The sequence below is a fragment of the Ornithodoros turicata genome, unplaced genomic scaffold, assembly GCF_037126465.1.
Source record: "Ornithodoros turicata isolate Travis unplaced genomic scaffold, ASM3712646v1 ctg00000783.1, whole genome shotgun sequence".
NCBI lineage: Eukaryota > Metazoa > Arthropoda > Arachnida > Ixodida > Argasidae > Ornithodoros > Ornithodoros turicata.
Genome location: NW_026999401.1, coordinates 446,359 through 518,447, shown reverse-complemented (window position 1 = coordinate 518,447; position 72,089 = coordinate 446,359). Strand labels below are relative to the sequence as shown.

The 72,089-nt window shown below is 45.2% G+C and overlaps 2 protein-coding genes and 2 long non-coding RNA genes across 5 annotated transcripts; 1 reads left to right on the top strand and 3 right to left on the bottom strand.

Annotated features, from left to right (window-relative positions):
* Window positions 1–7,002: 7,002 nt before the first annotated feature.
* Window positions 7,003–8,839, bottom strand: LOC135374877 (uncharacterized). The gene is made up of 4 exons (XR_010417138.1): window positions 8,810–8,839; window positions 8,143–8,215; window positions 7,329–7,376; window positions 7,003–7,257 (listed from the first exon to the last, which is right to left on the bottom strand). It is a non-coding gene; the product is annotated as an uncharacterized LOC135374877 (long non-coding RNA).
* A 23,615-nt stretch (window positions 8,840–32,454) lies between these two features.
* Window positions 32,455–34,224, top strand: LOC135374879 (uncharacterized). Its single transcript, XR_010417140.1, has 4 exons — window positions 32,455–32,482; window positions 33,036–33,108; window positions 33,864–33,911; window positions 33,981–34,224. It is a non-coding gene; the product is annotated as an uncharacterized LOC135374879 (long non-coding RNA).
* A 6,135-nt stretch (window positions 34,225–40,359) lies between these two features.
* Window positions 40,360–41,358, bottom strand: LOC135374852 (zinc finger protein 239-like). The gene has a single exon (XM_064607778.1). The coding sequence runs from the start codon at window positions 41,356–41,358 to the stop codon at window positions 40,360–40,362; it is 999 nt and encodes a 332-aa protein (XP_064463848.1).
* On the bottom strand, window positions 41,238–58,517 carry LOC135374873 (zinc finger protein 501-like). 2 transcript variants are annotated; one of them, XR_010417135.1, is made up of 4 exons: window positions 58,370–58,517; window positions 46,771–47,985; window positions 46,334–46,618; window positions 41,238–41,324 (listed from the first exon to the last, which is right to left on the bottom strand). XR_010417135.1 is itself a non-coding variant. In XM_064607795.1 (3 exons), the coding sequence occupies exons 1-3, from the start codon at window positions 58,506–58,508 to the stop codon at window positions 46,524–46,526; spliced, it is 1,449 nt and encodes a 482-aa protein (XP_064463865.1). In that variant the 5' UTR covers window positions 58,509–58,517; the 3' UTR covers window positions 45,976–46,523. The 2 variants fall into 2 exon arrangements, 1 of the variants encoding a protein (XP_064463865.1); XM_064607795.1 differs by lacking the exon at window positions 41,238–41,324 and having other exon boundaries at window positions 45,976–46,618.
* Between the last annotated feature and the right edge of the window lie 13,572 nt (window positions 58,518–72,089).

Genomic DNA, 72,089 nt, shown 5'->3' with positions numbered 1-72,089 from the left:
CTGGCACCTCTGCCGCTTACAGCCTCAACATGCCGTCTATACATACGCCGTCGGTGTGCCACATGTGCTCGGCAGTTCCGTGCCGAAACAACGACTTACAACTCATTCCTACGGTCTATCGACCCGTTGATGGAGTTCGTCATCACTTGTCACCGCAGCCGTAAAGAAGAATCTCTTCTCCACAGCCTACGAATCAATGTTGCCCATACACCCTCACTTCTCTCCAAGATGGGTCGGCTAAATTCACCAAACTGTAATGTCTGTGGAGTGGAAGCGGACATCCCACACCAACTCCTGTATTGCCAGCAGCACCTTCAACATAGGGACACCCTCCGCTGCCGTCTGCTCCAGATTGGCTGTAACGACTTTTCGTTGGCCGCTCTTCTTGGCCCCGTCTTGCACCCCAACCAGTGGGCTGTCACTGCCGCTCTCCTCGGTTTTCTCCGAGTCTCAGGACTCGTGAACTGCATGTAACGTTGTGCTAGTGTTTATTCTCTACTTTCTGTTGCTCTTTTCTTTCTGTGTGTTTCTCCTTTCTTTCCTTTTGTTTCTCTTTTCTTTTCCTTTCCTTTCTTTTTGTTGCTTTTTATTTTTCTTTCTTTCCTCTGTTTCGATCCCCCTTTTTCTTTTTCCTTCCTTTTCTTTTTCGTTTGCCCCTTCCCCCTTTTTTTCTTTTTTTTTTCGGAATAGCAAGCCGGCTCTTTGCCTGGCTAACCTTTCCTTTCTTTTTTTCTTAATAGACATATCCCCCCCCACTCGACGTCAGTTTTGTCTTTTTGTGGTATATTCTGGTGAGGAAATTTTTGTCCAGAAGATCGAGAGAAATGATGGCTTCTCGAGCAAAATGATTGACCACCTTCAACTGCTCTACACGCATAGCCTTCTACCGGAGTTGGTTGACCCTCGTCAGTCCCGTGGGCTGCAGCTCAGAGATAACAAGAAGAGTGACCATCAGGTTGCCTCGCTCTGTGATGCCGCCAAAACAACTTCCAATCAGGGTGATTCATCCAGAAAGAGACGGAAGACTGGTGAAGATAACTAACCTGCCGCTGTTCTGTAATTATGGCTAGACTGTGGATTTACGTGTCATTTAGTTCGTGCGGCTCCACCTTTGCCAAGTGTTTAATGCATATTCATCCATTTTGCTTCATAATTTACTGAATGTTTTTCCATATACATATCTTCGACTTTTGCTCAGGCTGCATGTCTTCACGTTTGTGTTTCATATTTAAGTTACCTTTTTCCATTTTTACTGTACATATCTGTGCATATTTTTCAATTTTCCTAAATATTTATATTCATACATTAATATATTTCTATGTATAAATCCACAGACTAGTCGTGGGATGCTTGACATATTTTAAACATGGCGTAAGAGTGTGAAATCTGAATCCAGCCATCAGCACGTGAGGATCTAAGTATGAGAATGGTGCACAATCTCCCAACCGTAGAACCGTCTTCCACGGCATTGTTGAAACACGTCCACACGTTGATGCTATATGTGTGAGGCCATCATGGTATTCTACCTTGGCTTGAGTGTATGAAAATATAGCAAAGCTGTCCCCAAACCGTCGTTCTTCCCAGGCATTGTTGAAACACGTCCACACGTTGAAGCTATATGTGTGAGGCCATAGTACAACTACCCCAGGGCTGTTACTTGACGTTATTGGATTATCCTCAGATCTGTGCAGTGATGGCCTTGCGTGTGTCGCGTGGTGAAGCTGCATCCGGAGTGTCCTCAATAATGACTCTTCAGTTGTATAATTCGTCTTTTCTAATGTTTTCCGCTCAAAGTAATACATTTACTCGAAATAAATGCAAACCCGTTGAACTCTATCGCCTCTGTTAGGGATGCACTCGCAGATGACGACGCAGGAAGGAGTTGACAGTGTGTCGCAGGTAGTAGTCATCCATTTTGTCCCATGCCTTCGCCAAATGAGACTCGAAGTAGTCTGCAGTCAGGAGTACCACATGTCCTTGCTTATTATACTCCGCAGATAAGAGTGATTGAGATGAGGACTGTATAGGGATCACTCCTGCGCCGAGATAAAATCACTGAGAATTCCTCTGCTCCAGCCGTGCGCTATCGCTGCTTTTGTGAGATAGTGCCGAGTCTCGTTGAAACACGTATGGTTCGTTACCGAAAATGGAAATTGATCCAAGGGACCAAATGCTTCTTTAGGATGTCGTTCCCCAGCAAACCATATATATCCAGAAATCGTCTACAGGATATCATCTTTCGGACGTTGGGATATCCCACGGACTTTGCCACAGAGCCCATTTACATCCCGGAGACGTTCTGTGGACTAGCACTTCTTTGTCATTTGTAGATCTGCCAATATCCCGGGGACGTCTTTTTAGGATACATGGACGTACGTTGGACATCATGCAAGCAGGTCCAAACATATGCACTTGCTTTTAGTTGATACATATCTGACATGACAACACCACTCTGATATGTATGTAAAGATATATGTATTTGCATACGTATTATGTAGATTTTTAATTTTTACATGTGTGTGTTGAAATAAATGCCTCGAAGATCAACAACAGGTCAAAAATTTAGGGAATGTAGTAAGCCCCGCCAGCGTTCGACCAAACTCTGACGCACGGTCCACCAAGGTTGACCATGTTACCACACGTGCTTCCACCCTAAAAAGAAGAGCAGGCTCCCTTTTTGTCCCCTCCACCGCGTACGCGAATTTGAAGGGAGCATTCACAACGTGTGTGTGGTGGTGGTGGTGGTGATGTTGAAAGGGCTACACACAACGTGTGTGTGTATTGTCATCAAGCAAGATACCTACCTATGGAGGTAGCCTCTTCACAACGGTTTATGCTGACAAAATGCCCAGAGCCTATACTGAAATAAAGGCCGTTGGGGCAAGTTCGTTACGTATTTGGGCCGTGATACACCTGTAACGGTGAGGTAGTGCTTCTTTGCAATTAACCCGTGAATCTGCAGAAACATGGTGTTTCTGTGAAACATTCCTTCATGTCAGATACTGTGTTTTTAATTCAAGCTATTGTCTAAAATGGGATTAGCTGCTGAGTGGAGCTATAAAAGTGATGAAATTCCACTGTTGCTTGACGATCGTTACGAATATAGATAAATACTTTCACGGTTAGCAGCGCGCGAACGATAGAAATATGTTGCTTGTTCCCCCATCCAGCTAACGTTTACAGAAGTTTTTGCTTGCTCTGGGGAGGGGGGGGGGGCAGAACAAAAATGTGGCTATCGGAGCAAGATGTCATAAACTTCACGTTTATTCGCATATCTTCAGTCAACGTCCTGGCGACGTTCCTGTGACGTTCAACCAGTGCCCAAAATCTCGTGTACTGGATCTTTCATGGGTATCCAAGGGATCTCCAGGCTTTTCCTCCATCCAAATGTCCAAAGCGCGATATACTGCAGACGTACCTAGGACATCTGTGATATACTCGATAAAATAGGAACGCGAATGTCGTTCTGGAACATCCCACAGATATTGCATGGATCTCCAGATATTCAGGACGTCCATGACCTTGTAAGGATGTCCTAGGGATATTAGTGGTTTACTGGGTCATGTTGTTGTGCTGGTGGACCTTTACTCCTGGACCCACGAGCTCTCCAGCACATCTGACGCTTCTATTCCATCATCGCCGATCAGGACCCGAGTTCCAGTTGAGTTTCAGGTGTCTATATCTCTTTAACGCTGGGGCAGTATCCATGGAGGAAGGAAACACCAGGAGCGGCTCTTCCCTTCAGACAGAGCCATTTATAGGGAGAGTTTGGCCATTCTCTGATCTTTTGCCACCTCGTGGGTGGAGCCTATTTTGACGTCAGAGTCATCGTTGCGCCGGCCAAAAAGACTGAATCCAAGCAGAATCCGCTTATCAGCCATCTGATGCGCGCCATATTGATGCTGTTCGTCAGCTTAGTTGTCGCAATGAATGCAGTCTACAGGAATAACCGGCTTATGACCCACAGCCGCCTCTGATAAGGGGGGTTTTGTTACCATACTGAAAGAGTTCAAGGACGAAGGGCTTTCGAAGGACAATGTACGCACGTGTCTTCCCTCCTTGCATCGTAAACAACGATCAGCATCAATATGGCGTCGGCGGACAACGGGACAACAATGGTGCACGGCGAGGGAGGTGGCTTTGCCGTGACGTCGCATGACGCGCTTCAAGTTAGGCTCCTCCTAATGGCCAAACTCTCCCTATAAACGGCTCTGCCTTCAGACTGGCGTAGCTGCCCTCTAGCGGTCGCTCGGGTCAAAATCGCCATTACGTCCTGTCCACCACGTGATCCTCTCTAAAGTTTCGGTTTTGCGAGACTGTTTCTCGCGTGGCTCTTCGTGTGATTTCGCTTTTCGAAAGACATTTATTGTGAAAATGTGAGCACCATCGTAGAAACCACGTATATGGTAATGTGTTTCTGTTCCTGCTGCGGCTCTCGACGAACAGAAAGCAGCTCTGTCACGGGAACACGTTTTGTTCGTAAGTACACGATCAGTTATTTTAGTCTCCTGTGTGCAGAGTTGTACGTAGCGCGTTACTAGTAATTGCGTTACTAGTAATCAATTACTTTTTTCAGTAAATTTTAACGTAATCAATTAATTTTGTGAGCAAGTAATTTTCCAAGTAATCTGATTACAATTTTCGGTAATCAATTACTGAGTAATCGATTACTTTTTTCACCTTCTGTCAACAATGGCAACTCTTTTCAGCAAGCCCGATCTTCGACTGAAGCAATGACGAAGAGGTCACTGTGACGGCCATCTCTAGTCCTCACGTGTTCCATGCAGACCACAGTAATACGATAATTCCTTACAACCGCGACCTACTGGAGCAACAGTAACAATAGTAACAAAACGAAGCGGATGTTTCAACGCCTATACGGTCGTCCTCATCTGGGACAGGAGGCGAGACAATTTAAAAGTAACGGGAAAAGTAACGCGTTACATTTCTAATCGGTAACGGTTACATTTTTGATGAAATAATTTGTAACGGTAAAGAATTACTTTTCGCGCAGTAGTAACAGTAATTGTAATCAATTACTTTTTTCGAGTAACGTGTACAACTCTGCCCGTGTGTGATCGAGTCATGTTGAATCGGGACCTGGCACTGTGCCCAGATTCATTTCATATCCTCTGTTGTTGCACGGCTTTGTGGCAAAAGTTTACGGAACACGGCGCCTACCCATTTCTTCATAGGAGCGTCCCCAAGTGAGCAATCGCGAAGAGGTCGAATAAGAAACGGGTGGCCGGCCATTCCGTCCATCTCTCAGTATGTGTGCCTACTCCTGCTTGCTGCTAGGTTGTCGCTCCATTGGAGAAATTCTGCACACCGGTGTTGCGTAAACTTTTGTCCCAAGCTGTAGGAATCTGATTAATGGTGTGCTGGGTCGTTAGTTACACGTGTGATAGTGGGTCAGTTCGTGTAGAGCCTTTCAGAGCCGTCGTGGAGATGGTCAGATCACGTATAATATGCAACCGTCTACACTGACCAAGGGTAGGTTAGGAGAGCCTTCTATATTTCTCATGCGTTGGGTCCGCACTCTGGGGTTCGGTCGGTTCACGTAGAACATGCACCCGTCGGGACTGACCAGGGTCAGGTAACGACTGCCTTTTATGAATTTTCACACTTTGGGGAGTGGGTCAGTTCATGTATGGATATGAACACGTATAGAGACTGACCAATGAGGTCAGGTGAAGGCTCTCTTGACCTATAACCCTTGTCAGCCTTCACGGGTGCATATTCTACATGAGCCGGCCCACACGCCAACGTTTGGAATAGATAGAAGGCACTCCTTACCTAACATTGTCAGTCTCGACGGGTGCATATTCCACATAAACGCAAACACTCCCGAACGTGTGAAATACATAACAAGTTCTCCTGGCCTTACCTTGGTGGAGGAGGAGGAGGAGTGTCGTTGGGAGTAACCCGAGAGGTCTGCCTGCCTGATTAGGCGGCACGTTTGGCGTGCACGTCGGGTCGGTGCATTAGGCGGCACGTCGGGAAGGGAAAGGTGGTGGAGAGGAGGAGAGGAAAGGGTGAAGTGGAAGACCGAGCGGAAGGAGGATAGCTGCGTCCATGGGCCGACTTCAGGGGAACTGTGCCGGCATACGCCTATTACACATCTGAGGGAATCCCAGGAAAAACCCCAGACGGGCACAGCCGGCCCGCGGATTCGAACCGCGGACCTCCCAGTCTCCAAGCGCACGCGTTACCGCTGCGCCACCAGAGCTGGTGCCTTACCTTGGTCGGTCTCGAGGGGTGCGCATTCTACATGAACCGTCCCACACCCCAACTTTGATTTTTTATTTTATTTTTTTACTTTAACGTTAGCGCCGCGAAGCAACTGTGGCTATGAGCGACGTACAGATGTGGACAGACGGAGAGAGGACAGCAGGAAGCAGTGGGGGACATGGGGATTAGTATGCGTCCTGGGCCGACTTCAGGGGGAACTGTGCCAACATTCGTCTGGAAAGAATTCGGAAAACCCAGGGAAAACCTCAGACAGCACAGCCGGCGGTAGGATTCGAACCCACCACCTCCCAGTCGACAGCACGACCTTGGTTACCACTAACGAGCGGACGCCTTAGACCACTCGGCCATGCCGCTGGTACCCCAACTTGTGAAATAGGCACTCCTTACATAACATTGTCAGTCACGACAGGTGCGCCGCGTCGCCAAGTGAGAACTGGCCCTTACTACGCTCAGGATCATCGCTGTTCAGAATATGATATTGCCCACTTTCCAGTAGATTTGTTCCTTTTCGAGCTTTGCGCGGGCCTTTCCGTCACAATCTGGATGTATACGCTAACTCCCAGAAAAAGGCTCCACTCTTCTGCGAACCGATAAATGTATCGTTCGGCAAAATGGTTGATGGCGAGAGTGTTACGCAGTAAAGTTGGGTTTTCAGACATGCATGTTGTTGGGTGCAGTTGTGCAGGCGCACGGGATCCGATGTAAATGCAGTCGTACAGAAAATCGAAAGAGAAATAAAAGAACGCAATGTCTGCTGCTTAGTACAATTTATTGCCCTCAAAAGTTCCCGCCACCCATGATCATGTTGGTAAAACAGAATACCAAGGTCTCTTATTTCATATACGTGCAATTGATCGTTTCGTTGTTAAGGGTTGCCGGTCAGCCATGTTGTTCATCAAGAAATAATGGCGCATTCCCTACACAAGCTTTTCTTTGTGCATTTGCCGTTTTCAGGGCAAATAATATTCAGAGCACAAACGCAGAGGTCGACGTCAAGTTGACGACCTGCAAAGGGAAACGTCCTCACAATGATGGCTATACACGGTAACATGGTTAATAATTCCAAAGGTCCTTACGTTCAAGCTCGTGTCCTTCAGGTGCCGCTTCACTGGCGACAAATACACCTTAAAAAGAAAGGGAAATTTTGAGTTTCTCGCACTCTCAAGTTCCCCCCAAACTTGAATCCCACCAGGTGAGCTGTTGCGTCACGCGCTTTCGACAGCTTGTTACGCGTCCTGAGCACGTGTTCACGTGACTATCTCGTCTCTCTAAAAGTGTTACCGAATAACGAAGAAAGCCTTCGTGTAGAAAACTTTCTGCTGTCTTAGGGCGAAGGACATGTTCAAGGAAAAAGGAAAGGATAGGGGGGGTGTATATCGCCGTTTTTCAGTCGGTTCGCCATAAGCTTCAACCTAACTAAAGCTCAATTATCCTGGAGCGATCCGTTAGGGATAAAAGACGGGGACAAAAACCCTAGTTCGGAACCCGCCAATGTTTCCAAAAACCGTGTGTTCTTTTCAGTGGTTTACCCAGAATTCTAAGCGTGGAGGGGTGTTGGAAAAAGTGGGGGGAGGGGGCGTCATTATCATAGTTACGTTATCACAACATATCGTCACTGACATGTATCTAAACCAGAAATCGTAAGGGCACCCCCTGTAGGGGATGCACAGGTCAAAAAGTTAGGGGGTGTCACTGAACATTTGGGCGGGGGGGGGTGTTAGGGGGGCGCGGGGGTCTTGATATATTACTGGTTCTTGTGCTATCCTAGGACATCTCTTCCGGCTATAGTAAAATAATTGTCAGTAGAAAACTACCGCAGCTCTCGAAATGGAGCTTTTGGTTTGATCAAACTTTCACAACATCCTATATCAGATCCCATATTAGTATTACCAAAGAGGAGGACGAAGACAACAGCGAAACGTAGAGGCGTCATTGTGTCCACGAAGAGATCGTTGAAACTTTCCTGGAGAAAGAAATAAAATTGTTCCAGCCTCAGAACACCAGTTTCTCTCTTGTAAAAGAGCTTGTTTGTTTGAAGTCGTCAGAAATAGTTTTGGTAGAAACCTCGCTTCCTCCGTGTGAAAGTGAAAAATGATAAAAGAAATGATAAACACGTTTGTGTTTGTCCTTCTAGACATGTGTTCCAGCCTCAGAACATGAACTGTCTCGTGTAAAAAACTTAGTTGCGAGTTTCGCATTAGGCTTCGAGTTAGGCTTCTAAAACTTTGACGTTGACGCTGAAAATACGCTTTTCGGCTGCTGTGCTTTTCTGATGATAAATTGATACTATTACAGGGGTCTTTTTTTTTTCAACGCCCTCGTTTTTCAGAGTCATCTTTGAGTCAAGATATTTTGAGGGAGGAACAGACTGACGTCTTATCATATCACAAACGTGGTATGGTTAGAACTGTGCCAAAGGAGCCGTGGTTATGAAGTGATTAGATGTACTCAATTGCAGTACACCACATAATAATCAACGCAAAGCACTGCAAACAGAGAACCATGCTAGTCCAGTACACAGTAATAAAGAGCGGTTATCTCTCAAAGAAGTGCTTACCTGTATAGAGAGGATATTTCAGATGTGTGTAGACTACAGAAACTGCCTGGCTTTTATAGGACACTCCATACAGGCGTACGTGATTCCATTGTCCTTCATAAATCTCTGTTTGTGAACCGTTACAGTGAGTTTTTAATGAGATTTCTGAAAAGTCTTCGACGAGAATTGACTTTCCAGTAAGTACCTTGTACATGGCATTTCCTTTGCAAGCACGCGTTCACAGCCACATGTGCACGTGGGATGTAAAAACTAAAACAAAATTCGACGTCAACCGTAATTAAGATTATGGCCATGACCGACATAGGGATTCAGATTATACAGAGCGTGGAAACTGTTGTGTGGTGCATGGATTCGCAGAATACGCAATCAACACGTACACGAACAAAAAAAAGAAGGGATGACACACAGCCACGTGAACACAACATGTTACGTTAGGCAGAAAAAAAAGACGCGTGTTGCTTACTACGTATTCCAAGGAGAAGAAGAAAAAGTAGAAAGAAACAAGGATGGCAAAGTGTAAAATACGAAGCGACGCCGTGCAAAACTATGCGATAACCTCATAACTGAGGTTTCTCGTTTCCTGTTGTTGTACTTTCCGATGCATTCCCCATTCAAATCAGGGAGAAGAAAGAAAGAAGGGTTTGAAAAGGGGGTAACTTCTACAGTTGACATCGACGTCAACATGGCGTCTAATAAAGGGTGTAAAAAGTGGTGGTAAATTAAATCATAATTTATCCAAATTACTGCAGAAAGGCGTACGCCTCTGTGGTTGACCGAATCGTAAGCTGGAAAGCGGTTTTTTCTTTTGAAGTTCTGTTTTGAGAGTGAGGTAGCAGCTAGAACTTTGCAACCTTTTAGTCACAACATATAGTGACAACTATTACCTTCTAAAAAGTGTAACATCTCCACCAATTTTTCTAAGAGTGTAGGGAGAAAAATTAACGGTCTTCCTTGTGGTGCAACGAAGGATAACATATCAACGTGGAAGAAAATGCGGGGATAATTTTAAATTGGGAGTATATTGTTTTTCACGTTCGGGTCAAATGTAGGAGCATAACTGCAATGAGTTATCATGTAATGCTAGAGGAGAGGACAACGCGCTGTGGTGTTTGGCCTAAGTACAACTATTTCGGCGACACAATGCGTTGTGGTCCCGCTCCTTCCCTGAAATCAGACTTGTACGTATTTGGAGTATTGTATTTAAAATACCGTATTTTAAATACAATTTGCGGTATTTTGGTACTCTACTCAATACTTTTTGTTTTGTGTATTTGTACTCTATTTAAAATACATTTTATGGTATTTTATACTCAATACTCTAATTACATATTTTGGGTCTCCCTCTCAAACTTTCTGTGTCTCGCCTTTCCATTATCTTGCTTGTTCAGTGGAAATTTCCTGAGTCCCTCGGACTTGACCTGGACATTGGCCCTTCTTGGAAGTCTCCATTTAGAGATCCTGCCCCGTGTGTCTTAATCCTCTGCCAGTGAGGGTCCTATTATGTGTACCCTGACGCGGTGACGCCCAATTCTGACCTCGCCGAGCGGGGACCTGCTAGAATTTTGCTTTGTTCTGGGTCACATATACTTATTGGAGTTATGTGGTATCTCTTTGTCATCTTTTTCGGACTTGTGTTTAGATGACTCCTGCCACACAGCGGCGGCTTGCGCTAGTGCGCAGGGTTTTGGTGATTCATGTCACATAGCGACGATTTGCCGCATTGACCAGTGACAGGTGGGTGTCCGCCCATTTGGTCGAACGCCGTTTGGTCGAACGCCGTTTGATCGAAGGCGTTTGATCGAACGCCGCTTGGTCGAAAGCCGTTTGATCGAAAGCCGGTTGATCGACGCCGTTTGTTCGAAAGACGTTTGTTCGAAGGGAATTCAAAGCTGCATGCACTGTGTTGTTTCTGTAACTTCTCCACTTTTTCTGTAACTTTTGACTCTAGCATACGGAGCACGCAATCAGTGTCCTCTGCTTTTTTATTTCTTCTTTCTTTTTCTTTTTTCTTTTTTTGCTTTTTGCAGCCGAAGAGGGGAGACCACTGGTTAGTTGCAGGCGTTTGTCATTTACCAATCAGTAGGACACATATTGAAAAAGCTGTCCCAGGTTGAGAGCAGCCGATAGTCTATCCTTGTTCTGGGCACTCTTCTTATTGCTGGCGACATATTTAAAGGGAACGGTCTGAAACGGGATAGTCATATGTGCAAAGCCACTCGAAGTCTGTGGGTGCTAAGAACGAAATTTCGCCATGGTACAACGAGAGATATTAAATTAACAGCATGTAAAACCTTAGTTCGACCTTAGAGTATGCATGTGCAGCCTCGAATCACTACACATGCACGATATCCGAAGAAATAGAGAAAGTACAAAGATCTGCTGCCTTATAATCTTGTCTAAGTTTCGAAGGACTTCTCCGGTTACATGTCTGTTGCAAGAACTAAATTTAGGTTCACTTGCACATAGGCGAAAAGTAAATAAACTGAAACTGCTCTTTCTCCTATACAGTGGTCAGTTGATTACAAACAATAATCCACTGTTAAAATTTGTTCACATTCGACGGGAATAAACATCAAAAATTTCATTTACTTATTTTTTAGTTCATTTGCCAAAATGTTTAATACTTGACGTCTATTATTATTTCACAGAGGGTTGTGGATTAACAAGTACAGCATGTTTAGTCACCATGTGTCAGAGCGGAAAAACCTATTCGGTTGTCCAATGGGTTAACGGTGAACAATTCTGGCCCTTGTACTGCTTTTTGGACACTAAAATGTGGGTTAGCATGAGGAATGTGTTTACGGGGAAGCAGATTACACAAAGTTAAATGTTCCTTAGGATAACTGCATTTAGAACTGCAGCATTTTTTTCCTTGTCTTTTTTTGTCATTTTCGACACGCCAAGTGAACCAATTCAAAAAATCGATCAAACGACCGCTGCCGTTTCGATCAAACGGCACTCGATCAAATGGCTTTCGACCAAATGTCCTGCGTTCGATCAAACGGCTTTCGACCAAACGGCGTTCGATCAAATGTCCCGGAACCGTGACAGGTGACTTTTTGCGTTCAAGGATAAATAGTATCTTAACTGTATTTCAAATACTTTTTGAAGTATTTTGTACTCTATCTTAATTACATTAATTTTCATGTATATATCTATCTTAATTACATTCTAACATTAGTATTTATTATCTTATCTTAAATACATTTTTGAGTATCTTGTACATGTCTGCTGTGAGTGAAGTATGTAGCCGAGTATAGCAACAACTTTTGAAACAGTTTTGCCAATGCTGCACATGGTGTGAATTTTTTAATGAAATTTAAATTTGGGAAGCGCTGCGAGTGGACGACTGCTGGAGGTGCCGTCTTTATAACAGCCGCAAGAAGAAGTAACACATTGTATGGGTATCGCGCCTTTGTGCGATGGAAATTATCGTGACATCTACACTCTAAGAAAAAAAGGAGTACTTTTACTCCTTTTGGGGAGTAATTGCATTGCCACAAAAAATAGTCCCTTTCGGGAGTAAATGCACGGGAGTAAATGAATGTCAGAGTGAAGACCGCATTTCACGCGCTGTCGTAAGAGTCCCAGGTACATAATTGGTGCGCATGCATGAAAATACTTTGAAGCAAACCGTCAACCGTGATATATCGAGTGATATAAAATCTTGCGCCATATTAGGGCACAATTTGCGAAGACAGATGCGCTAACTGTTTCTTACTCTGTGTGGCTGGAAAATTGCTACGTTGTCTGAGTTATACAGCCTTATGCCCTTCAAATTGACCAAGGGCACATATTTACGGTGACTGTTGCATTCAGGAGACCATTCGCGAAGTTTAGTGACAATTTGCAGTCCTGGGGAGTAAATGTCGGGACTAAATGTCGGGTTAGGGGACTAAAATGGGGAGTAATTGCAGACTAGGGGAGTAGAAGCTGCAATTACTCCCCGTTTTACTCCTTTTTTTCTTAGAGTGTATTTGTGACATATATTAATAAAAAAGAATGAACAACGCGTTCTCACGACAAGGGTTCGCATTGTCTAGCGTGGTGCAACCTTCCTCTTTATTGACCAAATCCTGACTAAGTGACCCAGTAATGAGGGGGCTCAGGGGATGGATATGCTACCTATGCAATGTAGCCGGACAGTTTTTTGTTACTTCTTTTTGCAGCTGTAATAAACCTGTGTAAACAGCTTTGCTAAAGACGTAAACAGCTGTAAAATAAACAGCTGTAATAAAGGCGGCACCTCCAGCAATGAGCCACTTGGTAACACTTCCCGGTACAGAATTGTTTTTAAGCGCGCACCCTGTGCAGTATTAACAAAACTGCTGCAAAAGTTGTTGTTATACTCGGCTACATATCGCGAGTCAGTATTCCACTCTCAGTTGCTGCGGCATAATAACCGGACCACATCTGTGGGTCTCGCAACGGCATATAAAAGGGTTGCACGTAAATAAGAATGCCGACGTGGACATGACCACAACTAAAGGCCTGTTCCGACATATAGCGATTTGATATATAGCGCTACAAAATAGGGCGATATTTTCCTCCTCGTAGTGCTCGATAACGCTAAAAATTAGTGCTTGCCGGAGTTGAGCTTCAGTCAACTTTTTCAGCGCTAATATTAGCACTACATTCGTGTTGGCCAATGAGGAGGCTCTTCAGTGGTGACGTTGCGAAAGTCCTGGAGCTGTTTTGCTTCCGCATTTCACGGCATGGCGACCGCATTGGAACCGGCGAGTGTGTCATCCCAAATGTCTGATAATTTTTCTGATTGTCCTTCTTGATAAGGTGTTCAGTCAGTTGATCGAATTTTTCCGTCGCTGTCGAACTCTGGAGGCGTCATGCTGGGAGAGACCTGAAACGATAACTTCCACTAAATTATAGCGCTCGCGCCGCTTTGCAAGTGTGAACCGTCCGATAACAGTGAGCGCTGTTTTTGCGTGCTGTTTTGTAGCGCTATATTAGCGCGCAGCTATATGTCGGAACAGGCCTTAAGTGTCATCGGCGGGAGATCGAAGGCCCTGTGAAATGGGAAACACGCGATGGCGTGCCACTCGAAAGTGGAGTCTGAGTGCAAGGCCCCAATGGCGAGACCTGAACACAGAACAATTCGCTGCGTTCACCCTGCTATATATAGTGCAATATATTTTTGCAGCTGGATTTAGGGGATACGTTGGCCTTTCAGTAACCGCAAAATTATCGGAATAAGTATTACAGGGGCTGACGTATGCCATAGCAAACATCGGCAATTTTCTGCTCTCACCTAAATTTACTGACATTTCTTTCGGCAACAAAACGCGTTAGAATGGTTTTCTATACATTGAACGATGGAGGAAAGATTGCACATTGAAAGCGCACTTCATTTATGAATATGTGACTTGCCGTCGAGAGGCAATGAGCGCTAGAAAACGTGCAATTTTTGTCATATCTGCTGACTTTGACATTTTTTTCTTCAGCGTCCCTTTAAAGTGACACCGTTTAAACTCCGTACAGGTATACTATAGTACCCAGACTTTACGTGTGCTAGCTATGAGGGCTGTGATGCGAATCAAGTGGCATCAGTAAGGCTGGAAAGTCGCCAGAAAAAATTACGTTGCGAAGAGGGCGCCACCTTACTCCCATCTCCGTCTGTGCAGTGCTTGATCGTAGGAAGCTCCGGGAACCTGCTTTCGTCTTCACTTAAGGTCATTTACAACATATATTTTTTTCACTGAAATGAAAAAAAAATGTCATCGGCGGACCTTGGTTAATTTAAAATGGAATTACCCAAATATGTAAGAGGCTTTGATTGACATATCTTAAATATTTTTATTAGTGACCAATGTAATCAACAAAGCAGCTGGAAAACAAGAAGGAAGTAAAACGGTGACCTTATGTTCGCCTTGAGAGTTACGAGCGTAAGCGTTAATCCGGTGAGGGGGGGGGATATGTTTATTGAGAAAAAAAACAAAACAAGGAAAGGTTAGTCAGGCAAAGGCCGACTTGCTATTCCTTTCGTAAAGAGGAACGGAAAAGGAAAGGGGACGAAAAGATAGGAAGAAAACGAAAAAGGAAAGAAGGCGGCAAGAAAGAAAACGAAAAGAAAAACGAAAGAAGGAAAGCGAAAAAAAGGGGAGAAAACGAAATAGAGGAAAGAAAACGTAAAAATAGAGAGAAAACGAAATAGAGGAAAGAAAAGAAAAAAGAAAGAAACGAAAAAAAGGGAAAGAAACGAAAAAGAGGAAAGAAAACGAAAAAAGGAAAAAAAGGAAAGAAACGAAAAAAAGAAGAAACGAAAAAAAGAAAGAAACGAAAAAAGAAAGAAACGAAAAAAATGAAAGAAAACGGAATACACACACACATACACACAGACGGATACACAAAAGGGCCTTAGAGGCTGGTCGAGAGACCGGTTGCACGGAGAAAGCTCAAGAGGGCAGTCGTATCCGGTGAGCTTTTGTCTGCGCCCAGGGAGATATACACCGTATGAGCGGTGCAGTCCCTTGAGAAAGTTGTCTGATTTCAGGGAAAGAATCTGACCACAACGCACTGTGTCGCCAAAATAGTTGTTCGTAGGCCAAACACGACAGCACGTTGTCCTGTCCTCTAGCATTACATGATAACTGACTGCAGTTATGCTCCTACATTTGACACGAACCTGAAAACCATAAGCATCCAATTTAAGATTATTCCGGCATTTTCTTCCAAGTTGATATGTTATCCCTCGATGCACCACAAGGAAGACCATTAATTTTTCTCCCTACACTCTTAGAAAAATTGGTGGAGCAGTTACACTTTTTAGAAGGTAATAGCCGTCACTGTATGTTTTGCCTAAAAGGTTGCAAAGTTCTAGCTGCTACCTCACTCTCAAAACAGAACGTCAACGCATAGCACGTTTTCCCGCTTCTGATTCGGTCAGCCGCGGGGGATTACGCCTTTCTGTAGTAATTTGGATAAATTATGATTTAATTTACCACCACTTTTTACACCCTTTATTAGACGCCATGTTGACGTCGATGTCAACTATAGAAGTTACCCCCTTTTCAAACCCTTCTTTCTTTCTTCTCCCTGATTTGAATGGGGAATGCATCGGAAAGTACAACAACAGGAAACGAGGATCCGCAGTTATGAGGTTACCGCATAGTTTTGCACGGCGTCGCTTCGTATTTTACACTTTGCCATCCTAGCCATTTTTTCATTGCCATCCTTGTTTCTTCTTGTTCATCACTTGTTCTTCTCCCTGGAATACGTAGTAAGCAACACGCGTCTTTTTTTTTTCTTCTAATATAACACGCTGTGTTTCATCCTTCCTTTTTTTTCTTGTTCTAGTAAATACATCCGCCCGCACGTGTTAATTGCGTATTCTCCGAAACCATGCACCACGCAACAGTTTCTACGCTCTGTATAATCTGACTCCCTGTCTCGTTCATGGCCATAACTTTGTCATCTTAATTACGGTCGACGTCGAATTTTGTTTTAGTTTTTATGTTCCACGTGCACATGTGGTTGTGAACGCGTGGTTGCCAAGGAAATAACGCACGTGTCGTGTAGGACGCTTTCGGCCTTCCACTACTTTGTGGAAATATAATCTCTGGCAGCCTTGACACACTTTAAATGACAGTGCAAGCTACTGACGCATTCGCAGCGTGCCTTGTCACCGATTACACAACGAACACGTGCTGGGGGTCTTCCCTGGAACTTAGATACCGTGGAAATGAATGCCATGTACAGCCCATGTAACACATGGTGCGCTAGTATACGTCTAAAAATGGGCTAACTTGAGACTTTAGGGATACCGATAAATTTAGACGTCTAGAAGCTGTCCATAACGTTATACGTTATTTAGACGTCTAACAAGGGGTGGTCTACGAGACGTGGACGAGATGTTTCGTAGTAGACGTCTACCGTTAGACGTGTAAAAGCATGGCACATGTAGGCCACATTTAGACTTGCATGACAAATTTATGTAAAGGAGTTATAACACAGCGTTACCTGTGTGCTCTGCCTAAAAATGTCAACGTATTTCGTTTTCCCTGCTGTCATAATAGAGCGACTACAGACCGTGTGCATTTTCCAAACGTGAAGTTCAACGTGAATAAATTCAATTTTTACTTTCACTGATCTCTTGAACAACCGCTAGTCTGAACAAATTTAAAGATCGTTACAAGCAGGCAGAAGAAAGTACGACTGTGCAAGAATGCTGCAACGAGACGAAAATATAAGTGCGAAGAAGCCCTCCCTCGGCCCTCGGTCCGCCAGTTTGGAAACGGCGTCGGCAGAGGGCGTCGCAAGCGGCGCACCGCAACGGTCGGTCAGCGTCATATTCTACATAAACTGATACACTCCCCAACATGTGAAATACATAGTAGGGTCTCCTGACCTGACCTTGGTCAATCTCCACAGGTGCATATTCTACATGAACTGACGCACTCCGCCACGTATCAAATGCGTAAAAGGCTTCCCTAAGATAACATTGGTCATTCTCGACGTGTGCATATTCCACATAAACTGAGCATTCTCCAAAGTGTAAAATACATAACAGGTTCTCCTGACATAACCTTGGTCAATCTCCACAGGTGCATATTCTACATGAACTGACGCACTCCGCCACGTATCGAATGCGTAAAAGGCTTCCCTAAGATAACATTGGTCATTCTCGACGTGTGCATATTCCACATAAACTGAGCATTCTCCAAAGTGTAAAATACATAACAGGTTCTCCTGACCTGACCTTGGTCAATCTCCACAGGTGCATATTCTACATGAACTGACGCACTCCGCCACGTATCAAATGCGTAAAAGGCTTCCCTAAGATAACATTGGTCATTCTCGACGTGTGCATATTCCACATAAACTGAGCATTCTCCAAAGTGTAAAATACATAACAGGTTCTCCTGACCTAACCTTGGTCAATCTCCAGAGGTGCATATTCTACATGAACTGACCCACACCGCAACGTATCAAATACGTAAAAGGCTTCCCTAAGATAACATTGGTCATTCTCGACGTGTGCATATTCCACATAAACTGAGCATTCTCCAAAGTGTAAAATACATAACAGGTTCTCCTGACCTAACCTTGGTCAATCTCCAGAGGTGCATATTCTACATGAACAGACCCACACCGCAACGTATGAAATACGTAAAAGGCTTCCCAAAGATAACATTGGTCATTCTCGACGTGTGCATATTCCACATAAACGGAGCATTCTCCAAAGTGTAAAATACATAACAGGTTCTCCTGACCTAACCTTGGTCAATCTCCAGAGGTCCATATTCTACATGAACTGACCCACACCGCAACGTATCAAATACGTAAAAGGCTTCCCTAAGATAACATTGGTCATTCTCGACGTGTGCATATTCCACATAAACTGAGCATTCTCCAAAGTGTAAAATACATAACAGGTTCTCCTGACCTAACCTTGGTCAATCTCCAGAGGTGCATATTCTACATGAACTGACCCACACCGCAACGTATCAAATACGTAAAAGGCTTCCCTAAGATAACATTGGTCATTCTCGACGTGTGCATATTCCACATAAACTGAGCATTCTCCAAAGTGTAAAATACATAACAGGTTCTCCTGACCTAACCTTGGTCAATCTCCAGAGGTGCATATTCTACATGAACTGACCCACACCGCAACGTATCAAATACGTAAAAGGCTTCCCTAAGATAACATTGGTCATTCTCGACGTGTGCATATTCCACATAAACTGAGCATTCTCCAAAGTGTAAAATACATAACAGGCTCTCCTGACCTAACCTTGGTCAATCTCCAGAGGTGCATATTCTACATGAACTGACCCACACCGCAACGTATCAAATACGTAAAAGGCTTCCCTAAGATAACATTGGTCATTCTCGACGTGTGCATATTAAACATAAACTGAGCATTCTCCAAAGTGTAAAATACATAACAGGCTCTCCTGACCTAACCTTGGTCAATCTCCAGAGGTGCATATTCTACATGAACTGACCCACACCGCAACGTATCAAATACGTAAAAGGCTCCCCTAAGATAACCTTGGTCATTCTCGACGTGTGCATATTCCACATAAACTGAGCATTCTCCAAAGTGTAAAATACATAACAGGCTCTCCTGACCTAACCTTGGTCAATCTCCAGAGGTGCATATTCTACATGAACTGACCCACACCGCAACGTATCAAATACGTAAAAGGCTTCCCTAAGATAACATTTGTCATTCTCGACGTGTGCATATTCTACATAAACTGAGCATTCTCCAAAGTGTAAAATACATAACAGGCTCTCCTGACCTAACCTTGGTCAATCTCCAGAGGTGCATATTCTACATGAACTGACCCACACCGCAACGTATCAAATACGTAAAAGGCTTCCCTAAGATAACCTTGGTCATTCTCGACGTGTGCATATTCCACATAAACTGAGCATTCTCCAAAGTGTAAAATACATAACAGGTTCTCCTGACCTAACCTTGGTCAATCTCCAGAGGTGCATATCCTACATGAACTGACCCGCTCCGCAACCCATCACAGACGTAAAAGGCTTCCCTAAGATAACATTGGTCATTCTCGACGTGTGCATATTCCACATAAACTGAGCATTCTCCAAAGTGTAAAATACATAACAGGTTCTCCTGACCTAACCTTGGTCAATCTCCAGAGGTGCATATCCTACATGAACTGACCCGCTCCGCAACCCATCAAATACGTAAAAGGCTTCCCTAAGATAACATTGGTCATTCTCGACGTGTGCATATTCCACATAAACTGAGCATTCTCCAAAGTGTAAAATACATAACAGGTTCTCCTGACCTAACCTTGGTCAATCTCCAGAGGTGCATATTCTACATGAACTGACCCACACCGCAACGTATCAAATACGTAAAAGGCTTCCCTAAGATAACATTGGTCATTCTCGACGTGTGCATATTCCACATAAACTGAGCATTCTCCAAAGTGTAAAATACATAACAGGTTCTCCTGACCTAACCTTGGTCAATCTCCAGAGGTGCATATTCTACATGAACTGACCCACACCGCAACGTATCAAATACGTAAAAGGCTTCCCTAAGATAACATTGGTCCTTCTCGACGTGTGCATATTCCACATAAACTGAGCATTCTCCAAAGTGTAAAATACATAACAGGTTCTCCTGACCTAACCTTGGTCAATCTCCAGAGGTCCATATTCTACATGAACTGACCCACACCGCAACGTATCAAATACGTAAAAGGCTTCCCTAAGATAACATTGGTCATTCTCGACGTGTGCATATTCCACATAAACTGAGCATTCTCCAAAGTGTAAAATACATAACAGGTTCTCCTGACCTAACCTTGGTCAATCTCCAGAGGTGCATATTCTACATGAACTGACCCACACCGCAACGTATCAAATACGTAAAAGGCTTCCCTAAGATAACATTGGTCATTCTCGACGTGTGCATATTCCACATAAACTGAGCATTCTCCAAAGTGTAAAATACATAACAGGTTCTCCTGACCTAACCTTGGTCAATCTCCAGAGGTGCATATTCTACATGAACTGACCCACACCGCAACGTATCAAATACGTAAAAGGCTTCCCTAAGATAACATTGGTCATTCTCGACGTGTGCATATTCCACATAAACTGAGCATTCTCCAAAGTGTAAAATACATAACAGGTTCTCCTGACCTAACCTTGGTCAATCTCCAGAGGTGCATATTCTACATGAACTGACCCACACCGCAACGTATCAAATACGTAAAAGGCTTCCCTAAGATAACATTGGTCATTCTCGACGTGTGCATATTCTACCTAAACTGAAACATCCCCCAAAGTGTAAAATGCATAATAGGTTCTCCTGACCTAACCTTGGTCAATCTCCAGAGGTGCATATCCTACATGAACTGACCGGTCCGCAACCCATCAAATACGTAAAGGGCTCCCCTAACATAACCTTAGTCAGTCTCGACGGGTGCATATTCTACATAAACTGATACACTCCCCAATACGCGAAATACATAGCAGGCTCTCCTGACTTAACCTTGGTCAATCCCGACGGGTGCATATTCTACATAAACTGACCCACTCCCCAACGTGTCAAATATGTAAAAGGCTTTGATTGGCCTGTCTTAATTATTTTTATTAGTGGCCAATGTAATAAATAAAGCAGCTGGAAAACAAGAACCAAGTAAAACGGTGACCTTATGTTCGCCTTCAAAGTTACGAGCGTAAGCGTTTGTCCGGTGAGCTCTTGTCGTGAGATACACCGTACGAGCGGTGCAGTCCCTTGAGAAAGTTGCCTGATTTCAGGGAAGGAGCGAGATCACAACGCATTGTGTCGCCAAAATGGTTGTACTTAGGCCAAACACCACAGCACGTTGTCCTCTCCTCTAGCATTACATGATAACTGACTGCAGTTATGCTCCTACATTTGACACGAACCTGAAAACCATAAGCACCCAATTTAAGATTATTCCAGCATTTTCTTCCACGTTGATATGTTATCCCTCGATGCACCACAAGGAAGACCATTAATTTTTCTCCCTACACTCTTAGAAAAATTGGTGGAGCAGTTACACTTTTTAGAAGGTAATAGTCGTCACTGTATGTTTTGTCTAAAAGGTTGCAAAGTTCTAGCTGCTACCTCACTCTCAAAACAGAACGTCAACGCATAGCACGTTTTCCCGCTTCTGATTCGGTCAGCCGCGGGGGCGTTACTCCTTTCTGTAGCAATTTGGATAAATTATGATTTCATTTACCACCACTTTTTACGCCCTTTATTAGACGCCATGTTGACCACGGTGATAACTATAGGGGTTACCCCCTTTTCACACCCTTTTTTTCTTTCTTCTCCCTGATTTGAATGGGGAATGCATCGGAAAGTACAAAGAAGAAACGAGAAACCGCAGTTATGAGGTTACCGCATAGTTTTGCACGGCGTCGCTTCGTATTTTACACTTTGCCATCCTAGCCATTTTTTCATTGCCATCCTTGTTTCTTCTTGTTCATCACTTGTTCTTCTCCCTGGAATACGTAGTAAGCAACACGCGTCTTTTTTTTTTCTAATATAACATGCTGTGTTTCATCCTTCCTTTTTTTTTTCTTGTTGTAGTAAATACATCACCCCGTACGTGTTAATTGCGTATTCTCCGAAGCCATGCACCACGCAACAGTTTCTACGCTCTGTATAATCTGACTCCCTGTCTCGTTCATGGCCATAACTTTGTCATTTTAATTACGGTCGACGTCGAATTTTGTTTTAGTTTTTATGTTTCACGTGCACATGTGGTTGTGAACGCGTGGTTGCCAAGGAAATAACGCACCTCTCGTGTAGGACGCTTTCGGCCTTCCACTACTTTGTGGAAATACAATCTCTGGCAGCCTTGACACACTTTAAATGACAGTGCAAGCTACTGACGCATTCGCAGCGTGCCTTGTCAGCGATTACGCAGTGGCTACAACGAACACGTACTGGGGGTCTTCCCTGGAACTTAGATATCGGGAAATGAATGCCATGTACAGCCCATGTAACACATGGTGCGCTAGTATACGTCTAAAAATGGGCTAACTTGAGACTTTAGGGATACCGATAAATTTAGACGTCTAGAAGCTGTCCATAACGTTATACGTTATTTAGACGTCTAACAAGGGGTGGTCTACGAGACGTGGACGAGATGTTTCGTAGTAGACGTCTACCGTTAGACGTGTAAAAGCATGGCACATGTAGGCCACATTTAGACTTGCATGACAAATTTATGTAAAGGAGTTATAACACAGCGTTACCTGTGTGCTCTGCCTAAAAATGTCAACGTATTTCGTTTTCCCTGCTGTCATAATAGAGCGACTACAGACCGTGTGCATTTTGCGAACGTGAAGTTCAACGTGAACAAATTCAATTTTTACTTGCACTGATCTCATGAACAACCGCTAGTCTGAACAAATTTAAAGATCGTTACAAGCAGGCAGAAGAAAGTACGACTGTGCAAGAATGCTGCAACGAGACGAAAATATAAGTGCGAAGAAGCCCTCCCTCGGCCCTCGGTCCGCCAGTTTGGAAACGGCGTCGGCAGAGGGCGTCGCAAGCGGCGCACCGCAACGGTCGGTCAGTGTCATATTCTACATAAACTGATACGCTCCCCAACATGTGAAATACATAGTAGGGTCTCCTGACCTGACCTTGGTCAATCTCCAGAGGTGCATATTCTACATGAACTGACCCACACCGCAACGTATCAAATACGTAAAAGGCTTCCCTAAGATAACATTGGTCAGTCTCGACGTGTGCATAATCTACATAAACTGAAACATTCCCCAAAGTGTAAAATGCATAATAGGTTCTCCTGACCTAACCTTGGTCAATCTCCAGAGGTACATATTCTACATGAACTGACCGGTCCGCAACCCATCAAATACGTAAAGGGCTCCCCTAACATAACCTTAGTCAGTCTCGACGGGTGCATATTCTACATAAACTGATACACTCCCCAACACGTCAAATACATAGCAGGCTCTCCTGACTTAACCTTGGTCAATCCCGACGGGTGCATATTCTACATGAACTGACCCACTCCCCAACGTGTCAAATATGTAAAAGGCTTTGATTGGCCTGTCTTAATTATTTTTATTAGTGGTAATGTAATAAATAGAGCAGCTGGAAAACAAGAACCAAGTAAAATGGTGACCTTATGTTCGCCTTCAAAGTTACGAGCGTGAGCGTTTGTCCGGTGAGCTCTCGTCGGGAGATACACCGTACGAGCGGTGCAGTCCCTTGAGAAAGTTGCCTGATTTCAGGGAAGGAGCGAGATCACAACGCATTGTGTCGCCAAAATGGTTGTACTTAGGCCAAACACCACAGCACGTTGTCCTCTCCTCCAGCATTACATGATAACTGACTGCAGTTATGCTCCTACATTTGACACGAACCCGAAAACCATAAGCACCCAATTTAAGATTATTCCAGCATTTTCTTCCAAGTTGATATGTTATCCCTCGATGCACCACAAGGAAGACCATTAATTTTTCTCCCTACACTCTTAGAAAAATTGGTGGAGCAGTTACACTTTTTAGAAGGTAATAGTCGTCACTGTATGTTTTGCCTAAAAGGTTGCAAAGTTCTAGCTGCTACCTCACTCTCAAAACAGAACGTCAACGCATAGCACGTTTTCCCGCTTCTGATTCGGTCAGCCGCGGGGGCGTTACTCCTTTCTGTAGTAATTTGGATAAATTATGATTTAATTTACCACCACTTTTTACGCCCTTTATTAGACGCCATGTTGACCACGGTGACGACTATAGGGGTTACCCCATTTTCATACCTTTTTTCTTCCTTCTCCCTGATTAGAATGGGGAATGCATCGGAAAGTACAAAGAAGAAACGAGAAACCGCAGTTATGAGGTTACCGCATAGTTTTGCACGGCGTCGCTTCGTATTTTACACTTTGCCCATCCTTGTTTCTTTCTACTTGTTCTTATCCTTGGAATACGTAGTAAGCAACACGCGTCTCTTTTTTTTTTTTTTCCTGTCTAACATGCTGTGTTTCATCCTTCCTTTTTTTTTTCTTGTTCTAGTAAATACATCGCCCCGTACGTGTTAATTGCGTATTCTCCGAAACCATGCACCACGCAACAGTTTCTACGCTCTGTATAATCTGACTCCCTGTCGCGTTCATGGCCATAACTTTGTCATCTTAATTACGGTCGACGTCGAATTTTGTTTTAGTTTTTATGTTCCACGTGCACATGTGGTTGTGAACGCGTGGTTGCCAAGGAAATAACGCACGTGTCGTGAAGGACGCTTTCGGCCTTCCACTACTTTGTTGAAATATAATCTCTGGCAGCCTTGACACACTTTAAATGACAGTGCAAGCTACTGACGCATTCGCAGCGTGCCTTGTCACTGATTACACAGTAGCTACAACGAACACGTACTGGGGGTCTTCCCTGGAACTTAGATATCGGGAAATGAATGCCATGTACGACCCATGTAACACATACGCAAGTATACGTCTAAAAATGGGCTAACTTGAGACTTTAGGGATACCGATAAATTTAGACGTCTAGAAGCTGTCCATAATGTTATACGTTATTTAGACGTCCAAGAAGGGGTGGTCTAGAGACACAGACGAGATGTTTCGCAGTAGACGTCTACCGTTAGAAGTCTAAGACCATGTCACATGTTGGCGACATTTAGTCTTGCATGACAAATTTATGTAAAGGAGCTATAAGGACAGCGGCAGTGTGACACACTAGTCCGAGCTTTTTCAGCAGTCAGCTTTCGTCATATTTGGAACATTTCGTAGACAAGTGAAATAAATATTCTATTCAGGAGCTATAACACAGCGTTGCCTCTGTGCTCTGCGAAAAATTGTCAAAGTATTTTGTTTTTGCTGCTGTGATGATAGAGCGACTAAAAACTGTGTGCGTTTTGCAACCGTGAGGTTCAATATGATTGACTTCAATTTTTACTTGCACTGACACCGCGAACAACCTCGTCCGAATAATTTTAAAGATTGTTACAACAGGCAAAAGAAAGTACGACTGCCCAAGAGTCCTACAATGAGACGAAAACATAAGTGCGAAGAAGCCTTCATTCGGCCCTCGGTGCGCCAGTTTGGAAACGGCGTCGGCGGAGGGTGTCGCAAGTGGCGCACCGCAACGGTCGGTCAGTGTCACATTCTACATAAACTGATACGCTCCCCAACATGTGAAATACATAGTAGGGTCTCCTGACCTGACCTTGGTCAATCTCCAGAGGTGCATATTCTACATGAACTGACCCACACCGCAACGTATCAAATACGTAAAAGGCTTCCCTAAGATAACATTGGTCATTCTCGACGTGTGCATATTCCACATAAACTGAGCATTCTCGCAAGTGTAAAATACATAACAGGTTCTCCTGACCAAACATTGGTCAATCTCCGGAGGTGCATATTCTACATGAACTGACCCACACCGCAACGTATCAAATACGTAAAAGGCTTCCCTAAGATAACATTGGTCATTCTCGACGTGTGCATATTCTACATAAACTGAAACATCCCCCAAAGTGTAAAATGCATAATATGTTCTCCTGACCTAACCTTGGTCAATCTCCAGAGGTACATATCCTACATGAACTGACCCGCTCCGCAACCGATCAAATACGTAAAGGGCTCCCCTAACATACCCTTAGTCAGTCTCGACGGGTGCATATTCTACATAAACTGATACACTCCCCAACACGTCAAATACATAGCAGGCTCTCCTGACTTAACCTTGGTCAATCCCGAGGGGTGCATATTCTACATGAACTGACCGGTCCGCAACCCATCAAATACGTAAAAGGCTCCCCTAACATAACCTTAGTCAGTCTCGACGGGTGCATATTCTACATAAACTGATACACTCCCCAACACGTCAAATACATAGCAGGCTCTCCTGACTTAACCTTGGTCAATCCCGAGGGGTGCATATTCTACATGAACTGACCGGTCCGCAACCCATCAAATACGTAAAAGGCTCCCCTAACATAACCTTAGTCAGTCTCGACGGGTGCATATTCTACATAAACTGATACACTCCCCAACACGTCAAATACATAGCAGGCTCTCCTGACTTAACCTTGGTCAATCCCGAGGGGTGCATATTCTACATGAACTGACCGGTCCGCAACTCATCAAATACGTAAAAGCCTCCCCTAACATAACCTTAGTCAGTCTCGACGGGCGCATATTCTACATAAACTGATACACTCCCCAACACGTCAAATACATAGCAGGCTCTCCTGACTTAACCTTGGTCAATCCCGAGGGGTGCATATTCTACATGAACTGACCGGTCCGCAACCCATCAAATACGTAAAAGGCTCCCCTAACATAACCTTAGTCAGCCTCGACGGGTGCATATTCTACATAAACTGATACACTCCCCAACACGTCAAATACATAGCAGGCTCTCCTGACTTAACCTTGGTCAATCCCGAGGGATGCATATTCTACATGAACTGACCGGTCCGCAACCCATCAAATACGTAAAGGGCTCCCCTAACATAACCTTAGTCAGTCTCGACGGGTGCATATTCTACATAAACTGATACACTCCCCAACACGTCAAATACATAGCAGGCTCTCCTGACTTAACCTTGGTCAATCCCGAGGGGTGCATATTCTACATGAACTGACCGGTCCGCAACCCATCAAATACGTAAAACGCTCCCCTAACATAACCTTAGTCAGTCTCGACGGGTGCATATTCTACATAAACTGATACACTCCCCAACACGTCAAATACATAGCAGGCTCTCCTGACTTAACCTTGGTCAATCCCGAGGGGTGCATATTCTACATGAACTGACCGGTCCGCAACCCATCAAATACGTAAAGGGCTCCCCTAACATAACCTTAGTCAGTCTCGACGGGTGCATATTCTACATAAACTGAAACACTCCCCAACACGTCAAATACATAGCAGGCTCTCCTGACTTAACCTTGGTCAATCCCGAGGGGTGCATATTCTACATGGACTGACCGGTCCGCAACCCATCAAATACGTAAAGGGCTCCCCTAACATAACCTTAGTCAGTCTCGACGGGTGCATATTCTACATAAACTGATACACTCCCCAACACGTCAAATACATAGCAGGCTCTCCTGACTTAACCTTGGTCAATCCCGAGGGGTGCATATTCTACATGAACTGACCGGTCCGCAACCCATCAAATACGTAAAAGGCTCCCCTAACATAACCTTAGTCAGTCTCGACGGGTGCATATTCTACATAAACTGATACACTCCCCAACACGTCAAATACATAGCAGGCTCTCCTGACTTAACCTTGGTCAATCCCGAGGGGTGCATATTCTACATGAACTGACCGGTCCGCAACTCATCAAATACGTAAAAGGCTCCCCTAACATAACCTTAGTCAGTCTCGACGGGCGCATATTCTACATAAACTGATACACTCCCCAACACGTCAAATACATAGCAGGCTCTCCTGACTTAACCTTGGTCAATCCCGAGGGGTGCATATTCTACATGAACTGACCGGTCCGCAACCCATCAAATACGTAAAAGGCTCCCCTAACATAACCTTAGTCAGCCTCGACGGGTGCATATTCTACATAAACTGATACACTCCCCAACACGTCAAATACATAGCAGGCTCTCCTGACTTAACCTTGGTCAATCCCGAGGGATGCATATTCTACATGAACTGAGCGGTCCGCAACCCATCAAATACGTAAAGGGCTCCCCTAACATAACCTTAGTCAGTCTCGACGGGTGCATATTCTACATAAACTGATACACTCCCCAACACGTCAAATACATAGCAGGCTCTCCTGACTTAACCTTGGTCAATCCCGAGGGGTGCATATTCTACATGAACTGACCGGTCCGCAACCCATCAAATACGTAAAACGCTCCCCTAACATAACCTTAGTCAGTCTCGACGGGTGCATATTCTACATAAACTGATACACTCCCCAACACGTCAAATACATAGCAGGCTCTCCTGACTTAACCTTGGTCAATCCCGAGGGGTGCATATTCTACATGAACTGACCGGTCCGCAACCCATCAAATACGTAAAGGGCTCCCCTAACATAACCTTAGTCAGTCTCGACGGGTGCATATTCTACATAAACTGAAACACTCCCCAACACGTCAAATACATAGCAGGCTCTCCTGACTTAACCTTGGTCAATCCCGAGGGGTGCATATTCTACATGGACTGACCGGTCCGCAACCCATCAAATACGTAAAGGGCTCCCCTAACATAACCTTAGTCAGTCTCGACGGGTGCATATTCTACATAAACTGATACACTCCCCAACACGTGAAATACATAGCAGGCTCTCCCGACTTAACCTTGGTCAATCCCGACGGGTGCATATTCTACATGAACTGACCGGTCCGCAACCCATCAAATACGTAAAGGGCTCCCCTAACATAACCTTAGTCAGTCTCGACGGGTGCATATTCTACATAAACTGAAACACTCCCCAACACGTCAAATACATAGCAGGCTCTCCTGACTTAACCTTGGTCAATCCCGAGGGGTGCATATTCTACATGGACTGACCGGTCCGCAACCCATCAAATACGTAAAGGGCTCCCCTAACATAACCTTAGTCAGTCTCGACGGGTGCATATTCTACATAAACTGATACACTCCCCAACACGTGAAATACATAGCAGGCTCTCCCGACTTAACCTTGGTCAATCCCGACGGGTGCATATTCTACATGAACTGACCGGTCCGCAACCCATCAAATACGTAAAGGGCTCCCCTAACATAACCTTAGTCAGTCTCGACGGGTGCATATTCTACATAAACTGAAACACTCCCCAACACGTCAAATACATAGCAGGCTCTCCTGACTTAACCTTGGTCAATCCCGAGGGGTGCATATTCTACATGGACTGACCGGTCCGCAACCCATCAAATACGTAAAGGGCTCCCCTAACATAACCTTAGTCAGTCTCGACGGGTGCATATTCTACATAAACTGATACACTCCCCAACACGTGAAATACATAGCAGGCTCTCCCGACTTAACCTTGGTCAATCCCGACGGGTGCATATTCTACATGAACTGACCGGTCCGCAACCCATCAAATACGTAAAACGCTCCCCTAACATAACCTTAGTCAGTCTCGACGGGTGCATATTCTACATAAACTGATACACTCCCCAACACGTCAAATACATAGCAGGCTCTCCTGACTTAACCTTGGTCAATCCCGAGGGGTGCATATTCTACATGAACTGACCGGTCCGCAACCCATCAAATACGTAAAGGGCTCCCCTAACATAACCTTAGTCAGTCTCGACGGGTGCATATTCTACATAAACTGAAACACTCCCCAACACGTCAAATACATAGCAGGCTCTCCTGACTTAACCTTGGTCAATCCCGAGGGGTGCATATTCTACATGGACTGACCGGTCCGCAACCCATCAAATACGTAAAGGGCTCCCCTAACATAACCTTAGTCAGTCTCGACGGGTGCATATTCTACATAAACTGATACACTCCCCAACACGTCAAATACATAGCAGGCTCTCCTGACTTAACCTTGGTCAATCCCGAGGGGTGCATATTCTACATGAACTGACCGGTCCGCAACCCAGCAAATACGTAAAGGGCTCCCCTAACATAACCTTAGTCAGTCTCGACGGGTGCATATTCTACATAAACTGATACACTCTCCAACACGTCAAATACATAGCAGGCTCTCCTGACTTAACCTTGGTCAATCCCGAGGGGTGCATATTCTACATGAACTGACCGGTCCGCAACCCAGCAAATACGTAAAGGGCTCCCCTAACATAAGCTTAGTCAGTCTCGACGGGTGCATATTCTACATAAACTGATACACTCCCCAACACGTCAAATACATAGCAGGCTCTCCTGACTTAACCTTGGTCAATCCCGAGGGGTGCATATTCTACATGAACTGACCGGTCCGCAACCCAGCAAATACGTAAAGGGCACCCCTAACATAACCTTAGTCAGTCTCGACGGGTGCATATTCTACATAAACTGATACACTCCCCAACACGTCAAATACATAGCAGGCTCTCCTGACTTAACCTTGGTCAATCCCGAGGGGTGCATATTCTACATGAACTGACCGGTCCGCAACCCATCAAATACGTAAAGGGCCCCCCTAACATAACCTTAGTCAGTCTCGACGGGTGCATATTCTACATAAACTGATACACTCCCCAACACGTCAAATACATAGCAGGCTCTCCTGACTTAACCTTCGTCAATCCCGAGGGGTGCATATTCTACATGAACTGACCGGTCCGCAACCCAGCAAATACGTAAAGGGCTCCCCTAACATAACCTTAGTCAGTCTCGACGGGTGCATATTCTACATAAACTGATACACTCCCCAACACGTCAAGTACATAGCAGGCTCTCCTGACTTAACCTTGGTCAATCCCGAGGGGTGCATATTCTACGTGAACTGACCGGTCCGCAACCCATCAAATACGTAAAGGGCTCCCCTAACATAACCTTAGTCAGTCTCGACGGGTGCATATTCTACATAAACTGATACACTCCCCAACACGTCAAATACATAGCAGGCTCTCCTGACTTAACCTTGGTCAATCCCGAGGGGTGCATATTCTACATGAACTGACCGGTCCGCAACCCATCAAATACGTAAAGGGCTCCCCTAACATAACCTTAGTCAGTCTCGACGGGTGCATATTCTACATAAACTGATGCACTCCCCAATACGCGAAATACATAGCAGGCTCTCCTGACTTAACCTTGGTCAATCCCGACGGGTGCATATTCTACATGAACTGACCCACTCCCCAACGTGTCAAATTTGTAAAATGCTTTGATTGGCCTGTCTTAATTATTTTTATTAGTGGCCAATGTAATAAATAAAGCAGCTGGAAAACAAGAACCAAGTAAAACGGTGACCTTATGTTCGCCTTCAAAATTACGAGCGTAAGCGTTTGTCCGGTGGGCTTTTGTCGGTAGATACACTGTACGAGCGGTGCAGTCCCTTGAGAAAGTTGCCTGATTTCAGGGAAGGAGCGAGATCACAACGCATTGTGTCGCCAAAATGGTTGTACTTAGGCCAAACACCACAGCACGTTGCCCTCTCCTCTAGCATTACATGATAACTGACTGCAGTTATGCTCCTACATTTGACACGAACCTGAAAACCATAAGCACCCAATTTAAGATTATTCCAGCATTTTCTTCCAAGTTGATATGTTATCCCTCGATGCACCACAAGGAAGACCATTAATTTTTATCCCTACACTCTTAGAAAAATTGGTGGAGCAGTTACACTTTTTAGAAGGTAATAGTCGTCACTGTATGTTTTGCCTAAAAGGTTGCAAAGTTCTAGCTGCTACCTCACTCTCAAAACAGAACGTCAACGCATAGCACGTTTTCCCGCTTCTGATTCGGTCAGCCGCGGGGAATTACGCCTTTCTGTAGTAATTTGTCGGTGTCAACTATAGAAGTTACCCCCTTTTCACACCCTTTTTTTCTTTCTTCTCCCTAATTTGAATGGGGAATGCATCGGAAAGTAAAACAACAGGAAACGAGAAACCGCAGTTATGAGGTTACCGCATAGTTTTGCACGGCATCGCTTCGTATTTAATAGTTGTTTCGTAGTTTCGTAGTTAGTACTCGCTTCGTAGTTACACTTTGCAATCCTTGTTTCTTTCTAATTCTTCTTCTTCTCCTTGGAATAGGTAGTAAGCAACACGCGTCTTTTTTTTTTTTCTGTCTAATGTCTGTCTGTCTGTCTGTTGTGTTCACGTGGCTGTGTGTAATCCTTCCTTTTTTTTCTAATAAATACATCCCCGTGTACGTGTTAATTGCGTATTCTGCGAATCCATGCACCACACAACAGTTTCCACGCTCTGTATAATCTGAATCCCTATGTCGGTCATGGCCATAATCTTAATTACGGTTGACGTCGAATTTTGTTTTAGTTTTTACATCCCACGTGCACATGTGGCTGTGAACGCGTGCTTGCAAAGGAAATGCCATGTAGAAGGTACTTACTGGAAAGTCAATTCTCGTCCAGGACTTTTCAGAAATCTCATTAAAAACTCACTGTAACGGTTCACAAACAGAGATTTATGAAGGACAATGGAATCACGTACGCCTGTATGGAGTGTCCTATAAAAGCCAGGCAGTTTCTGTAGTCTACACACATCTGAAATATCCTCTCGATACAGGTAAGCACTTTGAGAGATAACCACTCTTTATTACTTCCTGTACTGGACTAGCATGGTTCTCTGTTTGCAGTGCTTTGCGTAGATTATTATGTGGTGTAATGCAATTGAGTACATCTAATCACTTCACAACCACGGCTCCTTTGGCAGTTCTAACCATACCACGTTTGTGATATGATAAGACGTCGGTCTGCTCCTCCCTCAAAATATCTCGACTCAATGGTGACTCTGAAAAACGAGGGCGTTGGAAAAAAAGACTCCTGTAACAGTATCCATTTATCGTCAGAAAAGCGTATTTTCAGCGTCAACGTCAAAGTTTTAGAAGCCCTAACCTTAAATGCTAAACTCGCAACTCATTTTTCACACGAGACAGTTCATGTTCTGAGGCTGGAACACATGTCTAGAAGGACAAACACATACGAGTTCATCATTTCTTTCATAATTTTTCACTTTCGTTCAAACTACACATGGCTGTATCGGAGGAAGTGAGGTTTTTACCAAAACTGTTTCTGAGGACTTCAAACAAACAAGCCTGTCTTTTATTCTCTTTCTCCAGGAAAGTTTCAACGATCTCTTCGTGGACACCATGACGCCTCTACGTTTCGCTGTTGTCTTCGTCCTCCTCTTTGGTAACACTAATATGGGATCTAATATAGGATGTTGTGAAAGTTTGATCAAACCAAAAGTGCCACTTCGAGAGCAGCGGCAGTTTCCAACCGACAATTATTCTACTATAGCCGGAGATGTCCTACGATAGTACATGAACCAGTAATTTATCCAGACTCCCTACACCCCCCTAACACCTCCCCCGCAAATGTTCAGTGACACCCCCTAACATATTGACCTGTGTACCCCTACATGAGGTGCCCTTACGATTTCTGGTATAGGTACATATGTCAGTGATGATATGTTATGATAACGTAACTATAATAATGACGCACACCCCATTTTTCCAACACCCCTCTACGCTTGGAATTCTGGGTAAACCACTGAAAAGAACACAAGGAATGGAAACATTGGCGGGTTCCGAACTACGGTTTTTGTCCCAGTCTTTTACCCCTAGAGGATCACTCCAGGATCATTCCGCTTTAGTTACATTGGAGCTTATGGCGAACAGACTGAAAAAACGGCGATATACACCCCCCCTATCCTTTCCTTTTTCCTTGAACATGTCCTTCGCCCTAAGACAGCAGAAAGTTTTCTACACGAAGGCTTTCTTCGTTATTCGGTGACAGGTTTAGAGAGATGAGGGAGTCACGTGAACAGGTGCTCAGGACGCGTAACAAGCTGTCGAAAGCGCGTGACGCAACAGCTCACCTGGTGGGATCCAAGTTTGGGGGAACTTGAGAGTGCGAGAAACTCAAAATTTCCCTTTCTTTTTAAGGTGTATCTGTCGCCAGTGAAGCTGCACCTGAAGGACACGAGCTTGAACGTAAGGACCTTTGGAATTATTAACGACGTTACCGTATAGCCATCATTGTGAGGACGTTTCCCTTTGCAGGTCGTCAAATTGACATCGAGCTCTGCGTTTGTATTCCGATTGTTACCAATTGCAATGGCAAATGTACAAGGAAAAGCAACTGCTTGGACTGCTACCTTGGATGAACAACATGGCTGACCGGCAACCTTTAACTACGAAATGATCATTCGCACGTATACGAAATAAGAGACCCTGGTATTCTCTTTTACCAACATGATCTTGGGTGGCGGGAACTTTTCGGGGAAATAAATTGTACTAAGCAGCAGACATTTTCGTCGTTCGTTTATTTCTCTTTCGATTTTCTGTACGACTGCATTTACATCGTATCCCGTGCGCCTGCACAAATGCACGCCGTGCAGCGATAACAACACATGGGGTCTGAAAACCCAACCTTACTGCGTAACACAGGGGTGACACAAACCCGCCATTGTTGTAACTACCCTCAAGCGGGTGCTTTTGGCAAAACTGCCATCTTGTCCTGGTCGCACGTCATAGAAAACGTCATTTTCAGGTCACGTGACTTTGTTTTGTACGCCGTTTTGCCGCTTACCGACATATTTTCGCCGTCATAACACCAAGCGATTATCGCATTTTGCTAGCGTAAACTATGCGGTGCTTCTTCCGCAACATGGTAGCCCATTTCTCCTTAGTTTAAGTACATGGCAACGACTCGGTAAATGTTAACGCGCAGTCGTCATCACATCTTTGGAAGTCAACAATACGAGGCTTTGTGTGCAAAACTGCGCGTTTTACTGCAAGATTATCGGATAAAAATAATTACCGTGATCGAAAAACATCCAAAACGTCGTCCAGAAACAACAACCGCACTGTTTAGAAACGGTTTGGCCGCCGATCACGGGCACCGCCATCTTTAAGGTCACGTGCGCCTTGACGTTTGCTGTGACGTGCGACCAGGGCCTGTCCAGGGTGCATTGCGTTCGCCCAGCACGCTTTCGTCTACGGAGGAATACATTGGATGCCACCCCTGTGCTGCGTAACACTCTCGCCATCAACCATTCAGCCGAACGATGCATTTATCGATTCACAGAAGAGTGGAGCCTTTTTCTAGGAGTTATCGTATACATCCAGATTGTCGCGGAAAGGCGCGCGCAAATCTCGAGAAAGAATAAATCTACTGGAAAGAATGTAGAATATGCAACCGTGAAGGCTGACAAAGGTTAGGTCAGGAGAACCTTCACCTGACCTAGCCCTGGTCAGTCTCGACGGGTGCATATTCTGCATGAACTCACCCAATTCCCAACGTGTGAAATGCATAAAAGGCCCCCCCTGACCTAACCTTGGTCAGTCTCTATGTGTTCATATCCATACATAAACTGACCCACTCTCGAAAGTGTAAACAATTCATAAAAGGCAGTCCTTACCTGACCTTGACCAATCTCGACGGGTGCATGTGTTCTACATGAACCGACCCACCCCCAGAGTGCGAAATACGTAATAGGCAGTGATGGGCAGTACTTGAAGTACCAAGTACTCAAGTAGTACTTTAAGTACATTTCTGTGTACTTGTACTTTACTTTAAGTACATTTTAAGTCGTGTACTTTGTACTGTACTTCAAGTACTTTTTTCCCGAGTACTTTCCCATCAAGTACTCAAGTACCCAAACTTGGACTGCACACAAAAATCACAAATGAGTATAAAAAATGCACCCTACTAAAAGCGCTAAAATGACAGCAAGACCAAAACACACAGATAGGGCTATCTCTCAGTGTTCGTCTTCTTGTCGTCATTTTAGCGCTTTTAGTGGGATTCAGTACCAAGAGTCCCAGTCTGACATTTTACCAAAAATGATTTTTATGCTTTTAAAGAGCATATTTCTTGAAGCAGGCTTGTTGAGAGGCTTGAAATGTTGAAAGAGTTTCAACGCTTCTATGATTATGTAAAACGAATGGAATGGACACTGTAATCAGCAGCACAATGACTTGGTCCATTGTCATTTCAGTTCTCCCAGTGGAGGGTTCTATGCTTTTTTATATAGTTTCCTTCATTGACAATTAATTATATATATATTTTATATCACATTATATGTGTGATTGCATTACATGATGGACACTCTGAAAGACACACATGCTTTCATTTTTACATTTTACGTTTTTTGATTGGTTACATGCATTACATTACTGCAGATCACAGTCGTATAAAAATGAAGGCTTACATTGTGCTTCATCCTTTTTTACTTTCATCATATTCTTTTTTTGAACATGTTGTATTTAAAAAAGCATCAAGGAATGCCCAGAAATATATAATCTATGTTTGCTTGTACTTTTTTCCCTTGAAATTTCCTAGCATGTTATAGCAGAATATTAGTACCGGAACACCACACTAGGCGGGTGATCTTGAATCAGTCAGGACATAATACTATTTTGCATAATCACAGCACAGCGGACTGATTACCTCTCTTCACGTTACTGCAAATTATGACATCTGATGAAGTTCATATTCACGGGTTAGCACTTAACCTAGGACTTTATGTCTTCACAGCATTTGTCAAGAGTACTCGCTAAAGTTTTGACAAAAAGGCAAGACACAGATACTAAACAGTGAAATGCGAAGTGATACAAATTAAATTGGCAATGTACTTGATGAGTACTTGAAGTACTTTGCCTAGTACTTTGTACTTTACTTGAAGTACATTTGGAATTCGGTACTTTGTACTGTACTTGAAGTACTAATGGTGCCTGGTACTTTACTTGAAGTATAATTTTGAGGTACTTTGCCCATCACTGGTAATAGGGTGTATAGCATAAACTCTGTTCACTCTCAACGAGTGCATATCCCACGTGAAGTGACCCACTCTACAACGCATGAAAAATATAGAAGGCTCTCCCAACCTATCCTTGGTCAGTCTAGACGGGTGCATATTCAACGTGAACTGACCATCCCCACGACGTCTGAAATACACAAAAAGGCTCTGAAAGGCTCTACACGAACTGACCCACTACCACACGTGTAACTAACGACCCAGCGCACCATTAATCAGATTCCTACAGCTTGGGACAAAAGTTTAGCAACACCGGTGTGCAGAATTTCTCCAATGGAGCGACAACCTAGCAGCAAGCAGGAGTAGGCACATATACTGAGAGATGGATGTAATGGCCGGCCACCCGTTTCTTATTCGATCTCTTCGTGATTGCTCACTTGGGGACGCTCCTATGAAGAAATGGGTAGGCGCCGTGTTCCGTAAACTTTTGCCACAAAGCCGTGCAACAACAGAGGATATGAAATGAATCTGGGCACAGTGCCAGGTCCCGATTCAACATGGCACGATCACACACAGGCAGAGTTGTACACGTTACTCGAAAAAAGTAATTGATTACAATTACTGTTACTACTGCGCGAAAAGTAATTCTTTACCGTTACAAATTATTTCATCAAAAATGTAACCGTTACCGATTAGAAATGTAACGCGTTACTTTTCCCGTTACTTTTAAATTGTCTCGCCTCCTGTCCCAGATGAGGACGACCGTATAGGCGTTGAAACATCCGCTTCGTTTTGTTACTATTGTTACTGTTGCTCCAGTAGGTTGCGGTTGTAAGGAATTATCGTATTACTGTGGTCTGCATGGAACACGTGAGGACTAGAGATGGCCGTCACAGTGACCTCTGCGTCATTGCTTCAGTCGAATATCGGGCTTGCTGAAAAGAGTTGCCATTGTTGACAGAAGGTTAAAAAAGTAATCGATTACTCAGTAATTGATTACCGAAAATTGTAATTAGATTACTTGGAAAATTACTTGCTCACAAAATTAATTGATTACGTTAAAGGGTTCCTTTGATTCTCGCGATGTGCTGGCACCCCGGCCTTCATTTCTTTATCGCAACGAGGGGTCAGTGGGGAAATTTTGAAGGATTAGAGGAGATCTGGCAGATCGGAAGGCCTTTACGATAACGGCTCCAAAAATATGATAAGACAAGCACCTGATTCCTTTATAGTGGCTGGCATCACGTTACTGATCTTGAACATCACAACCTAGAGCATGGTTTTTGTAAGGCGTGTCCGACGTGCAAGGATCAATAATGGGTGCTTCTTTGTGATTACGTATTAGTGCCACGGAGGAACGTTGGGTGTGAGCAACACATAGCAGAAGGCCCGTGTGAGCTCTTCGAGCTGCTGCTGTTTTCTCTTGTTCGCTCTTGCATTGATGTCACGGCAGTGTTAACAGAACTGTACCAGCACGCTTCTTTGTGTGACATAGGAGTTAAGCAGGCCTACTGCTGTTTAGGAGATGTTGGCGAGCGGCGTACAAATGTTCGCAGATGCAGCGTGGACAGCACAAAGGAGTGGGGCACGGGGTTTTTTTATGTGGGCGCTGGGACAATTTCAGGGAGAAGTGCGCCGACATTCGGCGGAAAATTGTGGCATAGCCCATCGGTGGTTGGATTCGAACAGGCCGCTTCATAGTCTTACGCACGCCCTTTGCTATCGCCAACGAGCGGACGCCCCTACCCGTTCCGAGATGCCTCTAGTCACTCAGTGTGCCACAACGCGCCTCACGTGATGTCTTCCACGTCGTCTGGCAACACGACTGCCACGGAGATACAGTGTAGGCCACTGTCTCTTAAATTGAAGGCCCCGACGACCAGGGTTATCGTGACAGATTCAGCGGAGGAGGGGGGGGGGGGAAGCGAATCGGCTCAGAAACAATAAAGAACAGAAGTCTGTAGACCATGAAAGGTGAAAGTCACTGAAAAGGTTAGCCAGCTGTAGGAGTCGAGCCCACATCTTCTGGATTACCGGTCCAGCGCTCTACCAATTGAGCTAAGCTAACACACCTCCCCAGCGACTTCCAAGGGCGCGTCCCATCTGAAGGGACAAATCAACCACTCTCTCTCACTCAACCCCCTTTCACTCACCCATACACACAATCATATGACGGGATCGACGCAAGCGACAACTGTTGAACGTGAAAGAACTGATGTTCTGAGGCGGGAACAACATAGGAAGGACAAATACATACAATGCCTCAAATTGCCTAAGGAACTAACTATGGTGAGAAGGTCTATATTTATTAAAGTAAGCGGCAAGTCATTTAGGAATCACCCATTCAAAACCCTCGGAAAAGACCGGTAACACCGAAATGGGACGCAGTGATTAGATGGTCAGTTTATCTCACCGCTTTTGTAAATCACAATAACCTTGGACACTTGCACGCTCTTGCCAGTACGTAAACAGATGGCTGGCTACTTCCATCTTTAATGCCTGAGTTTCTTGACCCTATTTATCCTATTACCCTACCCTACCCTATCACATTACACTATTATCACTCTCAAGTACAGAAGAATCCAGTAAAGTCAAGTTTGAAGAGTAGTTGCTGTCCTAGTTGTAGTTCTAGTAGTTGCAGTATCCAGTCAACCCTCTTGGCACAGAAAAAAAAAACGTTCTGGTCACAGTTTTTAATCTCTCATACCATACACGTTTGTCTCTCCGTGATTTCTCCTGAGATGTCATTCACAAATTGTTACAAACTGTAGTGCATTCTACAATACATGCTTGTCAAACGAAACGTGATAGTCACGATTCCTCTTACAAGTTGTCGGGTCTTGTAGAAATATTTTTCTTTTTATTTCTTTGGGTTGATATATTTGTTCGTGTTTTCAGCTGAAGCGATGTAAGGCATAAAAGAAGCATTCATCATCATCATCATAAAGAGGAATAAAGAGTAGGCAAAAAGGCAAAGGAACAAAGAAACGAATAAAGAGGCAAACAGGAAACAATGCAATGCATGTTGTTCATGGAAGTAAACCTTGGTTAGCAGTTGAGAGCCACTGTATGGGTGTCCCTTCATTGTCTGTTTCTCTGTCACTGTTGTCTTCTTTTTTTATGTTTCACATGTGTCACCACCCAACCCAACTCTTTTTACCATCGGTCTGTTCATGCATGCGAGTTACCAGAACCAGAAATAAAACACGGCGGGATACAGATTGCATCCATACAGCCTTCCCCCATTTGTGCATTAGCATGTGTTTCTTCAGGCCTCTGGCTTCAGGACACACCACACCACTGCACTGGCACCCTCAAGTGTACTTGGTCCCTGCGCACTTCTATGATCAGTATCCCAAGTGTGTCCTGGCTACATGTTAAGCCGCAAGTTCGTGCTCTGGCTGAACTAGCTCTAGCAGCAGCTTCTCTAACTTTGTGTGTTCCTGCTCTACATGAACTCTGCAGTGCAGAGATTGCATCTCTCTGGCTTCCCATCCCTGTAGGTCTTCTTGTTACACTGCAGGTTGTCCTGTGCCTCAGGTCAGCAGAACAGGGAATGCTCTTTTATGGCTTCTCACCTCATCGTGCCTGGTTGTGATATGCTGCAGGACAGAGACCGCGCTTGTATCATACTGCAAGTTTGAGTTGTGGGTCAACACTGCAGAACAGAGGTTGCAAGTTTACGGCGGTTCACCCGTGTGTGTCCGCTTGTGACGTGACAAGGTTCCGCGCTGTCTGTACACTGCTGGACAGAGATCGCACTTGTATGGCTTCTCGCCCGTGTGTGTCCACATGTGCTGCTGTAGGTGCCCGCCCCTGCTGAACTCCCCAGGGCAGATATCGCACTTGTATGGCTTCTCACCTGTGTGTATCCGCCTGTGACGCCATAGGTGCCCGCTCTGACTGAACTTCGCAGGGCAAACATCGCACTTGTACGGCTTCTTACCCGTGTGTGTCCTCTTGTGACGCTGTAGGTGCCCACCCCGACTGAACTCTGCATGGCAGACATCGCACTTGTATGGCTTCTCACCCGTGTGTGTTCGCTTGTGCTGCTGCAGGGTCCCGCTCTGGCAGAACTCTGCGTCGCAGACATCGCACTTGTATGGCTTCTCGCCCGTGTGTGTCCGCATGTGCTCCTGCAGGATCCAACCCCCGCTGAACTCAGCAGGGCAGACATTGCACTTGTATGGCTTCTCACCCGTGTGTGTCCGCCTGTGACGCCATAGGTGCCCGCTCTGACTGAACTTCGCAGGGCAAACATCGCACTTGTATGGCTTCTTACCCATGTGTGTCCGCTTGTGACGCTGTAGGTGCCCACTCAGACTGAACTCTGCATGGCAGACATCGCACTTGTATGGCTTCTCACCCGTGTGTGTCTGCCTGTGACGCTGTAGGTGCCCACTCAGACTGAACTCTGCACGGCAGCCATCGCACTTGTATGGCTTCCCACTTGTGTGTGTTCGCTCGTGCTGCTGTAGTAGCACACCTCGGCTAAACTCCGCAGGGCAAACATCGCACTTGTATGGCTTCTTGCATGAATCTGTCCGCTTGTGGTGCTGTGTGTTCTCGCTCGGGCTGTACTCTGCAGGGTAGACGTCTCTGGGCTGGTCCTTAATATGGAGGGTACCAGTGCTTTCTCTTGCGTCTGAAATTTCATAAATAGGACATTCTGAGGGCATACCAATCGAGGCGCATCTATAATTCCACATTTTTGATAAAACAAGATGGCACCACGTTCCCTGCAGTATTTGCTGAGAGCTAAAGTGTAGGACTTTCAGACGGAGCGCTCTTAGCTCCATTCGGGACAGCCACGGTCAGTTTTGTTTCTTTTCGTTTCCTGCATGAGTACTTTCGTTATTTTCTTTTTGCTATGTAAATAGGCTATGCTTATTTTTTCTTGACTCCCCGACGTCTGCACTCGATGTTGTGTAATTTGTGTAAAGTTTCGGAAAATCTTCATATTGTTTGAATACCTCGGATACTTGAATACTCTCGAGGAAATTGCCTGTGCATAAAGAGATGCTGCTTCCTTCCATCGTTTTTGGTGCCTGAATTTCTCAGCCCTAGATATACCTCTCAAACAGAGAACAATCCTGTAACATCAAGTTTGTAGAGTAGCACCTGTTTCTAGTTGTACCATTCCCGTCAACGTTAAGAATAACTCTGGGGAAAAAACTGTCTTATTAACGAACGTGACAACAGCCACCCTGGAGACCTCTGGGGCAAGATAAGTGAACAAAATCCTCGCCTTGAACGAACAGAATAATTTTGCTCAATTAATATTTCCTCATGGCCCCAAGGGTTGCCGTAATCTCTAGAGACCGGATTGTCATGCAAATGCATATTCTTACGAGGTGAGTGCGAGTAAGCAAGTTTAGACCCGCACAGTACCCGCATGTGTGTGACCCGCACCCTCACCCGCAAGAATTTTATCCGGTTGACCCACACCCTCAGCGCTGTCTGTATACCCGCACTGTGACCCGCAGGGGAAGTGTTCCTCGTCCACTTTACCGCTGTTTCTATTTCAAAACAATGGAAACTCTGAGTGTTGGCTACGTGTCTCGGACAGCTTCGATCGTATGCAAATAAAACTGCAATTCAATAGAGAGCCTTAATAGTAATAATTCAAAGAGCATTAATAACCAAACTCTCCCGCCAGCACTTGCCTGTTGCAGTCTGGCACATGGATTTATACGGGCAACGACATAGTGCACTGCTGAGCTCACGTGTGACAGAGAGGGATCACTTAGTTGGCCACGGAGTGAGGGTAATGCGAGTATAACCGCATTTTACCCGCTGCGGTCGCGAATTCCTACCCGCAATTCGTGACGATATGCGGATAACTCGGGTAATCGGTATGCCCGCCCTCGGCTCTACATATTCTTTCCTGAACATGGTTTACACTGGTGGTGACGTGAAAGCACATTTGAGCCTTGTCCCAAACAATTTGCGGTAAGGTTTAAGTGAACATAAATGCAATTTCATACGTTGCTGCATATTTTGCGTTTTTGCTGCATATTTCCCTGCTCGTCATGACGTATTGATGTAAACCATATTTCGCATCGCAAGCCGCCAATGAGACACTCAGCATCGTGCAGTCTCCTTGAGATTGCTTCCCTGCGGTCGTCCTCGCCACTCAGCTTGTGCCCTCTGTGGCAGCAACAGAGACTATGACGCGTTCTCTTCTAAGGTGCCTACCGTTCATCTGCCACTTTCACGTCGTTTCCTTACGATGCCGAGACCTAAGCCATCAATTTCATGCCTCTACAAGAGATGGACGACAGAGAATCCAGATTTGTGCACCGACTGAAAGATATTATTCCGCAGGATTTGCGAGAAGGAGGCAAGAAAGGAGCACGCATGGAACATTCAACTATATAGACTTAACACTAACACTTAAGTCTCATCCCTTGACTTTTACAAGGCATGGGCTTTCATGCATTAGGGAGGATTACCAACGAGAATCTTTCGAGCACATAAGCGTAAATGGGGCTCGACACAATGTACGCGCAAAGACGAGATGCAAAATCCAGGTCGTTCTCTAGTATTTATTTACTTCACAAAAATTCACTGTCACGGCTGTTGATGTTTCCAGACTCAATTTTTCTTCCTTTTTTTTTTTTCGGTCTCTTATAAGTCAATGCAGAGAGGAAGTTCCAGCTGGACCAGCATGTCAGGTCCCACATTTCTGAAAGAGCAAAGGGGAGCAGGACTTCGCAACCCCTACGTCCACACGCTGTGAGCTCTCGCCTTGAGTTTGGCGAATTTTGTGCGGACATCTCTGCAGCCTGTGTCACCACTAATATATTCCGTGGTGCAAACTCGAAAACGCGACATTAAGAATATGCCTCGAGAAGTATACCCACAGGACGATACCGGCAGAATCGACAAGATTACCGGCAATCGCAAAGGTTACCTGCCTCTTTTGTACGAGAAAATCGTGAACGAAGTAAGGTCTTCTGTCGGGAACGGCCCAATGTGGGCTGCTGCGGATGAGACGACGGACCCTTGCGGTCGCTACGTAGCGCATCTTGTTGTTGGAAAACTTTATGATAATCGAAGGTCCAGAGGCCTTATCTGCTCGTGAGCTGAACACTCGAGAAAATAAAACCACGGCACCGTAGCCAGATTCGTAAACGATGCTCTCAAGCTACTCTGGCCAGACCAGGCGGGGAGAACTTTAGGGTATTTTACGCAGGTGCAGATGCGTACACGATAAAGGCTGCTGACACCCCGAAAGTTTTCTATCCAAACCTCATGCACGGAACGTGTTTGGCGCACGGCCTCAAGCGCGTGGCAGAGGAAGTCAGGGAGCCCTACCTACACGTCAACAAGATAGTGCCAGTCGTGAAGAAAATTTTTGTGAAGGCGACAAGTCGAAGAGTAACATACTCAGCAATGATGGCAGACGTTCCCCTGCCCCTCGAGCCTGTTGTGTCACAAGACGGGGCACCTGGTTGGAGGCAGTCGATTTCTACGCAACTCACTCGGGCGACTAGAAGGACGTGGCAAACACGTTCTGTTCCGACAGCAGCGCTGTCAGAGAAGTGGAAGCGCTGTTTGAAAAGCCAGTGCTAGCTATGGAGGTACAGTTAGCTTGGTCTTCCTCGCGCGAGCCGTCCAGAAGCTTGAAACGGGAGGCCTTCTGCTCTCGTGGAATCCTTGGATGTGGTGAAAGGTGTACGTGAAGAGCTCGCGAAGGTTACCAGTTCAGTCGGTGCAAAGGTTGTTACAAAATTTGACGCAGTGTTACTTTGCTGTTCTCCGATTAGTCGGCTATCTGTTTGCTTCCCTACCGGAGGTCGTGCCCACGCACACCTAGAGATGCAAAATTTGTAGAAATTTTCAATCGCAAAAAAAAAGCTTTTTCATTTTTTTTCCGAAAAATTTGAGAAAATGGAAACAAACCCAGTTACTGCTGATTGGAAGCTCTCCTGGCCAAGCCACAGCATACAATGAGCTAGAAACTTTATTAGTGTTCACCCTCTAGGCATAAATGCAGAGCAGAGCGTCCTATGAGACTGCTGTCTACTCAGCGATAGGTAATTAGAACAACCCGTCCACTCCGACATTATGTGAACGTGATGGCGATCGCTTGGAGCAGCCAGACGGAACTCTAAGTTGGTTGTTGTTGGCGGATTAGAGGCACCTAAGGTACTATTGGCGGGATGGAACGCACCGAAGGCATGAAAATTTACATTTCTGAATTTTTTCTCCTGGAAATTTTGGCAATTTTTCCGGAGACCAGGAAAAATACAAGGAAAAACTTTTTTGCCAAAATTTCTGGTTTTTTTCCCGGGGTTTCGCATCTCTACGCACACCTACTTTCAGCCTTCAAGTATGCGACACTCATAACGTAGAGAGAGGTCATTTTCGAACTATATAAGAAAATTTCTACTGACAGGCAACAGAACTTCACTCCAGACAATATTGAACAGTGTCTGGTGGCAAACGTTTTCTTCAACAGTTCCAATCATTGAAACGTGACCTTGCATTGTTTTTTCTCAATATTCCACTTTAGTTATCTTTCACTGCAATCCCCAACATATCCGGTTAAATAAAAAGTTTACATCTTCATTTAGGTCTTCATATACAGCTCGAGTTAATTATACCGCATACATGCCACATTTTTACTGCATGTTTTGAACAGGTTTTGTGCACAGATTCGTGCATGTTTCATTGATTTTTAGCGTGTATGACGGAACGAGACCATTTTTTCTACCTGCATTATTACTAGACTCTGATGTTTTAGGGTTAAACCTGATTTTTCCCCGAATTTGCACCCCGAATTGAGGTTCACCTATCTAGGGTTAAACCCGATTTCTACCTGCAAAACTACACCTAGTCTAGGCACCTCAAGGCATCGACATACTAGTTTCTCACAAAATATGTGACTGCCCCTTACTTCTGGCACTCTGAATAAACGGTAAAGTGAACGTTTATTCTACAATAATGCCCGATTTCTCCCCGAACTCAGTCTGATGGTAATTTTTCTGCCCGAATTTGCATGAATTTTCGACATCAATTTATTGACCCGATTTCTACCCCCTGAATTTGGAAAAATATAAAACCCGAAAACTTCAGGGTCTAATTATTACTAATGTTGACGGGAGCTGTAGTTCTAGTCGTTGCAGTGTCCGGTCGACCCTCTCGACACAAGAGAGAAAATGTTCTCGAGACTGATGTCACAGTCTTTAACCTCTCATACCATACACAACCGTCTCCTCGTAATTTCTCCTGAGACGTCATTCACAAATTGTTACAAATTGTAACACATTCCACAACAGATGCTCATAACACAAAAGGTTCACAAAGGGATTCATCATTTTCTTTTATTTCTTTGGGTCAATTTATTCGTTTGTGTTATCAGCTGAGGAGATGCAGGGCGCCAAAGAAGCATTCACCAAGAAAGGCATAAAGAGGCAAGCAGGAAACAATGCAGTGCATATGTTGTTCATGAAAATAAACCCAGCTTAGCAATTCAGAGCCACTGTACGGGTGTCCCTTCATTGTTTGTTTGTTTACTTTTCACGTGTGTCACCACCCAACCCAACTCTTTTTACCCTCTGCCTGTCCGTGCGTGCGAGTTTCAAAGTGCCAAACACAAGTAAAATATGGTGGGATACAAATCGAATCGGTACAGCGTTCCCCTACCTGTGCATTAGCATGTGCTTCTTCAAGTGTCTGCGTCAAGGACATGGGACAGCCCAGGACTGGTGCACTTTAACGTGTACTTGTGTGGTCGCTATCCCAAGTGTGTCGTGGCTGCATGTTGGGTCACAGGTTCGTTGCTGTGGCTCAACTAGCTCTAGGAGCTTCTTCTCCAACTTTGTGCATTCCTGCTCTACACGAACTCTGCAGTGCAGAGGTTGCACTTGTATGGCTTCACACCCATGTAGGTCTTCTTGTTGCACTGCAGGTTTGTGCTGTGCCTCAGGTCTGCAGAATAGAGAATACTGTTTTATGGCTTCTCACCTCAGGGTGCGTGCTTGCGATATTCTGCAGGACAGAGACTGCACACGTTTCACACCGCAAGCTTGCGTTATGGATGAACACTGCAGGACAGAGGTTGCAGTCTTATGGCTGCTCACCTGTATGTTTTCGAATGTGATGTGACAAGGCTGAACGCTGTCTGAACACTGCAGGACAGAGACGGCACTTGTATGGCTTCTCGTCTGTGTGTGTCCGCTTGTGCTGCTGTAGGTTCCCACTCTGGTTGAACTCTGCATCGCAGACATCGCACTTGTATGGCTTCTCGCCTGTGTGTGTCCGCTTGTGCGGCTTTAAGTGCCCGCTGTGGCTGAACTCTGCGTGGCAGACATCGCACTTGTACGGCTTCTCGCCCGTGTGTGTCCGCTTGTGGTGCTTTAAGTGCCCGCTGTGGCGGAACTCTGCGTGGCAGACATCGCACTTGTATGGCCTCTCACCCGTGTGTGTTCGCTTGTGCTGTCGTAGGTTCCCCCACTGACTGAACTCCGCAGGGCAGATATCGCACTTGTATGGCTTCTCGCCCGTGTGTGTCTGCTTGTGACGCCGTAACTGCCAGCACTGACTGAACTCCACAGGGCAGATATCGCACTTGTATGGCCCCTCGCCCGTGTGTGTCCGCTTGTGCCGCCGTAACTGTCCACTCTGACTGAACTTCGCAGGGCAGACAGTGCACTTGTATGGCTTGTCACCCGTGTGTGTCTGCTTGTGCTGCTGTAGGGTCCCGCTCTGGCTGAACTCTGCGTGGCAGACATTGCACTTGTATGGCTTCTCACCCGTGTGTGTTCGCTTGTGCTGCTGTAGGGTCCCACTCTGGCTGAACTCCGCAGGGCAGAGATCGCACTTGTATGGCTTCTCGCCCGTGTGTGTCCGCTTGTGCTGCTGTAGGTGCCCGATCAGGCTGAACACTGCATGACAGACATTGCACATGTATGGCTTCTTGCCCGTGTGTGTGCACTTGTGGCGCTGTAGGTTTCCCCGCCGGCTGAACTCAGCAGGGCAGACATTGCACTTGTATGGCTTATCGCCTGTGTGTGTCTGCTTGTGCTGCTCCAGGTTAGCATTCCGGGTGAACTCTGCAGGGCAGACATCGCACTTGTATGGCTTCTTGGATGAATGTGTCCACTTCTGCTGCTGTAGGTTCCGGCTCGTGCTGAACTCTGGAACCATGTGGTTCTCGTCTCCTGCAGACCATGAGGATGCAGAGGGACAGGTGCTGCACCGAGAACCCATCACTCCCAACTGAACATCCGATGGAGGAGTAGTGGAACACTTTTCAGACTCGTGACAGTGTGCAAATACGTGGCATTCTCTTGCATCTGAAATTTCACAAATCTGACATTACGAGGGCATACGAGATGAGGAGCATTTCTGACTCTGGACTTTTGAAAAACTAGGTGGCGCCACATTGACAAAGCCCTGTCACGCCATTTGCCTTCCAACTCCACAAATAATCCCCATTGTGCAAAATTAAGGCCACAAGCTTAAAGCAGCTCACACCATACTCCAGCATTCGCCAAGAAGTGAAGCGTAGGACTTTCGGAGGGAACCACCTCAGCTTAATTCGAGACAGTCACAGCGTTTTGTTTTTCTTTTTCCGTATGAGCATTTTTGTTAATTTTTGTTTCAGTGTCATATAATTAAGCTATGCTTAAATATGCACGGCTTATCTCCGCCATCATGTGACTGAACGTGCAGGAAGGGCTTCCGAGCCATTATGCTAATTTGACATGGCTGAGCCATTCCAGCCAAAGCTGGCCAACGATGTACTAGCTCAGCCATTTAGAGTAGACTGAAAAAAAAACTGCTCATATTTCGTTACTGGGGTGCATGAGGAACGTAAGCTCTCTTTTTCACCATACTCACCGTGGATTCGGCTCATTTGCATATCAAAATTCGAGGATGCTTATTCTTACGCACATGGGTGTTTCAGGATCTGTTAGACTTTAAGTATGGCTTGCAACTAGGATGGTCCACTCAACCTGCCCTGTCGTTTGTGCCCGAAATCCCGATTAAAAAGTTAACCCCTCGAACTTTTTGAAAAATATCTAATTTTGTTCACTAAATTGGTAATTTTTTTTTCTTCGCGCGATACGTGGCATTCCATAAAGGCTGGCGCAGAAATTTTGCTCTATGTAAAGAGATGGAAGAGATATTACATTCTGCAGAAAGGTGACAGAGAGAATACACAAATGTAGGAAGCTCAAAGTATTCGGTAAATTCATCAACAAGCGAAATATCGAAATGCTTCCGGAATGCCCCTGAGAATGAATGGGGACCAACGAGGAGCAGACGGGCGGATCATTTTTTGTTGACGGAACACCAGTGACTGCTGCTTGCTAAACCAGCCGCACTGTCATCGTCCTCTTTGCCCGAAGAGCTCCGAGGCTCCAAATCACCGCTTTCATTTCTGCTTCCCAGATCACAGTCTTCACAAATCTCATGGTAACTTTGTTTTTGTGACAAACGCGATGGGTGAGAGGTTTAAAAACTGTTTAAAAAAAATCTGTGCTGTCAGCTCACGTTTTTCGCCTCAAACGGCGACACGAACGACATACAGTGCTGCCCCCTACACTCGTAGAACCAGAACGTCGTGTGGACAGATCAAAATTTTTCAAAGCAATCAAACAAAAACTGTTTTTCTGAAGACAAGTGACGCTCTTCCAAAGCGGTTAAGGGGTCAAACTTCGAGAACGAGTCAGGGACGTTTGATCATCACCAGTCAGGGACTCATGTAGAGAGACACCACCTCCTCTACAAGCACGAATAATCTCGGGCTCCTACAAGGACGCTGATCGACCACAAATGTGCTCTGTTCCTAAACCAACAAAAAAGTTGGTCCAAAATGGGCTCTGTCCTTAAAGGTACTATAAAGCAGTCGAGGTCTAACCTATGCAATCAGCATGACGTGAGAGTGCTAGATTCAAAGGTTCAGCGCAACAAGTAATATGCGCATGAGTTTACTCTAAGTATTTTTAATTGGTAAATAAAAACGCGGTCAAGAATGTCGGGGCGACGCCTTGTGGGAAGAAGTCCTCAATTTGTCAGGCATTCCTTGTAAACAAGGAGACCGATAAACAGATGGCTTTCCTGTTGGGTTTTGCAAATACTACATTTTGAGAGAAAATAAACAAAAGCCGAATCTTGCACTCAGTAGCTAAACGTCTATACCTGGGTCTTGTTTCAGCACCATGGCACTGCTATCGTACGTCGCTCTGTTTGGCCCAGAGTCGTGCGCACGAGACACTTTCGCCGGCGTATTCGGCGGAGTTGGCGTTTTGTTGGTCTGCTTTGCCACAGTGCTGCCAGTAGATTTAAAGGTACTGTGAAGCAGTATACAAGCATGATATGCCGGTGATGTGACTAAAGACTTTGTTGCTTCTAAATACCATATGCAGAACCACACGACCGACAAGGCGCTATAAATATTTTTAATTTGCCACGAAAGAGGTGAGGGTGGAGCGTAGTGGAGCGGTGCGACGTCTGCTGTCAAACAACCCCTTGTACAGCGGGCAACACTGAAAATTGGTATTGCACACTATTACATCGGAACTTTGTTATTTTAGTAACCATATTATTAGTTTTCCTGTTTACCTATGCATTCTGAAACCCCTGTTAACAGTTTAACCTGTTAACCCCTGTTTTTGCAAAGTAACCCAGCGCTGTTCGATGGAGGCTCTCCCTATTTCTCTGCTGCGCCTGCGCACTCCTCCTGTTTGCGGCCCCATTCGAACAAACTCTCTCTGTGAACCTCTGTGAACAAACAAGACCCGATGGCTCCTTGAACGTCTGACACATTTTTTTCACCGGCTCAGCATTTCATTTCAGTTCGCTTATCCATTTATCCTCAGATGTGGATCGTTGTGTGGATTGCAGGGGCGGATTTTATGGTGGATTGTTATGTCGGGCCCAGTGTTATACGCATGCAATGTGGTTGCCGTCGTATGTGTCAGGAGACCGGATTCATTTCGAATACCTAGTACAGTGTTGCCCGTAATCTTTCATTGTAATTTCCTAATTAATTGCACCGTCGATTGGAAAGAAACTTGCGCAGTTTTTGTCCTGGTGGCTTGGACTATCGAACAGCCACACTAAATGACATTTGATCGGTGAAGTCTCTGTCCTCTGAGATCCCTCTTCACGTCTGAGAACAGGAAGTAGTCACTTGGTGCCAGGTCTGGACTGTAGGGTGGGTGGTGGATTTCTTCGAAGCCACACTCCTTCAATGCATCCTTGGCAACAGAAGCCGTGGGGACAGGGGCATTAACCTGGAGCAACCGGACACCTCGACTCAACCTGCCGTGCTTCTTTTCCTTGATGGCGTCTCGCAGTCGGTGCAGGAGTGAAGCATAAGTCGCATTCACTGTGGTGTTCCTCTCTTTGAAGTCGATGAGGAGGATCCAATGACAATCCCAAAATATTCTTGCCATGATCTTCTTTGTGGATTGTGTGACCTTGGCTTTTCTTGGGGGTGCTTCTCCTGGTTTGCGCCATTCCATTAACTCTTCTTTCGGAGGGGGATCATAGTAGAGCACCATAGTCTCATCCCCTGTGACAATTAACTTCAATATTTCTTCTTCGTTCTCTTGACAGAGCTCCAAAAACTCTTTGGCACAGACGATGCGCCATTGCTTTTGAACTGACGAGAGAAGTCGTGGCACCCATCTCGCACTGACCTTTTTCAAGTGAAGGCCCTCGCCGATGATGCGAAAAACAGTTGTTTTGGAAAGCCCCAGCCTTTCTGAGATTTCCTTCACCTTCGGACACGAGTAGAGCCAGGAGTTAACGAAAGGAAGAGTATTGATTCCCCCTCCTTCTATAGCATGCAAAACGTGATTAGCGCTGAGACGAGAGTTATTTTCACTGATCAAAAAGAGGTCACGTGGGATTGCGTGACGCTTGCAAAATGTACAGCAATATGCGTGAGAATGGCAAAGCGGAACTTGTGCACTTCATGGCTTCATGGTAGCTGCCAGAAAATTGAAACAAACTTATGAGACACTGGATTACAAGTATGTTGGTATCTTTTTCATTCCTGCACATCATTTCACATTGCACCGTACGTGAATATGTGGGTGTCGTGTCTCACGATGCTGGGGAAGTAGTTGCATAGAGAAGTGTGCATGGTTCCAGACTTTTTAATTTTTGATCGCGTAATCAGAATATCGGCACTTCTCGCGTTGTGGCTTGCCTGTGACCGACCAAGAGCTGTTCCCCTACTAGCGCTTCTTACAAACGACGAAACAAAACATGTGGAAAGGCATACTTTTGATTACTCATCATATATAACCAGAAAATGTATCGTTCTCAGGTTGCTGCCACTACTCCATGCGCCCGCAATTGTCCTGCGTGTATGATTACACTAACGACATCGCCCACCATGGCGGAAGTGTTTTGCGCACACGCGTTTGAGCATGAAGCCTGCAGGTAACAGCTGACGCTGACCCTTCGGACATACTGATTCTGAATTTACATATTGTAGCTTAGAGGAATTCCGAATGCCCAGAGTGACACGCGCTTATAACATTGTGACATCAGTGCAGTGGCATAAGCACTAATGTAGTGCCCCCCCGAAAATGAATGAGGGGCAGTGGATTATCCAGAATCCCAAGCACGAGAGGGGTGTTGGAAAAAGTGGGGGGGGTCATCATTATAGTTACGTCATTACAGCTTAACATATCATTACAGGCATGTCTGAAGCTGAAATTGCAAGGGCGCCACCTGTAGGGGGTTCACAGGCAAAAAAAGTTAGGGGGGTGTCACTGAACATTTGGGGGGTGTAGGGGTGTCTGGATAAAGCACTGACGAGAGAGACTCCTCCACCCCATGTAAAGCCTCATAGAGCACTTTCTTTTTCTGGCTTACAGCTGCATCATTATGACATAATTGCCATTGTTGTCCATAATTTCTTGAATATGTTTTGAATATATGAAAAAAAAAAAGTCGTTGACACCATACGTCGTATGGTCATCATCAAACAAGAGCACATGTCGTTTTGTTCAGCACCTTATGTACTTTTTTAAAAATTTCAGGTGGACGTAAATTCTAGAAGCCTGCTAGTGGAGGAAAAGATCATGGTCATAGGTCATGTGGCTCCTGGAGCTCCCAGTGGGCTCCCTTGTGGAGTAACCTTTCAAAACACACGCAAACATTTTGCTCACACAACCAATGAGTAGGATGTTGCTCGAATACTGAGAGAAAATGGCGTAACTCATAAAAATATCGTACAACACAGTATGAGAATAAAAACATTTTTCACGAGGGATGCATGAAACACTGTCGCAGTATTGTGTACATGAACCATTGTGTGTAACACAAACCGTGGGGGCACACTACCTCAGACACGCTTTTGGAACCATAAAACACAGCGACTGCTAATGTGGTGGATGCTTCTGTTTTCTTTTTGGCCGTGATGAAACATCTTCGGCCTTAATGGGATATTGGCCTAACGAGACCTTCGGTTGTAATGAGACTTTGGCCATAATGAGATGTTACTGTTTCATCAGCACTTACAATGCCAACATGGGTGTTCACTGTTCATGAAAGTTTTTTGAAGAGCAAATTTCTTTTTTTTTACAGATTTCAGCTTGCCTCATAAAAACAGCACCTTGTTCCACTGTAAAATATTTTTACTGTACACATGCATATAAGCATCTATACATTACACCAATCCAATACATTCATACATATTCTGTACTAGCACTTGGGACATTTTTCTGAGGATAACACAACTATGACGATGCTTGTTTTCGGGGCTTAATTAACTTAATGAACTCTTAACATAAATACTCATTAACATAATTAACTCTTGGAAGCCTTTAACCTACGATGTGGTATTCGATTCGATGTTCAAATTTTTTAGATATATTTGTATTCAATGCGTATTTGAGAACTTCATTATTCACACCCCTCTCATAAATGGGGATCCAAACAACCTTGCGGCTGCTGTTCCGTTAAAACAGCAATTCTGTTTAAGAGATTTTCGTTTAGTGAGATTCCACTGTATTTCACATTGAAAGCACAGGAAAAGTCGGGGCAAAGTCGACGCCACACAGCTTGACTGCTGGGCCAAGACACGCAATGTTCTGTGCATTCGTCACCAGTGAGCAGCGACACCCACTCTCCCCCGATATTCGTGGACCCGGGAGTAAAGCCCGACCGGCACAACTACTTGAACGACATTCTAAACATAACAAGATAACAAACCACACACGTCCCAACAAGACTTTGCGCACAAATTGGTGAGGGACTGGCGCAAGGAAAACTTGCACGATTTCATCTCGGCACAAGATTGGAGCCCCACTTCTACCCTCTCAATCACTCTGTAGGGGTCGTATAAGAAGCCAAGGCGCATACGGGTGTCTCCGAAAACGTGACGCTGAATTTTAATCAAAGGGACGGTCTCGTACAGCCAGGGCGATTCTGAAACTTTGCCAAAACTAGTTTCACGAGTACTGTACAGAGCAGACGACGAAAGCTGCGCTTCTCTCATGCATACGTCACGTATGACGTCAGCCTGCGGGTGCATCGTCGTTGCCATGTTAATTGTAACTTGCAGAAGCACCTTGGGTTGAGTAATCCCCTTTGATCTCAAAATGGGGACACTCAGGCATATACCTCCGCGAGCGGAGAATGTAGTCCGAGCATTGACTGTGGGGTCTCCCATAATGTGGCGCATAATCGGATACGTGGAAGCTAAGTCACGTGTTTTCTTTCCGCGAGTATTTAATGCGTTTTTTAAATAAACACGTACTCCTTCTCCATGTATGTCGTCAGTGACACTTAATTTCGAAACGTGATCAGTGTACAATGGGGAGTGTAATGGAAGCGCGCGTAATATAGTTTTGGTCGGAGCTGTAATGTGACCGCGCGCGCCGATGGCCAGAGACTTCAGATTTGTGATTGTGGATGGGGTTGTTCTGCGACTTTTAACTTGTCTCTGAGGATTAACATAGTTGTTCTGAACCACCATGCTTGCCGCTACTTAGAATGCACTTTTTCCACCTGAGAACTGAAAGAAAATGTACGAGAGTTGCCGCGGTGCCCAGTAACTTCTGAAAGTCGTCTGCTCATGCCGATGCACTAGTGTGCGCAAAAGCAGACGATTTCTGTATCCTATTACGGACCTACCCGCAGGGCGACATGGCCGTTCTTATTGTTGCAAACACAGATCGCGGCATGCTCTGCAATCTTTATCAATTTAATTCGGTTATTTAATAACTCTGGCGTGTTTTGTCGGGTAAATTAGCAGTATTCCATTTTCAACAAAGGGCAATCGAATGATACACTTTATGAAAGGGGCAGGGGGTACGAGACCATCCCTTTAAGAAAACTATGCCACACTGAATCATACGGTCAACAGCGCTTGTTCTTACTAGGTTTTTGCCACCTCCTGATGTGCATGTCATGTAACCGAAGTTTAATCGCGTAAATTTTTGCGAACTGAACTCGGAAATTTGCCGAGTAAAGGTCGCTTCTTTACCCCATCAGGGTGGAGGGTGTGCCGAATTTACTCAAATTAATGATAATTGACAGGAATTTTGAGGAGCTATCGTACGGGGAAAAAATAGCCGAAAATCATGCTCTACGGAGCTCATAGCTTATAACACAGACATAGCTTATCGCATCCTGCTTCGGCTGGGATAATACAATCCCTCTCTCAACTTCAGAACTGCCACTTTTTCTACCATCACTCCGTGGGCTGGGTATCCAACCTCCTTTCGTCGGATTGGAGTATACGCAGGTCTGGCTCTCTGTTAGTGCTACCTATTGATTGTGCTGCGTTGATTCAAATTATTTCCTTACGTCTGCGCTATTCATTTAATAAGAAATTGAATAATTAAGTGTGTTGTGTCATTCTGTTATCAAGGGGGTCTCTTAGGTCTCTCATGATCTTAGACGATCTTTCCACAAAAATTTCGACGCACGAAAACACGTACAAAAATGCCCGAAGATAGTGAAAGATCCTGCAATTGTGACTGAAATGGGGTGTTGTGGCCACGGGCTTTCTAATTAGTGCAACGAAAAGAGACGTTTCCTTGGCAACCTTTTAGCTCAATTAAGCTAATTAGACAAATTAATGAGGTACACTGATGGAAACCACCTGTTTGGGCGGCAAAAACCTTCACAAGCATCACGCAGAAGGTTCCTGAATTTTACCTCGAGCACATTTAAAAAAAATAATTAGGGGTCACTCTTACGTGAAACACCATGTATTCAAGGTGGCTGCCCCCATAGCTCCCTTACAAGTCTTTTCAATTTTAAACATTACCTACGCTGCAGTTTATGTTTCCAATTAAAGCTGAAAACGTCGAGATAATGCGACAATGCACGTACGAAATATCTCTGTGTGATTCTGCCAGAGAGACTTCAGTAAAACAGAGCATGTGCTAGAAAGTTCTAGTACGTGCCTCATCGAAAAGTTAAAAATATTTCTGTCGCATTCCTTTCTTTTTTTTCATTCATACCCTGCCACTCGGATTTTTTTTTTTTGCGACTGGATTCAATTGAGCACTTTACAGTAAACCCCCGTTAACTCGAAGTCGCAAAATCCGGGAGAAATTTCGAGTTAACCGGGGTTTCGAGATAAGCGGGTTATCGCAATTTTCGACATATACTGGCGGCCGAGGTAAGGAAAAACACGCCGAGCTTGCGTTAGACAACTGGTGAACTCAAAGTATTTATTCGCTCACTGTACAGAGAAGAAATTCGTTATCGTTGTTTGTTTCGTCTCCGGTGTCAGGAACGCGTCCTCAAGTATCTTCACACACCGCATTAGGCTGTCTTGCCCACCGCTACACTCAACCTTGTTGCGGAGCAACCGCAGCGCATTTCTTAACTCCGCCGTTGTCGGAAGCTCTCGCGGCTCCTCACAGTGAACTGCTTCGGCACAGTCAACCTTGGTTGTGTTCAACGTCGTCTGCACAATTTCTGCGTCGCTCATTTCACCCGTAACTGGCACATCCTTATCGTACAGTGCGTACTCATCAAAATTTACGCTTTCATCAACGTTTTCCTCGTTGCCTGTAACGCGGACCACGTCTCTGAGAAGCGCGTCGCACTCGTTGAACTCTTCAATGCACGGCTCTGGCGTACGTGCAGCACGTGAGAAGCCAACGTGCGCAAAACAGTTCGCAATTGATGCTGCAGGCACTTGCGTCCAGGCGTTGTGGATGAGGTGCACTGCCCCAAGCAGGTCAACTTCGTAAGATTTTCCATTGTCGTAGGACAGCAACACGCGACGAAGCAGACTTTTCCGGTATAGCTTTCGAGCAATCTCGATCACGCCTTGGTCCATCGGCTGCAGTACGGAAGTCATGTTGGGCGGCAGGAACTCCAACTCGATGGCGTCAAGGTTATCAATCTTGCCATGCCCCGGGCAATTGTCCACAAGGAACAACACTTTGCGATTGTCCCTTGCAAATTTGCGGTCCAGAGTGCGCACATACTCTTCAAATAGAGCTGCGGTCATCCACGCGGTCTTATTTGCCTTGTAGTGCACATCACTTGGCAGCCGTGCATTCCTGAAGCACATTGGATTGCATGCCTTGCCGATGATCAGAAGTGGCAACTTCTCTTCGCCAGTCGCATTGGCTCCGAAAAGCAGCGTGATTCTGTCTTTTCGCTGCTTTGCGCCCACACAAGCATCGCCCTTTGGTGCGAAGGTTCGGCCGGGAAGCATCTTATAAAACAAAGCTGCCTCGTCGAGGTTGAAAATGTCCTTATCACTGTACAACTGCTGCAATTCTACGAGCCGGTGATTACGCCAATTTACCGCTGCAGCACCATCAACCGCCCCACTTTCGCCATGTATGGTCTTGGACACAACATTGTTCCTGGCTTTAAAACGGTCGAACCATCCGTTGCTGCAGGAGAAATCCGTGTATCCCATCTGCAGGGCAAAGTCGTCGGCTTTTTCCATCATCATAGGTCCTGTCACTGGTAGATTTGCAGCCCTCGCGTTTTGCAGCCACAACAGTAGGGCAGCCTCGACGTCCGGGAACTTTGAAGCTCTGCACCGTTTCCGCTTGTTTGAAAAACTCTGTTGGAATCCATCAAGCACCTTTTCCTTGTTCTTCAGGACTGTGGAAAGTGTGGACAAAGGGATGCCAAATTCCTTTGCGATTGTCGTCCTCGTCTTGCCGCCCTTTTCCACTTCCTTGATCAGTGCAGCCTTCCGTTCCAGTGTGAGAGTCTTGCACTGCCTGCGTTGCGCCATGGCGACGTTCGGGTACAGCCAGCCTTGGAAGCAAGTGAAGACAGCAACAACAGAAACAAAAGTGAACCAGAGACGGGGCGCATTCGTAGCCCTCTCCCGCGCTCTCCCCATTGCCACGGGTTCATTGGGCCACGCCGCCACGCGCTCGCACCTCCTCGCCATCGCGTGACTCAGAGTGCAGGCGCGTAGGTTTTGAGTGTTTGGAGATATCACTGATATCACAAGCAGTTGTAAACGGCTCTTCCGAGATTTGACCTCCACATTCTCCTCGGCGCGCGGAAGGGAAGAATGCACAGACCGGTTCGGAGGCTTCCCGCTGAGGAGATTTCGAGTTATCCGTTTTTTTCCCTCAACGCCCTTCGAGATAAGAGGGGGCAAATACATGGCAATTATAGGAGAATATTACATGATAAAAAAAAATTTCGAGTTATCCGGGGTTTCGAGATATCCGAGTTCGAGTTAACGAGGGTTTACTGTATATTTACCTCCAGACGTTGAGTCTTGTCTGTGTCCCATCTGGTCCTGTTCCGCCAAGATTGCAGTGTTGTACGGCTCAGTCTTCACTTCTACGATGGGATGTTCACTTGAACAGTGCTCTTGAGGTTCTTCTTTGATGTGGTACATCTCAGCTGTCACCCCTGAAGCAAACACAAACAAGGAAGAAGTAAATGTTATCACATTGTAAAGCTTCAAGTAAAGTTATACGGTCATCTCAAGTTTCCGTCAGTTCCCTTTCTGAACCTAGTTCCATTCTATTGGCTCCTACCTGTACATACCGCATACAAAAACATCAGTCCCGGTGGCATTGTCAGTGCCACGCCAAAGACCGACGGCTTACGGAAATAAAGTCTTCTTCCTGCGTTGGTTTCGTACGAGATGGCTGCTCCTCATTCGCGCAACAACATGGTGCCAGAAGTGGGGTGATGCAGACCCCCCCCCCCCTTCATTCCACCATACCGGATACCCCACCGGGTGCAGAAACCGTGGCCAATGGAGCGTCGGCGTCTACGAAGCCTCAGCCGCTACAATTCAGCGGCGTCAGTGGCCTTGGTCTCTTAGCGCCTTCCATGTTCGACTCTGTGTACTCAGCAGAGTGGCCGTCGTGGCGAGCAGTCTTCGAGGACTATGCCTTCGCTTCAGGTATCGCAAGATATAAACACGCGTGCGAACACTCCTCTACTGGCACGGGGCTCCAAGCTCGCCCGCTCCTCTGGGCCTCGAGAAACCCGAAGACAGCGAGTGTGACGACGTGATAACTAAACTAGAGGATCACTTCGTCCACCCGACAAACGAAATCTACGAGAGCAGATGGTGTCACCGTGAAGCGCAAGGGCCCGGTGAGTAGGTCGACGCATTCGACGCCAGATTGCGAGCCTATGGCAAAGCAGGAAAAAATTGTCGTCAGATAAGCTGCACCGGTGAATAAGCCGCAGAGTGCCCGTGAGAAAAAAAAAAAAGAATCGCGCGTAAGCCGCGGCTAATACGCGTGAAATTACGGTACACAGTTTACGGAAATCTCTCGAGGATGCGCAAGAAATAGTAGTAAATCTTCACTTGTCCGAGTAGGGGCAGTTTGCCCCCACGGTCCTGTTCCTACTGTACGTAAATCATGTGAGTTTTAAAAATAAGAGTCCGAATGTGAATCTGACGTGACTTACTGAAACCTCGCTGCGATACGTCCCCTGGGGGGCATTCTGTAAAACATACTCACCAATTTACATAATCTATAAAATAATTTACCGTAACTATCGCTTCTTGAAGGAGACTCGCTGCAGTACTGTTCCTGTATCTGGCCCTGTTCATGTAGATATGCAGCGTCAGGAGGTTCCACTTTTACTCTCGAGAGCTGAACACTGAACTTTGGGGACAGGCACATTTCTTGCAGCTGTGGATCCATACGGATGGGACTCAAGAACTCAAATGTGCAGGTATCACTTGGCTCTTCTTTAATGACAAGTTAACACCCCTTGTCCCTGAAATGACACAAAAAGAGACAAGTGGGTGACCGAACAAAAAATATATACAGGGTGTTTCACCTAATGTGATAAAAAAAACATATTGAAAAATCTACTTGTCCAAACATTATGAGCTCAATGCTATTCAGGGTGCATCACGAAAAATTAGCGGAAGTTTAAAAAAAATGATTCATCGTGCACCAAAAAAAAAAAAAACAGACGGACTGTACAGTGTTACCTTACCAGTAGTGTTAGGATACTCAAACCATTTTTGTAATTAATTAATGAAGTGAAAACATTTAGTCACTTTTTTAATCGTAAGAAATAGAGTTAAAATGTCAATGGGAAAGTTGTAGTGGGTGACACAATGACATGAAACCTGTTGATTGCAACTATGTACCTGTAAGGGATTCTTTTTGTGCCGGCTCCAAAGACTAACTTCAGGTGAGGAAAAAAACAAAGTCGGACCCACTGGCGGAGAGTTTTCAATCTGCCGGAGGGGGCCGGGGCACAACATCCCCCCCCCCACCCCCCCTTTCATGCACAGAGGTAAGCCAGGGTGTCGTGATTCCTTGTTGCGATGCCACGAGACAAATTTTTACAGGATTAAAGGATTTTTACAGGATTAAAGGATTTTTACAGGAGGTCAGGCACTGCAACGGCTTGTTGCGACGTTGTGAGACAAATTTTTACAGGAAATTTTTTACAAGATTTTTACAGGATTTTTACAGGAGGTCGGGCAGGGTGTCCGGAATTCCTTGTAGCGACGTCGTGCGACAACTTTTTACAGGATTATCATGATCACCGACACACCCGGTTCTTAAGATATCCCTCGAAACTTTCATCCTAAGTGTCGGCTGGGTAGACTTCCAGGAGAAAACCTGCCCCCCCCCCCCTCCCCCCGGGAAAGTTCCAGGGGGGCTCAGGCCCCCAAGGCCCCCGCAGTGGGCACCCACGGTCACAGCGCTCCTCTCAAGCGCCTCGTTATCGAACGAGGACTTGTCGTAGTTTTCACCGACATTTTGGCTCGACTCCTCGTGCTCTTTGCTGCAGGTCCCACATTGGTGGTTTGAAAACCCGAAAGTAGGTCTTTAGAGACAGGAAAAGTTCTACGAGGGTTACGTTGCCAATCCAAGACCACGTTCCTTTGTCACAGCCGGATTGTTCTTCAAGTTTGTTTTTTTTTCAGAGATTCTAGGTTCTTCCGTGCTGATAAGTTCTAAATGTTTCTTTTTTACACTGAGTTAAAAAAAGATAACTGCAAAAAGTGGAGCCGAAATGGGTGGCAATCATAAGGCCGTACTATGTGAAGGCCAAAAAGCCAGAACTACCAAAAGTAAAAAAAAAAAGTACACTAAGCTCAATGAATCGCAATCAAATAAAGTTGTTGGTGTTTGCCGAAATAAATCGTTTAAAAAAACGAAACGTCGAACACAATTCCTGCGGAAAGTCACTTTTCCAGATAACTTTTCGAAAATAAACTTTCCCTGTATCAACGGCGGCAAGATTAACGTTGAAATAAACTTCACTGCCGACGCTGCAGGAACGAAGTGGCCCGCGGAAGGGGCAGGTTAGGGTTAGTTCGTTACGACACACTGCCAACTGATACGGGCAGGTTTCTAATATAATTTACTTCATAATTTATTGAGGCGATGGGGTGCTGGCTATTCCTCCGTGCTGGTTTATTGAGGTGTCACCGTGTTCAATAAATGCATAACCCCATAGTGCTTTAAAAAGAAATCTTTCCTCGGCAACTTATTTTCCAATGCCTCTCCCAAACTCAAATTTCTTGCTCTACTACTTTATGTAGCAGTTCTATCTCTTCAAAATACACTTTTCATTTCTTGATGGCTCGCGACTGTTCATTGGCCCTTTCGACTTTTTCCGCCTTCTGAGTGTTTGGTATGTCGATTTTTTGGCCTTTTTAATTGGCTTCTTTATGGAACACCAGAGTGGATAAGTGAAGAACGAATGAACATGTTTCACGCGACACATCTTTTACACACGGTGTGGTGCACACGCCCTGATCTGAATGCATGTTTTTATTTCTCATTTGAAGAAAACCAGCCCTTATAATTCGCTTTTCGAGGCTTCGTCGTGTTTTTTGAAAAAGAGCAAAAAGTTGGAACCCACCCTCCTTTGTTGGCACACGTTACAACATTTAATTACACTCAAGGTGTATTCTGCAGGGCAATGTCACACCCGAAACTAGATAGAACTCACTGTGTTCTGAAGATGGAATCTTGTGTCCTGTGGAAAGGTCAGTGTCCTGCTCCAATTGTTATTCGTCCCCGACAATCCTGGAGCACTAGGATAGCAAGGAAGAAAGGATGTCATCGATAGTAATAATAATAACTGGGAAGTAGATTTACACGTAATGTCAGACAGCCTCTTTGTGTAGCGACGATCCCAATGCCGTCTCCATTGACAGAGCATCGCATTTAATTCCCCTCGAAGTAAAGAGTAAAGGCTGGTCCTAAGCAACACTCGAAGCTACTTTGCCATTACTAGAAGCGTGCTACGAGCTGTAGAAGCTTTAAAGTTTCAGTTTCTGCCGCGAACATGTTTACTTGCCGCCATGGAAGAAAGGAGGAAAGAATGGTGCCGATGTCGTTGCAGGGCGCTAAGTGTAAAACGAGATAAAATATGATGATACGTCTAAGAACAGTAGAATCGCGTTTCCTGGCACGTGTCTTGAATGATTTAATTCCCAATATCACGGAACTCGTGTTACTTTTGCCGTTAATTTACTTCGAGTGCGTGTGTCACGCGTCAAAATTCAAGAGATATATCGCCGACCAGAAGAGACCTGCGCTAACTAACTGCACCTAAATAGTACACACAACGTGAAGAGACAACTCAAACGACCTCTAATTTGTTCTTGTGTGCACCACTGATATGTAATTCGTTGCGACTGTGTCTTTGACGTATACAGTTTGACGCATAAAACCGTAGCAGACGACATCAACCATAGTCATATATCACGCTTTTTCAATTGTACAACATACGAAAATTCGCACGACTTCACTTATTCGAGGAACTAAGTCCTTCATAAATACCTGCCATACGGAGCAATTTTATTATTCTTCGACATATCGTTATTCTTCCTTACAGTTAGCGCCACGCAAGGATATCGGCACCACTCTTTCCTCCTCCTCCTTTCCTACATGGCGGTAATCAAACACGTAAATACGGAGGTTTAAAGCTTCAGCGCGGTTCTAGTAGTGGCAAAATAGCTTCGAGTGTTTACTTTTCACTTGGAGGTATTTGAAATGAGGTACTCCGTCCATTAAGGGGCTATTGGGATCTTCGTTATCTTGAAAACATCCTTTGTTCCGCGCTCCCCTAGTTTCACCAGCACTATCCAGGACAACAAAACTATTTTGAGAAGAACCCATAACAGGACCTGGAGGAGCAAGACACAGGCAGCATGTTCAAGTGAGAACAACAAGGCTTCATCTACGGAAAATAGTATGTTCTATCTCGACGTATAACCACATTAGCCCGCATAATTCAACTTGGATGAGTAATGAAATGTTGAAGGAAGTGCCCGGAGTGGTGTTTCAACATCACTGTACCCACGTGCGGGTCTTGACAACTATATGCTCGCTTTTGCCAAATGGGCGCCTAACTTAATGCATAATGATGAAGCATAATGCATCGTCTGGGCGTTCTTTTGTTGGCGTCACCATTCCGCAAGTCGGCTTCCTTCATGCAGTGTCGTGGTTGTTAGATTAACATGAACTGATGTTCTGAGTTCTGATGTCTTAAGTTTGTGTAGGTTCCGTTAGTGTTTAGCTTATTCTAGGCAGGGTAGTGCAAGTTAGGTTTGTTTGCAACGTGAGACAATTGATGTCCTGAGGCAGGAACAACATAGAAAGGACAAATACATACGAAGCCTCAAGTGCTTAAGAAATTAATGATGAAAGATGGATAAGTCACTGGAAAGGTTACCCTGCTGTAGGACTCGAACCCACGGTAATCCTGAAGATGCGTGTTCGAGCCCTACAGCCTGGATAACCTTTTCAGTGACTTCCATCTTTCACAAATTCGTACAGCTCTAGGTTAGGTCCCGTTAGTTTAGGTAACTGGGTCTGTAGTTGGATAAGTCCAAGTTACCTTCATGCAGCTCGTCCTATGACTTACTCTGCACCTTCTGGACGGTCCGGCTTCAGGTGCCCCACCGCGTTCCTCATATCACGGACAGTCCGACGGACTTAACTGCGTAAACAATTGGGTCGATCCGGCAGATGCTATACGTCACCGTCATTTATCAGGAACTTCAGTAAATTTTTCAAGTGCTTCACATTGGTGGGGTAAAAGACAGACCTTTACGTGACAAATTTTCGATTTCTGTTCGTAATAATTTGCACAATAAAACCTGATTTGGGTGACAATCACATCAGCAGGTGGCAAAAAGCTACTAAGAACAAATTCTGTTGACCGTGTGATTTCTAGGTGGCGTAGTTTTTTTTTTTTTTTTAATTATAATTCGATGAGCCATTTTCTGGGACACCCTGTATGTGGTCTTCCTGCTTGGATGGTACTTTGTCATATACTGTAAATATATAAATTAATAAAGCGTGTCTTCACACACACACATTGAGAATTCTGTTTACATAATCATTGTTATAAAATTGCCTGCCAGCTAAGCAGATGTTGTATACTTAGGGTTCTTCGTTTTCACGGTTTTAAGATTTTTCAAATTCGGGGGCTAAAAATAGGGTGCTATTTACGCACGAGAATGTGGGGAGAAATCGGGCCCTATGATCTCTGTTTCATATGTCATCGGGGAATTTTCGGGTGAAACGAAAGCCATATGAAACAAGCCATTGCTGTGACACTTGGACGAGAAGCAAGAAACTTTATATCTCCGCTCGGAACTGGGCCAGTTAATGACCGCAGTATTCAAACACTTGCCGAAGCTCCACAAAAGGTCGTCTTTCGCTCCCGCGGAAGGGGATTATAAAAGGAGGACAAATACCGTATTCCCCCGCATTAACCGGCATGCCGGGTAATTCGGGGAAGTCCAGATTCTGCCGCTCCTAAATTTGGTATTTTTCGGCATGCCGCAAAAGTCGGGGAACAAAAAAAAAAAAAAAAAGGAAAGGAAAAACGGAGTCGTTCGTACTGGTTACGACTAATATTTATTTCATCTTTAACTATGTTCAAGAACGTGGCACTCAGTCGTCATTGCCTTCCGTGCCGCTGTCTGTGTCCGTGAGACCGGATGGGTCGTCTGCCTGAAGAGATGGCATACCTGTAGACATCAATTCCCGCAAGGAGCTGTGCAGCACGTCCTGGTCTTGGCTTCCAACTAATCCAGATTGCACAAATGATTGCTTGATGAGATCGTGGGATACCGTATTCCATGCTTCCGTTACCCATTGCGCGACGGTCAGGTAGGAAGCGCTTCGTCGCTTCCCAGTTTTCGTGAACTCCGCGGCCCCATTGCGCAGCCAATCTTCCCAACGCTTTCTCATGGCCGCCTTGAACGGCTTGTTCCACACGACGTCCGCCGGCTGGAGAAGGGGTGTCAGGCCTCCTGGGATGACTGACAGTGACGTATTGTAGTGCTGTTTGAAGCTTGTCTTTGTGGTATTCTTCAGATGCGCTGGCGCACTATCCATCACGAGGGCAGTCTTGGGCTTAAAAAAGGCTCCCGGACGTGCACCCCAAACTTTCTGTTTGTAAGTGTTCATAAGCTCTGCTGTCATGCTGCCCTTCATAGCAACAGTCACCACAACTTCCTTTGGGAACTCACATTTTGGGACGTTCTTGAGCCCTTTAAAAATTATCATAGGCTTTAGCTTTGTTCCGTCTGCCATCGCACTCAGGACAACGGTGTATCTCAGCTTCTCTTTTCCGGTAGTTTTACATCTCACTTGCTTGACTCCCTTGAAATCGAATGTCCTGTTCTGTGGCAGATTGAACCAAAGAGGAGTCTCGTCCATGTTCCCTATGCACGATGGTGGTAAACCACCACCAACACTGTTGTTGAAGTAAAAAAAGCTGCGGCACAACAGACTTGCGTTTTCTTCTGGCCTTTCTTGGCCTACGCTTGTGACCGTCCTGCACACAACGTCGTATCGGGTCAAGAAGCGGTCCAGCCACCCGTTTGATGCTTGGAAGTCCTGGGACTGACTATCGCCGTTCTCGAGTATTTCTTGGGCGCGGGACTTTATCGTGCAAGTAGAAACCGGAAAGCCGTTCTTACGTTGGAGTGCTATCCATGCTGAAACTTCCTGCTCCATATCAGGAAACTTGGCCCGTTTCTTCTTCCTTTCCTCACTTGAAGGAACGTTTCTTCGCTTTCGAATGCAGATGTCACTAAGTGAGGCGCATGAGCGAAGTTGGTCCTTGCTTTTCACCCAGTCTTGGATGCACTGACGAGGAATTCCATGGGCCCTTGCGGTAGCACTGATATTCCCGTTGAGCTCTTGCAGTGTCTTGAGGACGTCCAACTTAAAGGCAATGGAATAACTGCGGCTGCGGGAACGGCCACGGTGCCGTTCTCGTGCCGTCCCGTTGTTTCCTGGCTCTTCCATGTCCCGTTGACCGACGCCAGAGGTGTCTGCTGCGTCCATCTCCGTCAAATTTGACGAGAACACTACCGAACTGCTACGCTGCTTCCCAGCGCCGTTCAGGGATAAACTGATCTCCCCATTCTTTTAGGTCACCCTGATGACCTCATGGGAAAGGAGTGTGTGCCTGTATTAGTCACAGGCAGCTTCCACTCTGGCTAATCCCTTTTGTGCGTGTGCCCTTGCTTGACTGCATTATATTATTCAAACGCTATTTTGTCCGGTTTGATCCCAAAATGGAAGGCAGTCTGGGTTTTTACATGCTCTTCGCCACGAAAAAAGATGTCCCGGATTTTCCGGCATGCCGCATAATACGGGGTTTAGCGGCATGCTGGCCTCCCCCGGTCTTTCCCGGCACGCCGGTTGATGCGGGGGAATACGGTAGGTTGTCACAAATAGCTCTCTTTGCTGATATTATGATTCACTTTTCCGACGGTTTGGCTAGAACGGGACCATAAGATTTCGGGCAGATGTCGTGTTTTACCCGAATTCTTTAAAACTTGTTCGGGGGGGAAACTATTGTGAAAAATCGTGTTTAACCCGAGAACGAAGAACCCTATGTATACTGCACAAACTGACCATGGCTTCCTGGTGTGTAAGTGTTGGAAAGGGGGAAAATATTAACCTCGTTCATCACACTTTCTGCCTTCCAAATGTTACATTTTGAATCTGGAAAGTAGTTAAATACGTGTATCATGTTTCTTCAGAAGGAAAAAGTCCATACAATATTTCGTCGGGAACTTCTCTCCGGCACCTCTTCTGTCTGAACGTAGCTGACCCTCTAACAAACGGTGAGTCTGCGTTTTCACAAATACACTGTTCGGGGATTTCATGTTCTCTGAGCATATGAAAACCGTTGCTGTATTTGTTTCACTTTGAGACCCAATTTTCTCTTTTTAATTTACGTGGGATGAGGACAGCACTCTGCATTAAAGAAGAGGCAAGAGGTTCTTGTGACTTCGAGTCATTACGTGCGAGGCCCTTTGGAATCACAACTCCAAGAAAATGCAGTTCTCTCTGGAGTTCCGCGATCAGCCCGTGAGAGTGAAATCAGAGCCATCTGATGTTGGATGCCTGCAACAACAGGGCCAGGTACAGCAACAGCACTCCGGTGAGTATCCGTCAGGAGGTGATGCTTATGGTAAAGTCTATGTAAAATTTACACGGAGGTGGTGAGTGTTTTATAGATAGGGTCTGACTTTTTCTAGTTAAATACTTGAGGCGAATTCGGGAGGGAAAAAAATCGTCCGCTATCATGGTTCCCACTAGTCCTTGAAACACTTGAATATCCTAGAATTTGAAAATGCAATTGTCGAGGTTTGGAAATCCCTGGGATTTTCCACACTCCTTGAGAGCCCTCCATTTTGCATCTTTTTCTTATTCTCACGGGGCTGGTAGTGCAAATTCCACTTATCATGAGCTATCCGTGATTTTGAACTATATACCGTAATTTCACGATTTTTTTTCCCACGAGCGCTCTGCGGCTTATCCACCAGTGTGGCTTATCTGATGACTTTTTTTTTCTTGTACCTTCCCCATACGCAGGTTTTAACGAAAGGGCCAACAGTGTCTCTGGAACAGCACTGCCCTGCCGATGCACAAACAGTGCGTAACAGGGACGGGTCCACATTCGAATAGATTGGTCTTCCTGGTGCATTCCCCAAAGCAGCTTTAACGAAAGTGGTGACAATGATTCAAGTCTCCTGGAAGACCACTGACCCATCAAGCCATGAAAAACGCCAAACAACTGCACAATCCGATCTTGGTAGAACTCTAGAGCTGACCTCCTTTGTTGTACACCATGACGACCCCGGAGTATGGACCACAGGGTTTATGGCCTTCTCTATGGTCTTCTTCGTCGCACAATTCAGTCGTCTCATATTGCCCACGGCTTATCTGCGAGTGCGGCTTATCTGCCAGAAATTTTTCAAAACGTTCCTAAGGACGCGTTAAAAATTACAGTAGTTACAAAACCTCGGGGGTTAGCACTCTTTGCAATAGGAATCTAACCTAGCAATTCGAACCAAATTAATTAGCACAACGCTACCACTTAGAAGAAAAACTAACTGAAAACAGAGCCGTCTGGCAACAGCGAGTGGGATCCCCAGAAAGGACGCAAAGGGTGGCATCCAATGAGACAGCAGGAGACGAGCACGCATCCCTATCGTGACTGTGCGCGTTTGGAAGGGGTCCGCCCGTAGTGTTCTGAATGTACACGCGGCATGACGCTGCATTTTTCAATAGCGATTCACTCAACTGTAGCCCACTACAGTTCTCGTAAATTTTCTACTGATGACAATTATCGTCCTGTCCTTCGGACAACGGCGCCAGGTCATTTCGAAACGCGCATTGTTTTTCGTCAATCTGACACGTTTTTGGAATTCGGGTCGGGGAGAAATCGGTTGAACAGGAACCAGTCATAAACCGATTCACGCAAGGGGATAATTGGGGCCGATCGGGTTTAACTAGAAAAAGTAAGACCCTGTTTATACAGGGTGTCCCAGAAAACGTGTCATTGAATTATAATAAAAAAACTACACCACCCAGAACCATGCGGTCAACGGTATTTGTTCTTACTGGGTTTTTGCCGACTCCTGATGTGAACGTCGTGTATCGTAAATTTAATAATGTAAATATTTGCGAACTGAACTCGAAAATTTGTCAAGTAAAGGTCGCTTTTTTACCCCACCAATATGTAGAACGTGCCGAATTCACTCAAGTTGACGATAATCGACAGTGATATTTGCGAGCTATCCCATCAGAAAAAAATAGCCGAACATCATGCTTTTCGTAGCACTGAACCATAACGCGCGATGACTTTTTGAGCGCAATCGCTCTCAGTCCGACGAAAGAAGGTTCAAAACCCAGCCCACAGAGTGATAATCGAAAAAGTGACAGATGCTGAAATTGGGAGAGGGAAAGTGCGATCCCAGCGAAAGTCGTACGCGATAAGCCATACCTGTGTTATCTCTGTCTCTCTGTGTTGCAGGGTTTCCGACCTCCTTTCGTCCGACTGACAAGGATTGCGCTGAAAAATTTGTCGCGCGCTAGCTCCGTAGAGCATGATGTTCAGCTATTTTTTCTAATGGGATAGCCCCTGAATATCCCTGTCAATTATCATTAATTTGAATAAATTAGACACACTCTTCACATTGGAGAGGTAAAAAAGTTACCTTTACTTGGCAAATTTCCGACTTCAGTTCGCAAAAATGTATATAATTAAACTTACGTTACACGACATTCATATCAGGAGGTGGCAAAAACCCAGTAAGAACGCATGCCATTGACCGCATGATTCTAGGTGGTGTACTTTTTTTTTATTACAATTCAATGACACGTTTTCTGGGACACCCTGTAGAATGCTCTTGGGGAACATGACACGATAATATTCTATAGATGTACCGTAATTTCACGCGCATAAGCCACACTTCAGATGAGCCGCGGGGCCCATTTTTTAGGAACATTTTGAAAATTTTACCAGCAGATACGCCGCACTCGCAGATAAGCCACGGGAAGTACGACGCGACTGATTTGTGCGACAAAGGATACCGCAGGGAAGGCGATAAACCCTGCGGCCCTGTGATTATTATTATTCTGTGACCGGCATGGTGTACAACGAAGGAGTTGTACAGGGTTTATTCTAGCAAACATTACACATTTCGACCGCACCGTAAAAATAGAAGACTAGGTTTGACCCATCCCATTCTTTGCAGACTGATAGCCATTTATCTGAAGTTTCATTCAGATTTTTTGTAAGTGCTACGGTCATGTAGAAAGAAAATTTAAAATAAAGCAAAATCTCACCCCATGCATTTTCAATGGCCCATCCCACCCAAACACCACCATTTTTTCTTGTGTCTGCTTCACATTCACATCACGTCACACGGGTAGCGCTGCCTACAACGATGTGTCATTCCGATTCTGATGTTGTGCGCCAATGCTCATGTTCAAGTCCTGTTCTGTATGCTGGTGCCACCTGTGTGTGGTGGAATGAAAATGAAGCGCACACAGCACAAGATGGCGGCTTTTGAGTGAGATAGGCCATAGAAAATGCATAGAGTGAAATTTTGCTCGATTTTTAATTTTTCTTCTACGGGACCATAATGCTCACAAAAAATTCCAACAAAACTTCAGACAAATGGCTACCAGTCCGCAAAGTTTGGTGTAGGATAAATCCCGTCTTCTATTTTTACGTTGCGATAAAAATGTGTAACATTTGCTAGACTAACCCTGTAGTGTTCTAGCAAGATCGGATTGTGCCCTTGTTGCGTGTTCTTCATGGATCGAGGGGTCAGTGGCCTTGGAGAAGACACGGATCACTGTTACCACGTTGGTTAAAGCTGCTTGGGGGAGGACCTTGGGAAACTTGGGCTGCAGGACCACAGTCATGCAGATGATCGTACCATGCATTTGCCCAAAATCATTTGAAAGTGACTGTTCAACGCATATATTGCGCGCATATACGAGCAAAAATGCGTGCGGGCACGCAAACTCAATGTGGACCATCAAGAACCATTTGCGCTCAACTCAATCGAGCGAGGTATTCTGCTTTTCTCGTCTCTGGTTTCTGGTTTTCACCGTTGGTTGCTAGGTATTCATTGAGCTTCGTGAGACAAGGGGCTAGTCTTTTTTCTTTGTCGGTCGTGCGATTATGCACCTTAATGTTGAAATGCCGTTCATAACGAATCTGTATTCTAATGTACTGTGTTGTAACGTAATAACATGTACAAATAAAACGGGAAAGCTGTGCAGATATGTCACCTTTGTGCCACGATTCTTTCCGTGTCTAAGAAAAATTCCGTAAGTGGAACCTTCACAAAGCATATCCCCACCCACCCACTGAAAGCTCGGCACCCCCCAGCAGCGAATTTCTGGGGAAAGCACTGGTTTGCTGCACATTGTATGGTGCAGAACAAGATGAAGAACGATTGTTGCGTGGTGCAATGTGCGTTCACCTATGAGGCGCGCCGTCTGGAACAAAATTTTCTTTGTTTCCTTGGCAGCCTCGTGAAAAGGAGAGAAGACTGAAGCGCAGTTATACCCCTGTCAGACGGGCACATATACGGCCTTAACGGTTATGGCCGTAAGTGCGTACTGTCATTAACTCCTTGCCAGATGGTCAGCAATACAGCCTTTGTGACAAAACTGAGATAGAAGGGCAACGGCGTTACCGCAAGACAGATTACGACGTTCCATCGAAACTGCCCAAGCCTCGTCACCAAACGCCATAAGCAGGATTCGCACATTTAATTAAATTAGATTTAAAATGTTTTTTTTTTCGCGATGTAATGTTCTGTCACCTTTTTTTTTCACGTTTTTCTGTTGCATTTTTGCACTTTGCTTCGCTTTTTATCTCGTCTGTTCAGGTGTTCAGTTCGTAGTGACACCCTCGAACCACTGCACGAAGCATCACATCGTGTCGTCTGCATCCAGAAAGTTGGACGCCACTCAAAAAAATATCCAAATCACTTCAAAGCAAATGTAGTTTGCTGTTGTATTTTCAAAATACCGTCGTTTTCGTGTACTCTCAGTGTCAAAAACATGTGACTTCACTACATTACATTCGACGTTCGCAGATGTGTTTGTCGATGTGGACATCATCGGCACCGTGCGTTCACAGATACCGTCTGGCAGCTTCCCAGAGCTGAAGGCCATATCCATTTCTT

What these genes read in the sequence shown, in the direction of transcription:
- LOC135374873 (XM_064607795.1), bottom strand. Translation starts at nt 58,508, where the DNA reads ATGTACCACATCAAAGAAGAACCTCAAGAGCACTGTTCAAGTGAACAT. An exon ending in ACAAGACTCAACGTCTGGAG is followed by an intron (nt 47,986 to 58,369) that starts GTAAATATACAG and finishes GTGAAATTTCAG; the next exon opens with ATGCAAGAGAATGCCACGTA. An exon ending in TCACATTCGAAAACATACAG is followed by an intron (nt 46,619 to 46,770) that starts GTGAGCAGCCAT and finishes TCTATTCTGCAG; the next exon opens with ACCTGAGGCACAGCACAAAC.
- LOC135374852 (XM_064607778.1), bottom strand. Translation starts at nt 41,358, where the DNA reads ATGCCCTCAGAATGTCCTATTTATGAAATTTCAGACGCAAGAGAAAGC.